The sequence below is a fragment of the Perissodus microlepis genome, chromosome 1 (assembly GCF_051167445.1).
Source record: "Perissodus microlepis isolate ML-2025 ecotype Zambia chromosome 1, ASM5116744v1, whole genome shotgun sequence".
Taxonomy (NCBI): Eukaryota; Metazoa; Chordata; class Actinopteri; order Cichliformes; family Cichlidae; genus Perissodus; species Perissodus microlepis.
Genome location: NC_140461.1, coordinates 26,987,043 through 27,039,650, shown reverse-complemented (window position 1 = coordinate 27,039,650; position 52,608 = coordinate 26,987,043). Strand labels below are relative to the sequence as shown.

The 52,608-nt window shown below is 39.4% G+C and overlaps 5 protein-coding genes and 1 pseudogene across 7 annotated transcripts; 4 read left to right on the top strand and 2 right to left on the bottom strand.

The window, feature by feature from the left end:
* Nucleotides 1-2,087: 2,087 nt before the first annotated feature.
* LOC146393964 (BTB/POZ domain-containing protein 1-like) lies at nt 2,088-9,227 on the bottom strand. 2 transcript variants are annotated; one of them, XM_084927849.1, is made up of 8 exons: nt 8,635-9,227; nt 7,032-7,188; nt 6,125-6,230; nt 5,836-6,033; nt 5,489-5,681; nt 5,305-5,392; nt 3,024-3,170; nt 2,088-2,929 (listed from the first exon to the last, which is right to left on the bottom strand). In XM_084927849.1, the coding sequence occupies exons 1-8, from the start codon at nt 9,048-9,050 to the stop codon at nt 2,771-2,773; spliced, it is 1,464 nt and encodes a 487-aa protein (XP_084783975.1). In that variant the 5' UTR covers nt 9,051-9,227; the 3' UTR covers nt 2,088-2,770. The 2 variants fall into 2 exon arrangements, with proteins under 2 accessions (XP_084783975.1, XP_084784063.1); XM_084927937.1 differs by having other exon boundaries at nt 5,489-5,618; nt 8,635-9,226.
* A 3,179-nt stretch (nt 9,228-12,406) lies between these two features.
* Nucleotides 12,407-19,098, top strand: LOC146393963 (transmembrane 6 superfamily member 1-like). Of its 2 annotated transcripts, XM_084927476.1 has the most exons (10): nt 12,407-13,092; nt 13,202-13,305; nt 13,523-13,624; nt 13,707-13,806; nt 13,989-14,071; nt 14,237-14,355; nt 15,231-15,335; nt 15,444-15,536; nt 15,633-15,752; nt 17,864-19,098. In XM_084927476.1, the coding sequence occupies exons 1-10, from the start codon at nt 13,001-13,003 to the stop codon at nt 18,053-18,055; spliced, it is 1,110 nt and encodes a 369-aa protein (XP_084783602.1). In that variant the 5' UTR covers nt 12,407-13,000; the 3' UTR covers nt 18,056-19,098. The 2 variants fall into 2 exon arrangements, with proteins under 2 accessions (XP_084783602.1, XP_084783518.1); XM_084927392.1 differs by having other exon boundaries at nt 15,231-15,536.
* An 826-nt stretch (nt 19,099-19,924) lies between these two features.
* On the top strand, nt 19,925-26,720 carry zrsr2 (zinc finger (CCCH type), RNA-binding motif and serine/arginine rich 2). Its single transcript, XM_084927285.1, has 11 exons — nt 19,925-20,233; nt 20,699-20,778; nt 20,873-20,960; nt 21,069-21,177; nt 22,061-22,147; nt 22,545-22,583; nt 24,042-24,172; nt 24,922-25,135; nt 25,249-25,304; nt 25,396-25,505; nt 25,592-26,720. The coding sequence occupies exons 1-11, from the start codon at nt 20,190-20,192 to the stop codon at nt 26,368-26,370; spliced, it is 1,737 nt and encodes a 578-aa protein (XP_084783411.1). The 5' UTR covers nt 19,925-20,189; the 3' UTR covers nt 26,371-26,720.
* LOC146393961 (AP-1 complex subunit sigma-2-like) lies at nt 26,719-32,623 on the bottom strand. The gene is made up of 5 exons (XM_084927723.1): nt 32,433-32,623; nt 31,789-31,967; nt 29,784-29,892; nt 29,503-29,640; nt 26,719-28,790 (listed from the first exon to the last, which is right to left on the bottom strand). Exons 2-5 carry the CDS (start codon nt 31,965-31,967, stop codon nt 28,743-28,745), a joined length of 474 nt encoding a protein of 157 aa, XP_084783849.1. The 5' UTR covers nt 32,433-32,623; the 3' UTR covers nt 26,719-28,742.
* A 4,645-nt stretch (nt 32,624-37,268) lies between these two features.
* On the top strand, nt 37,269-43,054 carry LOC146393960 (uncharacterized; annotated as a pseudogene).
* A 349-nt stretch (nt 43,055-43,403) lies between these two features.
* Nucleotides 43,404-52,073, top strand: LOC146393959 (uncharacterized). Its single transcript, XM_084925443.1, has 12 exons — nt 43,404-43,516; nt 45,650-45,713; nt 45,870-46,002; nt 46,107-46,253; nt 46,344-46,486; nt 46,561-46,686; nt 48,627-48,777; nt 48,860-49,135; nt 49,236-49,387; nt 49,479-49,590; nt 49,797-49,840; nt 49,996-52,073. Exons 1-12 carry the CDS (start codon nt 43,404-43,406, stop codon nt 50,173-50,175), a joined length of 1,641 nt encoding a protein of 546 aa, XP_084781569.1. The 3' UTR covers nt 50,176-52,073.
* Nucleotides 52,074-52,608: the final 535 nt, after the last annotated feature.

Genomic DNA, 52,608 nt, shown 5'->3' with positions numbered 1-52,608 from the left:
CTGCTTGCTGCTACTACTGCACATTCACCCAATGTATATACTATATATATATATATATATATATATATATATATATATATATATATATATATATATATATATATATATAATGTTCTTCCTTAAGTCGTGATGGACACACACACACACACACACACACACACAGAAAGCTGGATCTTGTACCAGAACACGGTACATTCAGTGTACCTTCACTGAGGATGTGTCATCCTGTTTGACGAGAATATTTAAATAAATGTAGGTGCTAAGATGCAGTACACTGACAAACAAGGATAGGCTGCACACGCAATAAAGCTAAAATCCAGGATGAGTGACTGAGTGGGGACCTGGACTGACCCAGGTAACATTTTAGGATCAGCATCTAAATGTAGCCTTAAAAATGACTTTGTGTGGTTTCAGTTAATCAACACAATCGTCAAGACGCAATAGGAGTAAACAAATCACTGAACTGAATTTCCTGTAGGGAAATCCAAAAAGATCCTAGGGACTATTGCCACAAATGTGAAAACAAAGGTGTGTAAAACCTTTTGTATTTCGTGTGTAGAGAAAGCTGCGTGAAGTCTGGGAAATTGGCTCAACTGATGTAGTCTAAAAATTGCCTGGTGTAACACTTACCACACTCAGCTTTTGACCAAAAGAAAAATACAATATTTCAGGTTTTCCTGATTCAGTTTTGACACTGATGTGATTTTTGCTGTTGTTGCTTTGTGTCTTCAGATAAAAAGGGGAGCGCGTGCATCCTTTAGGTGTGTTACATTACCACAAATACATCTGGGTACATGATGTAAATGACAAATACACACTGTAACCACAGACACATCATACACATATGATGCATGTCTTTGGCAAACACGAAAATGTGTTTTTATAAAAATGCTAAAAACCAGAAAAGAGAGTAAAGACCTTGATTCACTTCACTTCCTTCACAACAGAAGAACCCCATGCAGGTAATACTACCTGCTCATATGTCAGCATCATTTTTTGGTACTGTGAGAGTTTTGCTGCACAACATTTTTGCAGCCACACTAATTAGAGGAACCATTTCTAGGCTGAGTACTAAAAGTGGGGGTCTTGAATATAATCATGCTTCAGCACCACATAAACCATTTAGTCCTGTACAGTCATGTGTCACTTGTTGTCAAAAAACAGCAGAGGGAAAAATCCCCTCTCCTGTCATCAGTGTTCATGTTCAGGCTCACTCTGTGAAAGACGGCCCATTCATCTGCCATCTAACCAGCCTCACACCACCCACACACCTAGAAAGACAAGCACACACATCAGAGAAACCACAAATCCCTGTCATGAATTTGTAATCTAATAAGTGCAAGAAATCATCCTTGTGACTGAGTTATTCCCAATAAGCTCCATGTTTGCCTGTTTGTGGCAGACGTAACAGGAAGCCTTTATTAAGTTCTTTGAAGACTTTAAAATATTTTTTTTAACAAAGTACAGGTAAAAATTAGAGGACTGGTAGTGCTGTGGACTATTTGTCCTCCTGGTTCTTGAGTGTTTTGTGTCGTGGGTGGTGAAAAAAAGAAAAAAAAAAAGCTGCCTCAAACTGATTTTCTTGGTTCTTTCTCTTATGAGGGCCGTCTAAGTGGGCAGGCAGCAGAAGCTCTCAGGTCCCGGTGACTCACCTGACAGCCTTCGTGGATCACTCTCCTCGTCAAAGCCCACTCACAGCCGTCTAAAGTGGCCTTGTTTGCACCGCCTGTTTCATATGAATGTGCAGATTATGCAATTTAAGAGCACTTCATCTTTTGAGCTGTAGACGCAGCTTTCAGAGGACAGCCTTCTTTTCACTGGCAGAGTAAGAACAGAGCACATCCAGCAAAGAATAATTGGGCATTATTGAGATGTGCGTCAGGATTAAGGACGACACTGTAACCACGACGCCGATTACTTCCCGTGATCGCCTCACAACCCCCTCCTCTAATCTGTTTTGTAGTATCTGAATGCATGTAGAGGATTTGGCATCACCTAGTGACACAAAGAGGAATGATATAAACTGTACATAAATATTTACCACAGCGTTTGGAACAGGAAAAAAAAATCTCACTTTTTAAGCCATATTAAAAAAACCCAAAACATTTATTTCCCCATAAAACTGGAACGTTTATTTTGTTGTTGCTGGTTTTTTTTCCTTCTTCTTTTTTCATTTTAACTCTAAGCAAACATGAAGTCATAAATAACAGCATGTACCACTGGCAAAGTTACACAACATACACACACGGAGCGTGATTACAATGCCAAAACAAAGTACTTGAACAGACACATGTTGAATACATGATAAACAGTGCACAATAAAAAAATCATAAAAAATGTAAATATTGTACTTTGGATAAATGCATCAGCAAAACAGATTGTAACCGTCTGCAGTCTGACGTGCAGCTCAGATTCACATGTTAACAGACAGACAGCTCTCAGGCCTGTCTCCAGGATGTGTCTGTATTTAGATCATTCATAGCCGATGATACACTTTGTCCCCCGAAAAGCTTTTTTTCTTCTTTTTTTTGACAACAGAGCTGTGATTTTTCCACAACTCAGGCTGTTTCCACATTGCTGATCATGCCTGTACACCAACATCGTATAGACAAATACACACACACACACACACACACACACACACACACACACACACACACACACACACACTCGTTATTCCATGGGCTCGTGAGGCACTAAGAACAGTCCAGTCTTCCCAGCAGTCCGAGGTCTCCTTGTTTCAGTGTACCTGAATGACACTGCAGCGAGTTCAGCTGTAGTAGATGATTTCTGGTATCTGCCCGTCCTCCACGGATGTGCCGTTGTTATTTCCAGGTGAACTAAAAAAGAAAAATGTTGTCTTGGCCCCCGATGCCAATTCCTGGGTCACTTTCTTTAACCCTTTAGTGCCGTAATGCGAGTCGGGGCCCTGAGTTATAAAATGAAAAAGACAGACGTTAAATTAAGCTAATTTTCAATCATTCATTCAATTCAGTTTTCAAATACAGCGACCTCGGACTGACCTTTAAGGTGGCGCACGCAGTGTAGCTGACGTTGGGTAGGATTTCCACGGGCTCTTTGAACATCACTCGGAACGTGTTTGCTGTGCCATCGCAGCTGAAACCTGTCTCGTTCTGTCCCAGTGTGATGCGTTTGTCGCTCTCTATGATCTACAGAGGAACAGGAGAAGGTCTTCACTGAATGTACAACAACAAAATCAACTTTTTACACAGCTGGCAGCATCAGCGTCACATCTGTTTACTGGTGGATTTCTGTAGCTGTAACAAATGTGGAAGCCCCCTGAAATAAACTGTTACACAGCACATATTCAGCTATGTCTCTTCTTACTGGGGACTAAAGTTAACAGGCACAGAGACCAGCCTGTGACCGCTAAACTGCTGAATTCAGTCGTCGATTGTTTACGCCTGTGTGACTGGGGTTTTAGTTTAGTTTAGATGAGCAGCAGCGATAGGAGGGATCACACGCATAAAGGGCCCCAGGCTATACTTTGAAATGCAGGGATGATGCAAATCTTGGACCTTTACATCACAGATTGTAATCAGAACATCTACCAAGCACTGTAAGAACCTGGGCTGTTCACTGGTGTGCAGAAGCTTCTGTTAGACTTTTTAACAAATACAGGGAACTGAACAAGTCAGTTGGCATTTGATGGCACATTTTTAGTAAAATAACTGAAAGGCAAACACGTGTCAGGGCTTGGTGTTTGACAGAGATAAAAGGTCAGCTACTGAACACTCGCTTTTAGCAATCGCAGTATCTTCAGCCATGTTTTATCTTAAAGCTTGTGTTCAAGCAGGAAACAGAAAACCGTCATATAAAGAGGAATTATAAATTACACAATAAAAGAGTGAGTTTACCATAAAGCAGATCTAGACAGCACACCCTTTTTTGGTATCTTTATTGCATATTTTGGAAAGGATATTACTACTGGTTTCTGTTTTCAGATTTCTAATTTCCCCACTTACCGGTATTTTTTTAACATTATTTCAGCTTTTTTCATAAAAGCAATGTTTTTATCTTTATTGCCAATGTGTGAGCGGACTGTAACGTTACTTAAAAAATAAGATCTTTTCCAGCAGCCTGTGCAGTAACCTTAATGTGAGGGACTCAGATGAGTCCTTAACGCCTTGCCTTTGTCTCTTTCTTCCATTCCTCTACAGCACCAACACTGAGCAATACTGGCTATTTTAGATTGGAAATGGAGTCCACTAATTTCTAATGTATGCTTTCCTTCCTGCTAATGGCACTGCTAGCAAAATCTGATGTGACTAGAAACACTAGCTGGCTAGATTGACTCTATAGCTAAGAGGATTAATAACAGTAACTAATGTATTATGTGTGTATTATATAAAACGATGCTGACTTTAGCCTGTAATTATAGAATAAAAGCTTTGATGCATAAATAACAGTAATAAATAACAGGAATACCCAAGGGTAATGTCAGGGTTCAGTTAGCTCACTATAAGTATTATACTGGTATAAGGAACTGAGGCATACAGATTATACACTGGTGTCTCACTTGCTTTTACACTGAAGAACATTATTCTGAAATTGTCCCACAATTTGTAGATTTGCAGTTTTTTGCAAAACAGTGAAACTCTGCCTCTCGTGTTACTGAACTCAGTAGCGCTTACTTTTCCATTCTTTTGTTTCCCTTGTCCCAATTTTTTTGACAGGTGTTGCTGCCATCAAATTCAGAAGGAGCTGATGTTTTTCATTCAGTGGTAAAAGGTTCTTATTTTAAACATGTGACGTGTTTCTCTGTTTTTCTGTGAATAAATTACGTGTTTATGAGATTTGCACTGTATTCTGTTTTTGTTTACATTTCACTCTCCATCCCAATTTCTTTGGACATGACACACAGTATACAAAGCTGCAGGACAGTCTTATGTATATCTAATCATTATTTTGGCCAATGCTAGCTCTTAGTTTGAGCATATGCTGTATGCTCATGCAAGCTACAGAGACCTGGCTGCAGTTTAGTTAAAGCCTTGAGGAATAATTTGGGGGGATTTTACACACTGAGCACTTAATTTATAGTTTAAAGCTAAGATATATTAAAGTGAGGATTGATGCTTGTGTTATCACAACTCTGTATTTTAGAAAAGGTTGTTTTTCTTGTGGTTTTTTTTTATATTTCAAAGTTGTTGTTTTGTTTTTTACTTGCTGGCAATAATATAAAAATGAAATGACACTGAGTTCTACTAAAAAGTTATAAACCCACTCATCAGCAGTGTAAGTATTTTTTCTTGAACCTCATTATGTCTCCGTGCCAGAAGTTACCTGTATGTTGACCTGATAGTCAGTGGGTCCATGTATGGAACCATACAAGCCAAAGCCCACTATGGATATTCTTCTGTTAACATTGAATCTGCAGAGAGAGAAAGAGATGGAAAGAAAATGAGAAAAATCAAGTGTTAATAATTAAAAAAAAAAAAAAAACAACAACCATCAAGCCTCCGCTCACCTGATCCTGTCGCTGGTACCACTGTACCCCCATCGACTCTCAACCTGCTGGAATCTATTAATGCTGCACTCCTCCCCCCTGAGGCAGCAGCGAGGCCTGTCGATGTAGTCGACCCGTGGTTTGGGGTTTACTGTAAAGTGTAAAAACAGATTTACCACCTCCCGATCGAACAATATTCCAGACTGGGCAGGCCCTGTTGCACAAGAAAGAATATCAAACTGGTTTCTGTGGTTTGAGTTGTACATGAGGAACATGATGGATATGCTTAGTGATGGCTGAACTGGTAAGAAGAGTGTTGCAAACATCACAGCATTGCAAATAAACTCATATTTCTGTGATTCACTTACCGGCAGCAAACTCCTCAACAGTCATGAGCGGGAAGCGGATGAGCGGGAGGGCTTTGCCCAGAACCTTCTGTTTGTTCTCCGCGGTCAGAGGAAGCTGTTGCCTGTAACACTCGGCCTCCGCCCAGCGGACCACCGCTCCAAACAGACGGTTCTCCCTGATGCTTAGTGTGTCTCTTTCAAGCACCGCGCAAAGAGTGTCTACACATGCAAATACACAAAAGTCTTAATATTTAACAACTCGCATGCAAACCGTGGACAAGAAAACACCTGATCATAAACGCTCACATACCCAGGTCAATATCTGTAAATCCCTCTGCATTTATTGCATCTGCTGTGCTTTTGTCGATGGTGTCTAAGCAGAGACTGGCGAGCTGAGGCTCATCAAATAACCTGGCCTGTAACGAAACCACAAAAGTATCCGTGTAAGTGTCTTGAACGCACCAAAGGAGGGTAACGAATTTACCCCAAACACGTTAGAACAAGCAAAAACAAAACTGAAAGTTTAATGCAAACACTAAAACAATCTAAGTTGGGTGGAACCTCATAATGCTAATGAATAAATCTCCCAAACCACCACTGCTAATAAAGAAAACACTGCTCAGAATATGGTTGCTTTAGCTGATTTACAGTATTGTTTATAGTTTTGTTCTAGTTGCTGCTGAGACCTTTTCTACCCCCCAATCAGATTCAGTAGCAGCCTGAGGGCACAGCAGCCAGCCACTCAACAGAATGCTGAACCCAAACAAACGGCAGCATAAACCAAAAATAGAACAGCTAATGTCGTAAAAGTCCTGCCAGCGATGGCTGGGAGGTGGTCTGGTGCTGACACACACACACACTTAAAATAAATACAGTTTATCTCTAACTGTAAGAGCTGCTGTTGAACAGATGGTAAGAGCAATGCCAGATTTTCATTAGATTTTTTTAACATATTGCCTGGAAAATGCAATAAAAAAAAAAAATACACACAGCTGATATTAAAACCCTAATCTGACTCTTTGTAGACTACATAAATTGACTATTTATATCTAGTGCCATCGAGGAAGGATAATTCAAAACCAAGCAAGTTAACTTGCAGAATTAAAAAGAATATTTCAACATTAAAAATTTGACAAACCAAAAGTACAATCCAGGCCATCTGGATCTCTCAGTTTTAACGTAAAGGATGCACTATAGTCGAGGAGAGTGAAAGTAACCTGAGTGAGAAGCATAAATGCGTTGTCAGCTCTGAGATGTTTGGTGAGGAACTCCACGCAGTGCCCCTCCAGCGCAGGGACCGCATACTTCTTAGCCGTGTACAGAGTCGTCATCACCGTCTCGGGACCAATGTGGACCTCGTCAGAATAGAGGAACCTGTAGAGAGGAAACAGGCACCAGAACAAAGGGAACAATTACATTTTCATAGTTATTCTACGTAAATTCTGAATATTTGTAGGCCATGCTAAGTTGGAGGTGCCTCAACATAAACATAAACAAATAAACCTCTATATAATTTTCGGCTGTGGTGGTACCTTTCCAGATGTGCAAATTGCAAATTCCATAGTAAATAAGGCACACCCTAACCATCAGTGATGCCGGCTTTTTAGGTTAATAACTGAAGGGTTTGATTTTGAGATAATAACCCCAAATTTTGATTTAGCTGTGCCTGAGATTTTTTATTTCCAATGGCAGGAACAAGTTCATACAAACATCACTACTCATTTGGCATAAACTGAAATGGTCCTCTAGATAATCACAACAGTCCTTTACTCATTATTAGCTTGAATCACCAGACACCCTGAGATACGATACTATCACAATATTTCCCTCATGATTTGCTATAATTGTAATTTTTACCATTTTGCAATAAGCTGAGTATTTCAATAACATATACAGTTATTTATTACCTTTTTTAAGCACAAAATATGTCATCAAAGTATCTGTTTTATTCAATAACATAAAGTTATGTGCTTCAGTTATTTTTCTGTTGCAAAATGAGATTGTCAAGCATAACAACAATGTCACTAAAATCATCCATCAATGTTGCCATAAGATGGAGTGGGTGGGCTATCATTCTGTGATTGAATGGGGTCAAGTTGGCAATTATATACTTTGTCCAGCTGAGTGTGTCCATCATTTGTCGTAATAGTTTTTTTCAGTTGAGACCATGTATTGTAAGTTTGCTTGGCTAGCATTATTTTTTCCTGCACCACCATCCTTAATCAGAATTCTAATTTAGGATGGTGGTGCAGGAGATGAGCCCTCTTCTTAGTAGAGTAGTATTACAGGGTGTTTTCATGTACTTATTATTTATCTGTTTATTTTCATTCATCTAATAAAATATCGGTATTTGGTGTCCCTGCGTGGATACAACATCGTGAAACTGTACTGTATCAATATACCCTCCCCCACCCACCCCTTCTAATTATTAGTTTCTTAGCAGTTCGTATTTGAGTTTTTACCTTTCAAATTCTTTAATTTGAAAGAAAAGGTCTGAAGGTCACTTTGCTGTGAGACCTCTAAAATGAGGTAGTCAAATTAATAAGTGATAAACTGTTTTTTAATAGAGTACGTTAGAGCGAGGTTTCGTATTTTTCATTAGGCCTATAATTGGTTACCTTCTTTGTATCAACAACAGCTCAGAACGTAAACTTTATATCACCACATAAGCGCCTTGACTTTGATTAACTTTTAAATGCTGTTTTTAATGTTTATGTACACTTGGATCATGAGGTATGCATATTGGTTTTTACCACCCGGAAATAGTGTGGTACTAGGTGGTCTCGAATGCAGGCAGGGCTTGGGGTTCACCTGTCCTACCTGAGCAGCGCGAGGAAGGCGGCCGGCTCCACATCAGGCAGCTCGATTTCAGCAGAGGTCGTGGCCATCCCACCGTTAAACATGGCATCAAAAACGGCACTGCCAGCGGCCAGGACGAACTTATGGGCCGGTATCCTCTGGGCCTGTCTTCCTTTCCCGACTATGAACCTGACGTCGCTGAGAAGCTCGTTGTTGAAGAGGAAGGCGAAGCGCTCCTTTAGGGACCTCTTTGTCGCCTGCCAGTTGTACATGGGCTCCCGGTGAAGGCCGAGGACGGGCGGGGAACCGGACGGGGTAGGAGCGGAGGGTGGGACGTTGGAGAGCGCTGCTGGTGCTCCGCAATGAGCCGAGTTGGATGCTGCCTCCTGACCGTCATGGTTTGACGGCAATCCGCCACCACTGCTCCCCGTCGCCATAACGACACACTGTTTTTAAGTGTACTTCCACAGAAACGGCCTCGTTATTGACACGCAGACACGCACTCGCCGTAATGTTTTTGTTGTTATTCATTTACGTGGTATCCATCTCAGCAGACGCCATCACTCATCACTAGCTACCTGCTAGCTACAGAGTCTCCGGAAGTGGCGTGGGTATACTTCCTCCAAAATACTTTTTTTTTGTCCTGAAACTTTATTGTTCACTTCTAGATGGAAAAAAAAACGAACAAAGAAAAACTTGAACAGTGTCTAACATACAGATTTTTTTTTTCTTTTTATCTATGTGACCGTTTTGGGCACAATACAATCGGCAAATATGTTAAATAGAATAGAATTAAAATAATAAAATTCTTATTAAAAGCAGCATTTATACATTCAAACGTGGACGGACGTGTGAGTAAGAGGCACTACACTCTATTTTTTAATTTTGTAAATATTTTTTGATCATTACACAGTTGGTGCATTAATTCAAACTTAAAAATGTAAACAAATAAATAAATACATGTGTAATTTATAAAAACAAATAATAAGCCATCAAAAACTGATTTATAAAGGTCAGGCATCAATTGTAAACTTTTTTATCAGATATTAGCTGCTGTGTGCTATAATTTTTAAAAACCTATTTTAATTATTAACCATAAAGTTAAAAATTGTCCCTCATACGGAATACTCATTAAATATTTATTGGCAAATATTTGCTTGAATACCCTATTCACTATAGTAATTCAAACAATTACAAAGCATATAGATCAACCCTCTGTGAACTAAGAGAATCATTTATGATTACTTTATTAAAAATGTTATGGCAGAAGGGTTGAAATTGGAGTAATATGGTTGAAGGAGTATCTTACCTTTATTTGTAGCTCATGACATAAATGACATAAATAAATACTCAGGACCACCAAAATACCGATTAATAATATTTTATATGCTTTTAACACATGTTTGTAATACTTGTTCTATATGCATGGTAACAGTGTTACAAATCGGTGCTCCGATTAGTGTTTTCTTAGAAAAAAGATGCAGCTGTGAATTGCAATAGACTGTGAATTAATAAATGCAGGTGTACTAATAAAGAAATAAAACGCTGAAATTTAATTGTCTACTTTTGGCTAGTGAAACACTTAATCCAGTCAGAAAAGATTAGAAAATGCTAAATATGTCAAAGAAGACTGGCGTTTTGTCAACCAGCGGTATCAACACATGGATGAAAGTGCCACTTCATCTTTGTCATGTTGTCTCATGGTCTCACTGCTTGTCTATTCTTTTGTCAGGTCGAATAGGTTTCAGTAACAGGACTGTTAGATTCTTCTTTAAAATATGTCAATGTTTAATAAATTGGTTTAAAAATCACAAGAGACGCTGCAAAACAAAATGGTGGATTTATAACTTATTTCAAATCGTATATTTGACATGTATTTAGTTTTCTTTCTTTTTTTTTTAATTTTTATATTTTATTTTTTAATAAGCAACCTATAAGAACACAGATAAACCAAAATAAACAAATAATCAAAAATAAACAAAAGGGTGTACCATCTAGTGTGTATATACACACACACACACACACACACACACACACCCTTAGACATACATACACATACCTACATACATATGTATTCGCCTATGTCCTCATACATACTGACATATACATATATACACATAACAATTCAGAAATATGGCATACATAATTACAGAGATTCAAACAAGATCGGGTCTCCTTGACAAAATGTAATGTTTCCATTTAACCCAAATATCACTAAATATGTCATATTGGAGTCTATTAATGAAGGTAATTCTTTCCATTTTAAACATCCCATAAACAATCTCATACCAGTCATTTAGTGATGGAATTTTCACACTAAGCCATTTCTTGGTAATAGTCTTACGGGCAGCCAGACTCAGAATACCATACAACAGCTTGGACGTTTTATCTACATTCACTGAGTATAAATATCCAAACAAAAGTTCATCCCAATTAAAGGGGAGTTGCATACTAAAAATGATCTGTAACTCAGAATGAATCGATACCCAAAAAGTGTTGATCAATGGGCAAGACCAAAACAAGTGGAAGTGTTTTATTCCTTGGGCCCCACAGTTTCTCCAGCAGCTAGAGTGATTAGAATAATGTTTACTTTGTGCAGGAGTAATAAAAAACCTACAGAGACTCTTCCAACCAAAACATCTCCATATATTAGAACTAGAAATTCTCCACTGAAAAGCACACTGCTGATACCAAATGTCATTTGAAATTGCTGTATTTGTTTCCCTTTCCCATTTTTTTTAAATGTAGGTAGTATTCCGCTTCTTAACCTCTTGTATACCCTTATACAGTCTAGAAATCACCTTGAGGCTGGTAAGCCTTGACAAATATACTCAAAACAGGTAGAGAGAAAAGATCTATTCTCTTAGGTATAAAGTTATGTAGGTGATGCCTAATTTGAAGAAACCTAAAAAAATCCATTTTGCTTAACTGGTATTGATCTTTTACTGATTGGAAGTCCCTAAGAATTCCCTTATCGTAAAACATACAATATGCCATTAAGCCTTGTCCTGCCCATTTTTTTATATCTTACATCTAACTTATTGGGTAAAAAAAGCGCACCATTTTAAAATCCTGGCCTCTTCATTCCAATCATTCTTATTAAGAAATTGTAACCAAAGTTTTAAAGGCAAGTTAATCCATTGGTTTCCTTGATTAATTTGTTTTTTAATGCGTGTCACATCCCCTAAGCTTGCCTGAATTGGAAAATCTCTTAAGGCCACTGTTTCTGTTTCTATTTCTTTTCATCTCGCTTGGTAGTCTACATTACACCAACACACTAATATCCTCAATTGAGCTGAAATATAATAATCTTTCAAACATGGGAACCCCAACCCCCCTTTGTCTTTAGCCAACTGAATAGTTTGATACTTAATCCGTGGTTTTTTTCCCCTGCCATATGAACCTAGAGATTATTTTGTCCCATTCCTGAAATTGTTTATGTATTTAGTTTTCAAGAAACTGTCCAAAGTGAAAAATGCAATTTAGGTTTTCTCAAGAATAATATCTTTGGATAATTGTTTTCAACAACTGGGTTCAAATTTAGTCTCAGAACAAAAGTAATTTACACACCAAATGTATGTTTTAGTATTTTGTGCTGTTTTTTGTTTTATCCACTTTTCTTTATTCTCCTATTATAAACCTCCTCATCCTCGCTTGAAGTTTTCCAGTTGACCGCTGGGTGTCAGTGTCTCTTCGTTAAAAACAAACAAACAAACAAACAAAACCGTTTTTTTTCGCAGATGGTAAAATATATATCTTTGTTAAGCACAATGAAGCTGCCCGAGAACAAACATCTTAATTTTTCATTTAGGACGAATATAAAGTTGTGGCGTCCCTGTCCTATTTTGTTATTTTGTAATTTTTTGTATTTTTCATGGACTATCATATAAATTCATTTGCACAGCCCCTATGTATTATTTTACTATTCCCTCCAGCTTAGTATTTGGATGTATAGAATAATATATGAATGAATGACAAAAATCGCCACTTCCATAAAATCAGAGATAAAAAAAAAAGAGCAAAAAGATGTTTCATAGAGAAGAAGAAGAGAAAGGCACGAGAATTGTTAATTTACTACATTAAGTTCTGCAGAAAGTCGTTTTTTTGACGTTTCTTTCCAGGTGAGGGCCCGCCCCCACCATCTGAAAGCTGAAGCTCGTTTGGGTGTAGTGCATGTGTAGGTAAACAGAGAAAGAGAGAGAGGAGAGCAGGCAGACAGACCAGACAAGATTGAGCATGCATGCGGGAGCCGAGCTCAAAGTTTCTTTTTTTTCCGGCAACACTCTGACTTTCCTCCCATCCTGTGAAATGTGACTCGCAAGCTAAGCATGAACATTTTCAGGGGCTGAAGTTCTCGCTCAGACAAATCGCTCATAGTCGGTGCGCAATGAGCGCGTCTGCGGGAACGGGAGTGTTCCTGCTCTCCCTGATGTCTATCCCCATCTGCTATTTATTCAATTCTCTCATTTACAGCAACAGGTACGTGGAAACTGGTTCACATATTAACTGTTGGACTTCCGACTTCCACCATCAGCAGCGAGGAGTAACTGCTCTGAGAATCATTTATCTGATTTTTTCCCCCATGCAGTGCTGAAGCTTTCTTCTTCGCTTGGTGCACAACAGTTCTTATTCTGGCCATTTCAGCTCGTTTTATGCTTAAAAAGAAGGCTCCAGTAGATCCACTTTTTTATGGTAGGATTTCTCAAATGCACGTTTCTTACTTTGACCAACAGCGAGCGAGGGAAATGTTCATTACAGATCAAAGCTCGAGCTAGGACTTTGTGCATATTGTACCTATAAAAACCTGTTGCAGTATTTAAAAAGCAGTGATATTTAAAGCAGCACGTAATGTTTGCAAGTTGTCCTGTTTTTAATTAGAAATTAATATATCAAATATACATCTGTGAAGTGTATGCAGTGCATGCATTCCTCAGTGTGGTGAATCTGATCATTGGACTGGAGCAAGACAACATCATTGATGGATTTGTGACATTTTACCTCAAAGAGGCAAGTGTTGCTCTATTGTGTCCAGATTATGAATGCCCCCACTTCCTCACAGTTTTACTGATAAATCTACATCGTGTTTCAGGCAGATCCACATGTCAACACAGCACATGGGCACATGATATCGTACTGGGACGGCTGCGTGCACTATCTCATGTATCTGCTCATGATTGCTGCAATAACTTGGGGGTAAGAGCTGTCTTGTTTCCAAGGTTATTCACCACAGCTGCATCACTAAGTAAGGAAAATATCTGCCACTTAATCCCATCCATATTATACTGTTTGATAAGATAAGCTTGATAATGTATTTATATACCTAATTCTTTGAAACTACAATATGATCATCTGGCTTTGTTACATGGTTTGGGCAGGGACAATTACAGAGCTATTGGACTCTACTGGGTGGGATCTTTTGTCATGCGTGCAATGGTCTACATTCTTGGGAATGCTGTGGGTAAGTACACTAAAAATAATGGGATGCTTTTAGATGGCCTGTGTAGGGTAACCCACATCCCCCCCCCCCTCAACCACACACACACACAAACTTTTATATCCCATTTGCTTACAGGGATTTAAACTAGATCATTTCTGATCTAGTTTTTACCTCATTTTCCCCCAGGAAAGTATGGGACTCACATTGGCCCTCTCTTCATCCTCCATTTGTTGTACATCTCAGTGTCGGTGTGGGCTTGCTTCCGCATCTTTTGTCAGCCTTCTGCACGGGACGTTGAGCTATCAGTAAGAACCTGACCGCCGCCCCTCTCACAGAGAAAACACCTACTTTTATTGCCCTTAGTCCAATCCATCAGTGAGTCCATCTCAGGTGTCTGTAAGATTATTCTGATGAGTAATTACCACCGCAGAAACAGTGCAAAAAAAAAAAAAATGTATGGGCACATTTCTCAGAATCATACTTTTATTGTCATTGACACAAAATGACGACACATTCATCAAAAGTGTTTGCATGTAATTACTCTGTTTTGTTTTATATCCTTGAGGTGAATTTTTTCTTCAGCAAAGACTGATACATGTTGAACTGATAAGTCGCTTTACATAAAGAACTGAGGGATAAAGACATAAAATGACAGGAATGTTTATTATCATGCTTTTAGTTGAGCTACAGAGTGTTGTTATGTTGTTATGTCAACAACAATTACAATACAATGCATTATAAGTTAGGCAAATATGTCTTTGATAGTAGATATATTTAAACATAACTGAAGTTTAAACAGATGCCCATTTATTGGTGACATTTCTTTCTGAAGGGCAGCACGGGGGTTAGCACTGTGCCACCGCACAGCAAGAAGGTCCTGAGTTCAATTCCGCCATCAGGCTGGGGTCTTTCTGTGTGGAGTTTGCATGTTCCTCCCACAGTCCAAAGGCATGCAGTTTGTGGGGATAGGTTAATTTGTTAATCCAAATTGCCCATAGGTGTGAATGTGAGCGCGAATGGTGTCTGTCTCTGTGTGCAACCTGTCCAGGGTGTACCCCGCCTCTGTAAAATAACTGTGATCTACCTTATATCCACAAGGTAAGTGTTAAAGTGTCTTATCTGCTGGAAACACATCCATACTTTGCATCTGTAAATGTTAGTGTTGCTGTTGTGTTCTCAGGACATCGAGGAGGCTCAGAGGGCAGGCTTGCTCCGCAGACCTGTGGACTTGGTATTCATCATCTACCTCATTCCAGCGCTGGCTTTCTGTGTGTTCAGAGGCCTGGTAAGAAACCTCATGGTGATCGGCTTGCCCAGCATTTACACAACTCTAGATTACTTTCTTAGCGTTGGGTGTCTCTCACATATCAAACTGTTATGTTATGTGTTCGAGGTTGTTCTTGACTGTTCCAGCAAATGGTGTCAAGACTACACACAACAGTATGAGCCATACCTCAAAGACCCTTCAGCCTACCCTAAAGTACAGGTAACACGGTGACAGTAAACACTCCAAAAACGTCACTCTAATGCTGTAATGTTAAGCCACATATCTAAAAAAGTAAACTGTGTCACTGTTTGACAGATGCTGGTGAGCATGCTGTATTCTGGGCCCTACTACATCATTACTCTGTATGGGCTGTTGGTCCCAGGATGTGACTGGATGCCAGACCTGACTCTTGTACACTCGGGAGCATTGGCACAGGTACTGTTGATCTCCGTATACAGCGAGGGGCCCCTGGTATGATTTACATTAGACACCTAACGTCTCTAACTTGTTCCGAATATCTGGAAACCAAATGTGTAAGTGATGAAAAGGTTGCCAGGTTTTAAAAATGAAGGTCATGTGAAAGAGTCGTTTACAGTCTTTTGTTTTCCCACATGACATCATAGATCCAGGTAGATTATGTAATGTTACACAGAGACTGAGCGCCGGCTTCTGGCCAGTTCGGTAAACTTTCTCCTCTGTACTGATTGCAAGTTGGTCTTTGTTTAGCGTACTCTTCAGAGCTGACAGACTCCAGTGGCTCTATTTACATCTAAAGATGGAAAGTGAAGAGTTGTGGGAGCGGCTATCGCGCTGATCACATCTCCACTGCACAATGCAGCCATTGTGTTTGAGCTGCAGGCTGGCGCGTCACTCATCGGCAGGATAAGGGCAGAAGCTGACTTCAGACAAAGAGGAATGGTGGTATTGGTGGTATTCACTTAAATGTCAGCTGTTCAGCCAGGATATAAATAGGAAGGTTGATCCTCTGGCAGCCTTGGTTGCTATGAAACATGTCATGTGTCAGCAGCTTTCTACGAAAAGGTAAATGACAGAAGTGTATTAGATTGAAAATCATATGAGGATCAGTGGTGGTGCCAGAATGCAGGCATCGTCAGTCCAGTAAAGGAATAATTCACTCCAAAACAGCTGTTACTTTGTTTTTGTATGCTTCAAATGGGTTTCCTGTGTAAGCCCTTCTTGCTCTGTTATTGTAGATAGATCATTGCTTCCAGCAAGAAAATGTGGGCTTTAGCATCACAGGATTTCGTATAAGATTTATGACTTTGAACTGATGTTTAATTTACTAATACATGATAATAAGACAATAATGTGCCCAAATTTCTCACTATCCCAGACCACTGAGATTCTGTGGGACAAAACAACAACTAAAAATCTTAGTTAATATAGTTTTTTATTTTCTATTATTTTCTGTTTTGATTTTTTTTTTAAATTCAGTTTAGTTTCAGTTAGGATATTTCTGCTATATTCTTATTTTATTTTTGTTAGTTTTCCAACTTCACAAAACAATTTCAGTTATTTTTATATTTAGTTTTTATTTCTGTTAACTAACATTTTTCTACTTTTAGTTTTTAGTTTGGTTTTAGTTAACTATATTAACCCTGGTGCTGACATCTAATTCTATCTTGTTTTCTAAAATTCATAATTCTTCCAGCGCTTCGGTTGTTAAATTACAAAAAAAAAAAAAAAAGGGGGGGGAGGGTAGAAAATTGAAGTGATTCTATCATTTTTTTTACAGCATGAGCTCAAAATATTGTTAAAAATGTAAGAGATATTTAAGACCAAGATACACGGTATGGACAAACGTATTGGGCAGCACCTTTTAGTGACTGAATTCAGGTGTTTCGTTCAGTATTGAGCTGTGCAGCCACCCTTTATAAACATTTGTGTAAGAATGGGTCCTTCTAAACAGCTCACTGAATTTGAGTGCAGCAAGTCAGTGTCTGAAATTTCTTCCCTCCTAGATAGATAATGCTTTGGGGCTTGTGTTTCTGGCCTGTACACTTTAGTTCCAGTGGAGGGGACTCTTAAAGCTTCAGGTTACAAAGACATTTTTGACTATTAACAGTTTAGGGAAGGGCCTTTTTCTTTCCCAGCATCTCTGTGCACCATGCCATAAAGCAAGGCCCATGAAGGTTTGGTCAAATAAGTAGAGTGGAAGAACTTGACTTGACACAGCCCTGACCTTAACCCCATTTACCACCTTTGGGATCAACCAGAATGGAGGTTGTGAGCCGACCCCTCTTGTCCAACATCAGTGTCAGGCCTTGCAAATGCCCTTCTGGGTGAAAGGGCAAATATTTCTACAGGCACCGTTCAAAATCTTGTAGAAAGCCAGAAGAGTGGAAGCTATAGCTGTAAACAGGGACCAACTCCATAGTAATGCCTATGAATTCACAGTGGGATGTCAAACAAGCTCCTGCAGATGTAATATGTAGGTGATCTTTGTCCATATAGTGGTTATATAAGAATCTTGGTGAACATACCAGCTGTGAAGCACATGCTTATTATCCCTCTGCGTTTCACAGGCCCAGTTCTCCCACATCGGTGCATCTCTTCACACACGGACACCGTTTTCATACAGAGTACCTGTGGACAGCCAGCCTGTCTTCTTGCTGGTCAATGTGCTGTACATGCTGGTGCCTCAGGCTCTGTGCTACCGCTGCTGCACACAGCCCGCCTTCTTCCTCAGGACAGCGCCAGAGAAGAAAAATGAATGACAGACTGTCGGGGGGACAGAGAGAGTGCCACAGATGCCAAAGATGCCTAAAATAAAGGCCCGAAGAACTCGCAAATTCCTGCTGTGTTTGCAGTTATTAGCGGTTGCTATTTTAGAGAGGAAACTGCCACCTGTAAACTTCATGGGGCTATGTGGAGGTGCTAGAAATGGACAAAAATGGAAATTGTGCCATCTACTGTTTTTGATCTGCCGCTTTTTATTGAAAATCTCTGTGTGTAAAGCAGCAGCATCCACATAAGGCACACACAATGTTACACTGCAGGCAATGGTGCGTTAGAGTTGTGTAACAGATTGATATGACTCACAATAATCATTGTTTGGTATAAAAACAAAACTGTCGTTTGTCGCTGAGATTTCTGCACAGTGCCTTCTTGGCAAATAAATGAATGTGTCTGTGCCTTTCACAGTATTTATTAGCTAGTAGCAATTTTTTAAAATTTCTTTTAACTTTTTGTTTTTTTATTCAGTGTGGTTTCAGTCAGTTTGCAGAGTGGGTTCCCTTGATTCAGTTTAGTTTGAATTGTCTGAAAATGATTCGTTTAAGTTTGGTTTTTAGTAGTTTCCTTGTTAGTCTGAGTTTCCTTAATTACATTTTAATTATTATTGTATGCCAGGGGCAAAATTTAGGAAAATCCTTACAGCTAATGCAATGAAATCTGTAACAAACTAACAAATACTAAAATTAAGGATATTTTCTATTAATTTTTTTCTTTTCCAAGTTCACAAAATCATTTAATTTCATTTTTTTGGTCTAGTTTTTATTTTGATTTTGTTAACTAAAATGGGGTTTGTTTGTTGTTGTTTTTTTAACATCTAGTTCTAATTCACAAGCACTGTCTCCCTGCATTAAACAGTTACATCCGTTATATCTGACACCACCACCATCCCACTTTTAGGCGCTCTCTAGCCCTCATACAATCCTGCTTTCATCTTAATGGGATTAATTGTGATGAAGAAAAGCATAGCACTGAAATGAAATAATAGTTATGGAAAAAATAATAAAAATCTAAACCTGCCCTTGTACTGCCATTGCACCGCCTCTTTATTTCATCCTTTGCGTCTTTTATAATCCTCTTGTGTGCTACATGCTGTGTTATTATATTTGGCCTGTATTTTGTTATTTGTTAATCAAGATGCTCTATAAAATGATCTCTGATGATAGTTAATAAAGTTGTAGACAGACTTTTTTTGTACACAGACTTAAAAAAATAGATTATACTGAATAGAGAGCAGACCTTTTATTCCTTTTTAAAAATCAAAGTATTTAGTTTAAACCAGAGGGGAGTTTTGTTTTCAGTATTAAGTAAGAAGGTGGAGAAGTTGTGAGTGGAGAAAGTGGGGTTAGCCCCCAGTTCCACAGGATAGCCATAGGACCATGGTTTAGTCTTAGACCAAAACCTCATTTAAGGATTTAGGAAAACAAAAGAGCAAAAGCTAATTTAGCATTTTCTAAGGTGGTAGAGGAGAGATGAAGACTCAGTTGGTAATAGATGTGTAGCACAGTTAAGCTTAGATAACTGACCGAGGGGTTTTCTGTGCACAAGGCAGAATTTATAGCTATGGTATGGGTGCTGCAGTGGGTGGAGGAGGTCAGATTGTGGAAATTGCACATGTGAAGAAATGGAAACTGTTAAGCATGTTTTGATGGACTGCTCCAGCTATTTTATTGAGACAAATATTATAAACATTAAGCCTTTTCTCCTAAAATCAGTAATCGACTTGTATCATTAGGAAGTTTTAAAGTTTTTTTTTTATCTAAAGTTCTGCACCCAAATGGACTACTCGTAAGGATTTAATCCTTGATGTACATTTAGGAAGTACCTGAGGAGGGCAGCAATACGCCTGTGTTGCGTCCTGCCTGCCGGAAATCCACAAAGAAGAAGATAAAGAAGGCAAAACAACTCCGCATGTAGCTAACATTTACAATAAACATTTTTTTAGTTGTGCCTCTAACTTGACAAATTATTCCACCTGGGAAATATTTCGTATAAGCAGAGAAGATTTTCTCTAATGTTTCTAATTACATGCTGGCGGGAACAAACAACGCCGGCAGAATTACACTGGGCAGCTAGGGTTAGCCAAAGAAGCTAACCAGCTAGCTCCCATTAGCTGCAATGGCAGCGTCCACTCTTCCAGTGATTTCAGCTCCTGTATTAAGGTCTGTGTTTCTTTGTAGGTCTTTTGAACGTATTTATGTAATGATTTTGAGACACGTAGACAACAGTGGCTTCTGCATGAATTTAAAGTGTTGTTAAATAAACGCCGTAATCGTACAAATTTAGCCTTAGGTTAGATACATTTTTATGAGTCTGGTGGTACTAAAGAAACCGATTTGAATGCCTGAGCCTTTTCTTTGCAGATAGTGAGATTTTTTTTAGTATTGGGAAAGGCAGAAGGTGGTGTAATATGGCTAACTGAAGCAAATGGCACATGAAGTCTGTCTTCTTCAGAAGCACCAGTGATGGGAAGAGTTCAGTGATCATTATGTTTGACAGGGCACAGGGTCTGCTGTGAACACTGGCTTTTATTGTTCAAGGTGCACTCTCTTGTAAGAGCTGTGCAAGCCCTCATCTACCTTTTGCTCCTCTGTTGTGATTATTGTTTTCAATCTCTTTCACTTCAGTCAGAAGCAACGCAAGGCTGCTCTGAGGAAAGAGAGGAGGAAACGGAAACGCCAGGCTCTCGCCCATGCTAGAGAACGAGGTATGTGATAGATGTATGAGTCCAGGTTGTGTTGGTCTCATTTGTCTAGTTGCAGTTGTTAAGCAAATTCTTCACCACCTTTTCTCTGTTACAGATTTAAAAAATGGAGCAAGCCCTACTCCTGGAGAAGAAGACGAAGTAAATGAAGACGGTGAGGATGACGATGTTGCAGAGGAAGAAAGGTAGGGCCATACTGACGCTGCTCTGAAGCTGCTCATTCATTGATACCAGCACAGACCATTTTGCTGCACATGCTGGATGTGTTTGATTTTGTATTTATTTACCTTTAGACAGCGTCTTCATGAAGAGTGGCTGGAAAGAGAGCGGATTGCCCAAGAGGAGTTCAGACTGCGTTTGGAGAAGGAAGAAACAGCAAGGAAAAGAAAGGAGGAGGAGGAGGTATAGGGATGGGAATTGACAGGAATTTAGCGTTACTTATTCCGTTATCAATATCAATTATGGATTTAATTCCTTATCGATTCTCTAATCAATTCTCATTGAGGTAGAGAATAAAATGTAGTACAGATGTAGCTAAAGGTATATGAGAGAGCCTCTGAGCCATTCTCGCTCTGGCAGACCTCGTCAACTAAATGTTAATACGAGATGGAGATTATTCATACAGTATGGCGCTAACATATTACAATCAACATGATCTGGAGAAGTTTTACGTTGCTTGTGCTGTGCTGTAAGCTTCCCCTCGAGAGTCGCCACCTTCGCTAAGCAGCGTACCAAAGACATTACAGTAGTGCAAATTAACTGTGTGGTCAAATGTTTGAGCATGTTGGAGGCATTTCTCCCCTTTGTTATGATCAAAGCTCTGCACGTGTGCCTGATCTTGCTTGTTTCATTCAGTCATTATTCTGGTGAACATGACCAGTTTAGTCTAGCTCAGTCCAGCGCACAGCATCCTGCTGCTGTAAATATTGACTGGAGACCCCAGCAGATCCATTGTTCTGTTTGAGTAATGGCTTTTACAAACTGCAGTTCAGATCAGAATTTTACTGAGCATTTTTAATTATTTACATTTAAAAACATATTATATTTCATTTAGCTTTTGTATGGGATAAAAGCCCAGTACAGCTGACTGGATAAAGACAGTCCAGGCATGATGGCCATACCAGCTTGATTTAAAAGAGCTGCATTTGTGGTGAAATGAAAAAAAGGGGGGAAAAAGCAATTCATGGCACCAAAATAAATGGAAATGACAGCACAGTGGAATCAGTGGAAATTATTTGCAATAAGAATTCCAAATAACTGTCTTTATGTCTTTTTGTGTCTGTAGCGGATGATAAAGGAGGAATGGGAAGCACAGCAGAGGCGAGAACAAGAAGAAAAAGAGCAGAAGCAGCAGGAGAAGCGAGACAGAGAGGTGATATGGGCTCCAGGAGGATAGAAACAAAAAAGACATATATATCCTCTTCTACATAATCTTGAGATTAAGCTAATGAACCGGCTTAATGTCTCACCCACTGATTGTTTCTTTTGTAACGTGTTTGTGCAACTTTTCCTTGACTGAACCATTTTACTCCTTAACTGAGATACACTCAAAGAGAAAACCCTCAGCTCTCACAACAAGGATGTATCTTTTATATTGTGTGAAAGCTGTGAAATCGCTCCACTAGTGTTGAAAGGATACCTCCCATTAACAACTTTTTTTGTGCCTCTCAGTCTCTGTGAACGTGGTCTTAACCCACAGAAAACAGATATGCTGCAGTTATATTGACTTCTACACATTTTCACCAGCCGTGTCTTTACACCATTTGTAGGAGGCTGTTCAGAAAATGTTGGATGAAGCTGAAAATCAGGTATTCACACACACAAACACGAGTAAAAATTGTCTGTCTTAGCCACAAACCCCCCAAAGTATCATATAGTACATATATACTACTGGTATTTGTCTTTTAATGGGACTTAACTTGAATCAGTTAAATAAAGTTCAGTTAAATGTCATACACTAACAGTGGAAATTCTCCCAAGCCATCATGACTTCAGAAATAAACTTTGAAAATAAATGAGACGCAGAATGATAGTAACTTATTTCCAGTATATTGTATTTTGTATATGTGCAGATTAGCAGTAAGTAGGGCTGTTCGATATAACGATATATATCGGGTGACGATATAAAAACGTCTATCGTTTCATTTTATGCTATCGTTTGTTTCGTGGTGTCGCAAAATAAACTGTTTACAGCAATATTTTTTTCATCGTTTTGATGGTCACTGTAGTGGCTATAATTTCTTAAAGCTCTCTCTTTCTCTTATATTTAATATAACCACACTACGGACGGACAAGCGACGTGTCTGCTTGTTTATTTTCCACATAAACCTTTCACAATAAAGCTCAAGATCCTGTTGAGACTTTTCAAAATAAACTGAATCACGTGAAAGAGTATGCAGAGTATTTGCAGATGAGAAGCAAAAAAGAGCCGTCAGGTGCTAAAAAATAAACCTTAGACTCAGACGTTAGAACAGGCTTTTCCCCGCAGCACACCGTGTAATAAATACTTACAAAGAAAACGGCGGCCGTTACAACTTACGTCTAAAAATGTATAGTTTCATACATCGCTAAAACACTCGACTCCAGGTACACGACGCCCAGGTGGAAACACTTCACGCAAGTCGAGCTGCCCGAGATTCACAGAATTTACAGAAAATGTTAAATTTTTGTGATTTATATCGTTATCGGATGATAGATGTCTTATATCGGGATATGAGATTTTGGTCATATTGCACAGCCCTAGCAGTAAGACTTGCAGTTACTTCTCAGGAAATGGAAAATATATTTCTTTATTTAAAAAAAAATTGCTTTTCTATCAAATCACCAGGGAGTGTGATAATTTTTTCTTTTTCTGTTTAACCAAATAAAGAGATTTGGAACAGACTTGGTTTAATGACAAAATATTATTTTAATATTGTTAAATGTTAGTATTTGTATTGGCAGTGTACAAATAAAAGCTTTAGGCCTTGTTGTCCAATGTTTTTAAACTCAGCCAGATACTTTCATTTGAGCCTACTGTTCATTTTGATGACTTTTGATGGGCTTTTCTGTCACAAGGTTGGCCTTAAATTTTACTCAAAGTGGTATTTAGAAGCTCTGAAGTTTTTAATGTCACTTGTTTATACCTAGAGACGCATTTAAATTCTTTCAATTCAGTTTACTCTAATTAGTGTCACTGCACTTTGGTGTCATTGCAAACATCTCTAAATCTAATAAAAGACTGAAAACTAAGACAGTTTAAATATTGCTCATGGCCTGTCTTACAGCTGGATAATGGTGGCCCGTGGATGAACCCTGAGGCTCCTGTGACAGTGAACTCTGAGAATTTTGGAACGGAGCGTGACGTAGCCAACTGTCCGTTCTTCCTCAAGACTGGAGCGTGTCGATTTGGAGACAGGTACTGATGGGTTTTGGTTTCTTCTGAGTTGTTGATAATAATAATTATAACAATAATAATAATAATACGTTTCTTTTTAGGTGTCTTTCAAAACACTCAAGGTTACCTCACCCAGAAGAGTTAAGAACAATAGGAATAGACAAAAAATCCTATAAAATTAAGAGCAAAGTTGCAATCAGAGTGAATAAACTAGTTTAAAGAGGTGCGTTTTGACATGCCACTGATATGCCCTTGAAAAGAAAGCGTCCTGGCAAGGATGACCCCCAGACTCTTAACCTGAGGTGAGGGAGAAGCTAAGGAGTTGTCAACAGGGAATGAATAGCTGTTACGTTTGGACAGTGAGAAGAACCTCTGTTTTATCACTGTAGTTTGAGAAGGTTGCAGTAGAACCAGGATTTAATTTCCTGGAGGCAAACACAGAGGGCAGTGAGTGGGAGGTGCTGGTAGTTTGGCATGTGGGTAGAGCTGGGTGTCATCGGGATAACAATGGAAACCGATTTATGAAAGATTTGACCAAGAGGAAGGAGATGAGAAAAAAAAAAAGGCGGCTCAGGACAGATACCTGGGAGACTCCAGTAATAACTGGAAATTGATGGAATTTGAATTTTTCAGTTGAATGAACGGAGTGCGTCCAGTGATTTCAATAGGAGCTAGTCTGTCAAGAAGAATGTTATGTTAGGTTAAATTACATGATGACACTAAAGTGGCCTTTCCCCACGTATTTGAATGTCTTCTCTCTATGAATCCAGATGTTCTCGAAAACATACGTATCCTGCAACCAGTCCAACGCTGATGATCCGCGGAATGTTTAGAACATTCGGTATGGAAGAGTCGCGCCGTGATGACTATGACATCGATGCTTGTTTGGAGCACAGCGAGGAGGAGATGCAGGAGTCCTTCCTCGAGTTCTACCACGATGTTCTGCCAGAGTTCAAGAGCGTCGGCAAAGTGTTGCAGTTTAAGGTGAGATGACATCAAGAAGCTTTCCTCCCGTCATCCTGTCTGTGTTGTAAAACAGACTCACTTATTCCCCCTAAAAACATTTATAGATTTCACCTATTCCTCTCCTCTGATAGGTCAGCTGTAACTATGAACCACACCTGAGAGGAAACGTTTATGTTCAGTTTGACACGTAAGAAGTCACTCAGCCACTTCCCGTCTCTTTGCAATTGAAGTAACACTTCAGAGAAAACACATCATTCTTTGACTTGTTGTCTCTCCAGAGAGGAGCAATGCAAAGAGGCCTTCATCAAATTCAATGGGAGGTGGTATGCAGGCCGGCAGCTTCACTGTGAGATATCACCTGTTACACGGTGGAAGAATGCCATATGTGGTGAGCTACTTTTTAATGCTGACGGCATGCACAGTTTCACTTGAAGACATTCCCACAGTGTTTAGCTTGTTTGTTTATCTTCTCAGGATTGTTTGACAGACACAAGTGCCCTAAAGGGAAGCACTGCAACTTTCTGCATGTATTTCGAAACCCTGGGAATGAATTCTGGGAGGCTGACAGGGACCTGCACATGTCCCCTGACCGCAGTGTAAGGGGCAGTCACAGAGACGGGTGGCATTCGAGCCGATCATGGAGGCAGCGTCATTACAGCAGGAGCCCGGTGAGATTGGAGAGATCTGAAAGGAGACGAGACGAAGACAGGCGAAGGAGCAGGAGCAGAGAGAGGAGGCCGTCATACCAGAACAGAGAGGACACACGGTCGTCCAGATCCAGACACAGTGACAGGTGGAAAGACAGGCGAAGGAGCAGGAGTAGAGGCAGGTCAAGGAGCAGAAGTAGAGACGACGAGCAAGACAGGCGGAGAAACAGAAGTAGGGACAGAGAGAAGGAGCATAGGGGTAGAGATCAAGAGAGAGACGGTAGAGGCACGAATGACGTCGCTCACATGGGAACGAGAGAAAAGTCGAGAAGTAAAGAAAGAAGCCCCAAGTCACCTGATAAAAGTAAGAAAAAGTCTAATGATGACAGCAGCACACATCGTCGCCACAAACACTCCAAAAAGAGCAAGAAGAAGAGCAAGAAGAAGCACAAGAAGAAAAGCCATTTGCCTGAAGAGACAGCTTCATCTGGAGAGTCAGAAAAAGAGGAGTCAGGGGAGGAGATGGTAGAAAATTTTTCAACATCAAGTCCCGGTGGAGAGAGAAATGAGATGGAGCGAACGCAGAAAAACAGTGGAAGTGAATAGTCCGAGGAAATGTGAGGTGACCTCACTGAAAATATGCTCTTTTTGTAGCACACACATTTTAAAATCTACAAATCAGATTTTCTTAAAAATAACTTCTAGAAATTTGTGCACACTGCGATACATCCTCCGCCTCACCGATCTGGATTTTAAATGAATAAAAAGGGATGCATTGCAGTTTGTGAGTCCTGAGATCACTGTATTCTGATGCGTTAATCCAGTTTAAAATGCAATGATTTTAATGTAGTCAACATTGGCACTTGTCAACACCTTTTGTGTACATATGTGAATATTTTCAAAATGCTCATTGTGGCACTACATGTTACGTAAAAATATAAAAACAAAAAACCCTTGCTTTTTGAATACATTTATTTTTAATATCTTTCAAATATAAGAAAAATGTGTTGTCAGTGTTTAATACAAAAACTGATTTCTTTTGCACAAATCAAAGTTTGATAATACGAGTGTTCAACGACAACAGTTTTGATCTTGATAAGGAAAAAAAAAAGACTTCCATACAGTTTGAGATGAATAACTATTTAGAAGTTGTTTCCTTGCACATTACAATGATATACCTGATATCTGCAGTTCATGTTTTTATGTTCCCACTCCATGAAGAAAGTCATGATCAACATGTCTGGGTAGACTGGAGTAATTCCATAATACTGGTTTATTGTAGCCAAATAATTCCCACATCCAGTGACATCAATCTGCAGTTATAAATCCCTTTTTTTCTGCCGTTTTAGCCTCCTATAGACACCACTGAGAAGGTAAAACACAGTGTTCTTTGGTCATATGTTAGTCTTTAAGAGTAAGCCAGAGCTATATAATACACAAAATAGTGGTTTTATTTGGGTCACTATCCTAACCTAATTCAGCACTAAGGGAGGAACTGGACCTAAGATACACTTTCAGAGGCTTTTACAAACCTCAGTGTTATTTTTTTTTTTTTTGTTGTAAGGACAATAAGTCGATGGTCAAAAAGACTACAGAAATACAGTATAGCAAACGTGACACTAGTTACACAGAAACCACCCACATATAGCAAACAATTACTCTGGAAATGTGAATATGAAATGATTCATTTGAAGAGAAGAATCACAGAAAATAAACCTGTATTAAGCGTTAACACAGACAATGATTATTAAATGTGTAATTTTAGTTACTGGGTTCAGTTTAGCCATGAATAAATGATTGTAACAGTGTCTGTGGTTCCCTTAACAGCACTGGCCCCAGCTGGTGGCTTTGATGCATTACCATTACATATGAGCATGCAGCATAGGAACACTGGCTGCTTGTTCACTCATTCAGTCCAACCCTTGTACCTGAACATTTTCAGATGAATGTGTTTTGTTTTTTGTTTTAACTTGTTAAGCCACTTAACACTGACTGTGAGACAATTAGGCATAAAAAGGTATCATGAGATGAACCAGCATCATCTCTACACGTAACAAAACTATGCAAAGGACCAATTTCAAATTATATCTTTAAGCACTAGGAGCCTGTAACCCCGTAAAAAAACAAAACAAAAAAAACAAAACAAACACCATTTTTCGCCATTTCTTCAGTTGAATCTCAAAAATGTCAGCAATAACAGTCTGAAGTACAGAAAACTGCATTTTTGCAGCAACAAGTCAATTCCCAAAGAGCTGTTATCTTGGCGTGGTGTGCAGTGGAGCCTTAAAACTGAGGAAACTGGACAAAACGATCTACAGCAACATCCGAAGAAGAGCTTTAAATGTCCTTTCAGAACTATTCCTGAACACTAGTTTCTTACATAGCTGGTTTAAGAGAGTTCAGGCTGCAGACTCAAGATGATTAGACCAAACAGAATTTTTCAGGCTGTATTTCCACATATGTTTTTACATGTTTCAATAAACCACTGCACCCATATTCAATTTTCCTAGAAAAGCATAAAGAAATGAGGGGTAGGTCAAGATTTTTTGCAGTGCTGTATTTTCATGATTCTTTGCTATGTGATGGTAAAACATGAGAAGCACCAGCTGCAGACACAACACCTTAACAAGCACTTGAGGCCAAACATGTACAGCTCTGCAGTGGGTGATGATGGATTATCTAATGATGCTGGAGTTCATGTCGGTGCTACATTGTTCTCTGTGGAGTTTTAAGTTAAGGGAGTGAAGTACGCTGAATGCTGCTGAATACAGTGAGGGAGCTTGCACATAGGGAACACATCAGAACCACAGTTGGCACTACACTGAAAGGACAATACAGGATAGTACAGTACAGAATAATACAGTACATAGATGGTGACCACACACACACACACACACACACAACACTGACACGGTAAACAGGAGAGGACTTGGTCGACACACGGAGGTGAGAATCAAACAAGGCAGAAACACGTTGATCTATGTCAGCCCAATCTCTTCTAAAACGCTCCGTGGTGCCTCAGCCTCCTGCAGAAAACAGACAAGTGCTCTTTAAAGCTGTTATGTCAGGTTCTTTAAGTACCCCTTACAAAACATAATTAATAGTGCATGAGTCATAATTGCTAGCTGCTGAATCTAAGATGGGAACAGAAGGGCTTTACAGTGAGTTACAGGCATGCACAGCCAGTCCTTCTGTTATAACAATAGTGCTGCATGCTTTGCTTTAAATAAATCAAAGAGCACTGAATCTGTCCACTGGAAACAGCCACCTAGGCAGAACGTTCTTTAGTGCACTGGCACAAGAGATAGAAAGAGGTACTAATCAAGTCCTGCAGCCTAAGAATAAACATGATAGCAGGTGCAGGTGAGTGTAAGGTGGAGAAAGCCAGCCTTCTGTTTGGATCAACACTTGAATTATTGAGTAAAATTAATTCTATTTCCACAAAGTCAGTGCTCCAGCAACCAACAGAAAGTTACTGAATTTTGGCAAATGTTTCATTTTGAAAGGATTTATGTCTGTTTTTGTTTCAGCTTATCAAATGTGAAGAACTGCTAGCTTTCCTTGTCTTACTTGGCAGTAAAGATATCACCTTTAGATTTTTGAAGAAAACAAAAAATCCCCCACAAACAAACAAAAAACAAACATGATAAGTTTATCAACACTTCGTCATTGCAACCCCCTGTTCATAGTTACAGGTCAAATGGATTTATTTATCTGCTGAAGAAGAACTGAGCGTACCTCCTGCAGCAGGTCAGCCTGCTCGATGGCCTTCAGCACATTCTTCTTGGATGTTTCCTGGGCCTCTCCGCCCAGCAGGAACTCATCCAGGATGAAGTAAGCCTTCTCAAAGTTGAAGATGATATCCAGCTCGCACACCTGAGAGTCCACAAAACAACAAATAGCAGCAGATCAGAGGAGACACTGTCCCTACTAAAAATCCTTGCAGTAACATTTTAACAGATTTCCCCTTCTGATACCATCGGTCAGCATGTTATGTGCGTGATGTTGACAAGACTTACGCTGCCAAAATATTTGTCCAGCAGCTCCACGTATCTGTGGATGATCTCGAGTGTGATCAGCTCATTATCCTGATCCTCGACGGCACAGCAGAAATACAGGCTTGCATATCTAGTACACAAAGAAAGAAGATATGCAAAGCATCAATATTTGTGACATCAGCAGTATTAAGTAATGCATTATGACTGTTAAGTGTATATTTGGTAATAAAAGTCAGTCACAAAAAAAAGCATAGACACCAAGCTAAAATGTCTAATGTCTGGTCCAGAATGTGATAGAAAGAGAGAGCATGCAGCGATATCACAACCCAGCAAGTGTCTGCCTGGCATTTAAAAATGGGCAGGAAGTTAATGCTGGGATAATACACTCACAATCTTTTCTTTTGATACACCTGTTCAAATGCTCTGTCGTGCAAATATTTGATCAGACAATCACATGTTATGAATACAACACATTTAGGCCTGTGTATTGAACTGCATGTGTGTGTATAATACTGCACTCTCATCTGGCTGAACGGTTTGTTTGTTTTGCCTTGATAAAGTGGACATTTACATTACTTAGCAGTCATATGTTCATGACAAATCAGGCAATCTCCCCATATACTCTGTACTCCACTTTTTGGCAGTTATTATTTGAAAAGGAGGTGTTTTTGGCTTCCACGACACACCAGAAGGTGAGCTCTAGATGCCAGAAATCTCAGTGCCTGACAAAATAATCACTGAATCACCAGCTCCCATTAACCACCCCAACAAACCACCACAGATTTACCAGTGATGTAACGAACCAAACGTTAACACATCCTACTGATAAGATCATACCCTGACCTAAAGAAATTACACAACAGTTGGAGTGAAGCTTATCTGGGCCATTTACAGGTTAAACATAAATGCCTGAAGTCAACGATCCTCTTCCTAATAGTTTTTGAAGGTTTCAACCCCACCACAGTCATCATGAATTCGGGAACTGAAACTACGCAGTTCTCTTCCTTATAAACTTCTGTTGTCATGTGAACAGTGTTTTATACAAGTTAAAACACCTCTCCATGAGCCAACTCCATCTGCTGCTGACACGCAAACTGAAACAATGAAAAAAAACTAGTATGTGCACCTGGAAACTGGCACTTCACCAGTACCAGCCCTTATTATATTGCTAACAAGGAGGGACAACCATTCAGGAGCCGTCAGACGAGAGCCATTTTGGCCTGACATGAACAGTACACTTGATCAGCTATGATACAGCGAGCAGGAACGCGCTGACAGGCCTCTCAGAGTCCACATATCAGGCACCACTGTTTCACCCTGGAAGAACTGTCCCCATCCCACATGTGCCAATATGGACATCTCTTGGCAAAGCACTCAATCCTGACTTCCCTAATGAATTTCTATTTCAGTTTATGTAAGTCACAAATATTTTTTCACACCAAATTTACTTTTTTTCCCCCTGTTTATTTAAGTCACAACTTGTAGTGCACAGATTACCGCTTCAAAATATGGTAACAGGTAGTCTGGTGCTGCTTGAGGCAGCAGGGGAGAAGCGAGAGGGAGTCTAATTAACACAGGTAATTAATGTTGGGAATTACTCTCTCTCCTTTAGGTGTAGTGTGTTGGAATCCACAACCTAAGGGAAGAAGCACTGGAAGGGAGTGGGAGTTTGCTCCCACCAGTTGGGATTTAGAGGAGCACGCATCTTGCTTTAATTCCTCTCATTACTCTCCTCCCTCCTGAGGCGAACCGACGACTGGCACACTAAAAAACAAAATCCCAATAAATAATTTTTTGACCATTTCTCAACTCAAGTGAACCAATACAAGTTACTTTGTAGAAAACAAATGTTGGTGCTAATAAGCATTACTTAATCTTTAAGGGCAATATTGTGCTGTTGCATTTGAGGATCTGATCTACTCTTACCTACTGCACCAAAAGCTGAGCGCAAATGCCACCTGTGATAGAAAGGGAGAGCGTGCAGCGGTATCACAACCCAGTATTTAAACTTGCATTATACACCTACCTTTTGTACACAATCTTCAGGTCTCGCCACTCCAAGAAGCTGCACATTTTGGGCTTCCTGGCCAGTATAGTCTGGACCAGATCCCTGGAGATCTTCTTTCTCTCCTTGTCTGACAGAGGAACATACCACTTCTGCAGCCGCAGCTTTCCCTGCCGGCTGAACAGCAGCATGAACTGCATCTGCGGGAGGAAGTCCAGTTATACAAGAGTGAGATAAACACCAACTGAAGGAGTTATTTGAAGATGAGAGAGAAAGATGAGGAGAAATTAAAATAGCTAAAGGGGGGGGGGGGGGGGGTGCAATCAGCAAGCCTGTGGCAACTACTGAATAACACGTTGGCATGGTATGAAACTTTGAATCACCCAGTTGACTTAGTCACAACAATAAGGAGAGACGTCCAAACAGGAAATACACACATTCTTGACAATGATAACACGACCGCCTAGCCGCCCGTTAAGAATGTGTCCAACTTGAAATATTTTACGTTGAAGAGGTTTTAATACAAAGTTGCATTAGCTAATATCAGCTAATCTTAATTGACGGCCACATAATAACATCAACAACGCGTCTTGTGTCATTTGCGCCCCATCCTGCGAAGGGTTATCTAGCTAAAGCATGCACAAGAAGTAAACACCAGTCTTTACCTTCGACCAAAACGTGAAGATAATCACTTGGATGACTGCTAACTTCACTATGTCCCAGCGAAATACACAAAAAAAAACCGAGTGAAGAAGCTGCTTCTGTGTATCTGCGGTTTAGCCCCTCACCCAGCTTGTTGCTAAACTAGCTAGCGGGTAGTGGTCGATGGTAAGCAGCGATTGAGACGGCTGAGCCGTGATTGGTTTAAAAAGCCACAGCTCTGAAATTTGATTGGATTAAATATTCCGTTATTCGTTACGTTATTACAAGGAAACAGCAATGGCTGCCTGTGGGTGTAAAGTTACCACTCAGTCAAATTTACTTCTTCTTGTTCAGTAAAGAGCGTATATTAATCCAAGTAACTGGTTTCACGATATATATGTGTGTGTGTGTGTGTGGTGTGGTGCCACTGGATGGTGTCGCTATAGCAACCAGGCTCACACCTGCCTGCTTAATGAGCTCTGTCTGTCATTGCCAAGATTAATCTTAAAAACTTATGTTTCAACTGCTGCTGTGTGCACAGTGTTTGCTCTACAGCCACCATTTTACCCTCAAAACGTAGCCACCGTTGTTGTCTTTCCAACAGCATGACTTCCAAAGCTCAGAGATGTAAACTTTTTGAACTGTGTGGATCCAAGTGGAGGGATAATCCTCTAACTGACCCATAGAAATACATTATATTTTCAGTCAGGAGTTTGTTTCAACAGCAGGAATGATTCCACTTTTTAAATTGCTCCTGTGGCCAAATTTTTGACAGCAGAAACATGAAGAACACACTGTTGTGTAGAGGTCCTCGGGATCATTACGGTTTAAAAATGATTTTGATGGGAGTTAGGGTCTTGGACTTTTTGCCTGATTAAAAGTCCCTATGAAGTCTAATATGTGTCACAAACAGAAGCAGAGACTGTGACACAAAGGAGAATGAACGCTTCTGCACTGTGTACCTTTGGATGTTAAGATATGGACTATGACTCTTACCCCTGAGGGGGAAATGGACTGACTGAAGGCAGGGTGTTCATAAAAGATAACTGGTTCTTTGGGGAAATTAAGGCAGTAAGAAATAGCATAAACAAATTATCCTGTAAAAATGAGTTCAGAGCCCTAGAAACAACCTATCACAGGTAAAAGTGACCCAGGGAAAGCAAAAGAGCATTTGTCCCCATAGGGGGAGAGTTCTAACTATTATAAACTCCCTAGACTCTTTTCAACACCCCAGCTTTCTCTGTGCACTCAGAAAATTTTGATCAGAAATTACAGTAATTGGCATTGGTGTATTATTTGTTGTCATAGGAATTGTACTGGTGTAAAATTTAAAAAGTGCCATAAAATGTCCTCAGACTGCTGCCTCACCTGCACTTGTGTCTCATTACAGTGTAAGTATTCTCTAAAGTTTGCATTAATATCAACTGTTTATTTGAAAATCCTTATTCCAAGTTGCAAATTGCTTGGAAGTAGTGCAAAGAAAAGACTTGGTCTGAATAGAGTCCGTGTGTGAGTGGCCTTGAGTGGTGGAGGTTACTCAGATTGGTGAGGTGGGTGGTCATGGGTGGGTTGTGTGGGGATAGTGTTTGTTAACAGTCTGAATGGCCCAGGGGAGGAAGCTGTTTGTGAACTCTTTCTCATTTCTCCTGAGGTAAGACAAATATGTCCCACTCACAGATAATGTTCCCAGTTTTACCGATCATAACGGACAATTTACTGTGTGTTTCACACCTCCATCCTATACCTTCAGCTCCATACGTCACTTATTTGGGGTATTTATTATTACAATTTGAAGAATGCTGTGAATGTTTAAAAAATGCAAACATAAATGCAAAACAAATAGTATTCTGACCCTGTGTTTTTGTATGTAAGCCCAAAGTCATGTAACAGTCTTGTTTGTTTGCATTACATGAAGATGTCTGACTATACAATTAGTAACAATAAGAATAAATCATCAGTGATTTGAAAGCTTAATTGCAGGAGGAGAAAAGAATGAAAATAATGGTCCAAGTTAATTGTTTTCACATACTCAGAACGAGTCCTTGTGGTTACTAAGCTGATTCTCAGACGTAAAGTCAAGGGAATATCCTTTTAATTAACAATTACTAGGGTTCAGAAAATAATTTCCTCAAATATAAGTACTCAATTTAGGTCACATTTTATTGAACAGTCAGGGTGATAAAAACCTGTTCAGTGAATAAATCGAACAACACAGACCACATAATATTTGGCACTCTACCATCCAAACATTTGCTCATTATGCTGCAGCTGAAGCTGAATGGGAATTTTCTGCAGAGCATGAACTGCACATAAAGGTGTTATAGTCAATCAGAGGGTGCAAGCTGCAAGTTTTGCAGGAGAAGGATATATAAGGGGTAACTGTGGCTGGTTATTGTCCTGAAAAAAGCCCCAACCTGTTGGAAAACTATACAATATTGCATATAAAGAAAACTATGCTATCACTTTGTGATTTTTTTTTAAATTACATTCATAATGGTTTTACAGGCTGGACAATAATAACCACCTTATTGAGGACAGTTATTATGTATGTTCTTGAGGCCTTTTGATCAGTTCCTATCAGGTTTTACAGTTTGGATCCTATACACACTCAAACAGAGGAGGAATTTATAACATTAGGAAAAGATTTTGTGACATTTTGATATGCTAAATGGTCTAAAAGGCATGTTCATTTTAAAAAAAGCTATGCTAGTTTTCCAAAATGTTGATTCTTTTCATCTGGACCTAGCGTTTTCAGGGGGAGAAACATTTCATCACTTGGATTTCCTTACCTGGATGATTGAACATGCATTAAAACAAACAAACAAACAAACAAACAACAGACAGACAGACAGACAGACAGATTTAATTCCTCCCTTGCAATAATCTGAGAAATATGGGTTTGGGTTAAAATAGGATAACAGTGGAGGAGTACAGCTCAAACATTTTGGAAGAGGCAAGTGGGAAGGTTAAGATGTTTTGGGCATGTGCCTAAATGGGAAAGTGGATATATTGGACACATTAGACAGGGGGTGTTGAATATGGAGCTGCCAGGCAGGGGGACAAAAGGAAGACCTCAGAGGAGGTTCATGGATCTAGTGAAGCAGGACATGCAGAGGGTTGGTGTGACAGAGGATGCTAGAGATAGGGTGAGATGGAGGCAGATCATTGTTTTGCTGATGTGATAACCCTCTAAAGTGAGCAGCCGAAAGAAGAAGATTCAAGTATATAACATATAACATATATGTTGGAGCTATTCTAACCCTATTCTTCTGGAGGAAGAGCACTCCTGCTTTTTCTACTTTTTCTACTTTTTCTTCTGCTGATGTCACCCCGTCTTCTTCCTCCACCGTTGCATCGTAATTTTCACCTCTCCTGTCCTCTCCCTTTCTCTCCTGACACCTCTCCCTCCCCTATTTCCCTGTAACTCCCCCCCTCTCTCTTTCACCCTCACCCCCCAACCAGTCCCGACAGTTGACTGCCCCCTCTAGAGCCTGGTTCTGTCATAGGTTTCTTCCTTTAAAGGGAGTTTTTCCTATCCACTGTCGCACCCAGTGCTTGCTCAGAGGGCATTGTTGGGGTTCTCTCTCCTCTATCTCTTTCCTCCTTTCTATCCCTTTCCTTTACCCTCTTCTTTACCCCCCACCCCTCCCCTCCTTTTCTATTTCACCCCTTTTCTATTTCCTTAATAATTTAATAATAAACACAATTGGCTACATTTTAAATGTGTCTGATCAACGTCTTCATTCAAGAATGAATTGTCTTTCTCACGGAGTCATGTGTATTTTGTGTTTTCCTCGGGCTGGTGATCCTCACGGTCGTTCAGCCCGGGAGTCCAGAGTTTTAGTGTTTTAATCACATTTAGTGTTACATTTTAGATCACCACAATAGGATATCCATAATTTAGGGTTCAGGCATTTGTTTTAGTTCAATATCGTATCATTCTATGACTGAGTAGTTTACAGAACCTTCAGTCAGCAGCAATAACTTCTGTTGGAGCTATTTGTTCTTATTTTTTATTATTTTGAAATTAGTTAAAGTTTGTTGTTAGTTTACTTATATTTTGGGGGTTATTTACACATTTATTTGTAGGTTAATATTTGTTTCAATGTTTTGTTTGTTTGATGTTACCTTGTTAAATTAGTCAGTAAGAGCTGTAGGGCCATTTTGTTTCTGTAAATAAAGAGACTGGTATAGGACCAGCATGCACTGGGGTGGGCCTATGGTTTTTTACCAGAGCAGGAGAAGCAGCAGGAAGTAACAAAAAATGGATCTTGTTATTGCTTGCCAAACTGGATAAAATAAACCATAAAACGCAACTTTCAAGTTTGGACAGTGGACTTCTTTTGCCTGCGTACGAAATATTATCTCAGTGCAGCAGTGGCTTGTGGACTTTTAATTGTGGGATGTTTGGTTTGTCAAACAAAAGGAATTGCCACTACAAAAAGTAAAAAACCTGCCCGTGGACAAAGGAATAATCCTTCATTATAGGATATGTTGGATATATGAATTTCAAGGATCACCGTCGTAAGTACTCCAGACGGATGTTGAGGCCTGGGTCAACATGTCACTCGTTCATCAAAGCTGGTGAATGATAATATTGTTTAAGCCGTAAAGGAAAAAGGTGAAGCTATTTGAGTTTAAAGACATAATTTCACTACAAAGACTGATGAACTGAGTTTTGATGTACTAAATTTGTGCATAATAGGATCACTAATTGAAACATGCCAACGCCCTCTGTGGAAATGTTTGTTCACTGCAATCAGCAGGTAAATGGATGTCATGTTTGCGCTTTATGCTATGGATTCTCAGTGTGCTGTGCATCTTTATAATGTTTGAAATAATCCAAGAGGACAATAAAAATGTTGGATATTAAGAGTAAACAAGAGCGTAAACAAGAGGATGACACTCAGATGCAAGCAGAGAAAAGAAGCATCAAATTTACGCCAAAAGGTTTGGATTTGTATATAAAGACATGCCAAGAAAAGCGGAGTTCAATGTGTAAGTGTAACGGGTGTATTAAAAAATAATTTATATTTCACCAAAGATCCATCCTGCAGTGTTATCTTGCTTTGTCAGTATTGGTTATGTATATGTGTTTATTTATATATGTTTATTTTCTGTATTTATATTTTGGGAGCTTTTATTTTGTTTATGTGACCTTTGACTTCCCACGAAGTCACTTCCTGTAGCTGCGCGCTATTTTCCTCAGTCGCGTAGAGGCCCCGCTGAGGAGAGGTGAGCCTACGCTAGTGTTTTCAGTTACAGAGCGAATAAACACAGTTAAAGTAACTAAAAGTAATTCAAACACTGCTCGTTCCCTTTGTGCATTTTGTCTCACAGTTCTGTTTGATGTTTTAGTTTGAATTATTGTTTTTCTGCCAAGTACAGCACTTTATTGTAACATGCTAGTTAGCCAATCTCAGATGAGAGCATGGGGGCATGTACGTGGCTTCTCATGTGGTCCGCTATCCTTCTCTCTCCCTTGAAGGTGTTCATGCAGAAGTCCAGTAAAGTGAAGTTGCTGTACTGTTTTGTTTTTATTTTAAACAGGTATGTGAGCTCCCTCTTTTATTTTTGTGTCATGTGAACTGGTTATATCTTCTGTTTGTTTGTGATTTATGTTCACTGTTTCAACTTACTGTAAATATGTAAAATTGCCACTGGTAAATGAAGTCTCCCTAAAGTATAATTTTGTTGATGAGGTAATTGTCACTATATGTTCACGATGCAGTGCATTTTCGTTTGTTATATATGAATATAAATACATTTTAGCAGTATTATTTGGTAATTGGATTTGTTGTGATGTTGCACCTCAGTCGCGTAGAGGCCCCGCTGAGGAGAGGTGTTCATGCAGAAGTCCAGTAAAGTGAAGTTGCTGTACTGTTTTGTTTTTATTTTAAACAGTTCTGGGAGAATAAATCCGCCCAGCTGGCAAAGTGAGAGCTGACTCCTCTGGTTATTTGCACAACACAACGCAGAGAACTAACGGCAATAAGAGTTAAGGCCAGACCGGCTACATAAGCAAGCATCTAAGTACATGGGGAAAATTTCTGCTTTAATGACCTCACATGAGAACGTTAAGGAAGTGTCTTCTGAATTTGGGAAGTTTATTAAATGCTATCAAGATGGAAACGCTTTGCAAGAGTCCTTTTTAAGTTTGCCACTGCCAGAAGATGAAGTGAAAAGGCAAAGCGCACATTTTCAGTCTAAGGTGAAAGCATTCTCTGTTTTTATGGACAAAGTAAAGGTTTGGTTGCAGGAAGCAGGCGAGCCGTATACTGAACAAAGCAATACTGCTCTTAATGATCAAGCTGTTGAAAGTTTGGATGAAATAAATCCTGAAGACAGTGTCTCTAATATCCCAAGTGTAAAGCCACCTTCGAAAACATTGTCACAGCAAAGTCGAATTTCATCAACATCTTCCGCGCGCATTAAAGCTGCGGCTGACAAGGCAGCGCTCATGGAGCGACTCGCTGCATTAAAGAAAAAACATTCTATTGAAGCGCAAGAGGAAAAACTGAGAAATTATCCTTGGAAACAGAGTTGGCAGCAACTAAGGCAAAGCTTCGTGTCTTAAAAATAAACTCAGTTTGTAGCTCTGAGCGTTCTGATGGAATGAACTCTTATTTTGAAAGAGGGCACGTACAAGAAGCGCCTAATTTAAATCCTTGTGCTGATACATTTGTTCCGGCAGAAAGAGATTACTCTGGTACAAATTCTGCATCTGAATCACAAGTAATCATACCTAGACAAAGTCAAAACCAACATCAGGTGGGTGAGGTGATGGTAAAAGTTGATGATTCAGCTCAAGTGACGCAGCAAACACAGCCTCAGTCTCCTACTTTGACTGAGAATTGCACGAAGGAGATTGTCAATATTATGCAAAAACAAAATGACATCACTACTTTGCTTGTAAAACAAAACTTATCTTCTGTCCTTCCAGCTAGAAACATCCCTATGTTTGATGGAGACCCTTTACAGTACAGATCATTTATGAATGCTTTTGAAAATGGAGTGGAAGCTAAAACTGATAACTGGAGCGACTGTTTGCATTTTTTAGAGCAGTTCACTAGGGGGCAGCCTAAAGACTTGGTGCATAGTTGTCAGCATTTACCTCCTGAGCAGGGCTATTCCACAGCCAAATATCTTCTTGAAGAACATTTTGGGAATGAAAATAAAATAGCCTCTGCATATATGGAGAGGATTGTGAGTTGTGCACCTATTAAAAGTGAGGATGTGAAAGGTCTACAGTCATTCTCTCTTTTTCTTCAAGGATGTTCGAATCTAACACAGCAAGTTGTTCATATGAAGGAGTTGGATTTGCCCTCAAATATGAGAATGATTGTTATGAAACTTCCATACAAATTGAGGGAAAAATGGAGAGTTGTTGCCTATGAACTGCAGGAACAAAATGGTCACAGAGCAGTGTTCACTGATCTGGTTGCCTTCATAATAAAACAGGTGAAAGTAGCATCAGATCCAGTGCTTGGCAACATCCAAGACTCACAATCTGGAAGCAGCTTTAAAGTTTCAAGTTCCACCAAGCAAAGAAAAAAGGGAAGTAGTTTTGCCACTAATGTCAGTACGGTTCCAGGAGTCAAAACTCAATCAACTGGAAGCAGAACAAATTCCACTGTTCTGCATAGTTGTTTGTTTTGTTCACACAGCAATCATTTACTAGAGAATTGTAAGCAGTTTAAAGCTAAAATGCATCGGGATAAGTTGACTTTTATCAAGGAAAGGGGAATTTGTTTTGGTTGTTTAAAAGTTGGTCACATAAGCAAAGACTGTAGGAGTCGTTTGGATTGCAACGTGTGTCATCAAAAGCACCCAGGGGTTCTTCATATAGAGCGAAAAGATCCAGGTGCACCCTCAGAACAAGCTCAACAGATGACAAGCTCTAATGTCAACTTTTCAACTGCAACCACTCAGACATGTGGGCATATTGGGGCCGGTCATGAAGTTGATGCAGTTTTTCCTATAGTTCCAGTTCAAGTTAAGAGCCAAAAGAGCAACAAAATCATGCAAACCTATGCGTTTTTGGATCCTGGAAGTTCAGGTACATTCTGTACAGAAACCCTGGCAAAAAGACTGAATCTAAAAGGTAAAAAGGCCAATATCCTTTTGAGAACAATGAGTCAAGATAGGATTGTTAGTGCACAAGTTCTGTCTGGTTTGGAAGAAAATGATTTCATGCCGTTGCCAGATGTTTTGACTCAAAAGACCATGCCAGTTTCTACAGTCAATATTCCCCAGCAAGGTGACATTGATCAGTGGCCTCATCTTAAACCTGTTAAACTTCACAACATTGATGCAGAGGTGGAGCTACTGATAGGCACTGATGCTTCCAATGTTTTAGAGCCATGGAAGGTGATAAACAGTGTGGAGGGTGGACCTTATGCTGTAAAAACAAAAGTTGGCTGGGTCATAAATGGTCCCCTGCGCACTGGAAGTAACAGTGGAAATAAAAACAACTGCACTGCTGTAACAGCCAATAGGATTTCTGTTGAGCGTCTTGAAGAAATGTTGATTAAACAGTACAATCATGATTTTAATGAAAGATCCTCAGAGGAGCAGACTGAAATGTCCAGAGAGGATATGTGTTTCATGGATATTGTTAATAGTTCAATAAAACTTATTGGAAATCATTATCACATTGATTTGCCTTTCAGGAGAGAAGGTCCCAGCTTGCCAAATAACCTCTGTGTCGCGGAGCAGCGTCTCCAGAGTCTCAGACGGAGATTTGAAAAGGATGCTCATTATAAGGATGAATACACTGAATGTGTAAACAACATGCTTGAACAAGGATATGCCGAGCTTGTGTCTGCAGATGAGTTGCACAAAGATGATGGAAAGGTGTGGTACATCCCTCATCACGGAGTGTATCATCCCACAAAGGGCAAGTTAAGAGTTGTATTTGACTGTGGAACAACTTATAAAGGAGCATCATTGAACAGCCAGCTTCTACAGGGACCTGATCTCACAAGCTCGCTGGTTGGAGTTCTGATCAGATTTAGACAAGAGCCTGTTGCATTAATGGCAGACATTGATTCCATGTTTCACCAAGTTCAAGTCTCAGAAAAACACGTCAACTTTCTCCGTTTCCTGTGGTGGCAACATGGCGACACTACAAGGTTGGCACAGGAATACAGGATGAAAGTGCATTTGTTTGGAGCAGTATCTTCGCCAAGCTGTGCAAATTATGCTCTACAGAGAACTGCAGATGATAATGCACAACAGTTTCCAGCTGAAGTGGTTGATACAGTCAAAAGAAACTTTTATGTGGATGATTGTTTGAAATCTGTTGCTTCAGAAGAGGAGGCAGTGCACATGGTGAAGAGGCCGACAGATATCTGTGCTAAAGGAGGATTTAAGCTTTCAAAATGGATCAGCAACAGTCGCACAGTGCTCATGTCAATCCCAGAGGAAAGGAGAGCAAATGAAATTAAGGCTCTGGATTTGGACGCAGATCAACTTCCAGTTGAGAGAGCACTGGGTTTACAGTGGTGCATAGAAACAGACAAGTTCCGGTTCAGAACCTCCCTGCAGGACCGTCCAACAACCAGAAGGGGCATTTTGTCTGTGGTCAGTATGATCCTTTGGGAATCTTGTCTCCCTTCAGCCTGCCAGCTAAACTGTTGCTACAAGAGCTTTGCCGACAAAATTTGAAGTGGGATGAAGTTATTCCCCACTCTCTTTCCCAGCGGTGGCGTGATTGGCTGGAGGATCTCCAGCTGATTTCAAAGTTCAAAGTGGAACGTTGCTTTAAACCAAGTTGCTTTGGAAGACCAGATAAGGCACAACTTCATCATTTTTCTGAAGCAAGTCAAGATGGTTATGGAACAGTGTCATATTTAAAGTTGGAAAAGAATAACATCACGCATGTTGCTTTTATCCTGGGGAAGGCTAGAGTTGCTCCTCTCAAGCAAACTACAATTCCCAGGTTGGAATTGACGGCTGCAGTTCTTGCAGTTCGAGTGAATATGCTTCTGCAAAAAGAGCTGCAGGTAAGGTTGGAAAAATCAGTTTTTTTGACTGATAGTACAACAGTACTGAAATACATCTCCAATGAAACCAGAAGATTTAATACTTTTGTTGCAAACAGAATTGCTGTCATTCGAGAAGCAACAGATGTGAATCAGTGGAGATATGTTTCTTCCAAGGAGAATCCTGCAGATGATGCATCCAGAGGCATGAGTGCTGGGGATTTCCTCATATGTAGAAGATGGATAAAAGGGCCAGAATTTCTCTATAAGTCAGAAAAGGAATGGCCTAAACTGGATGTGGAGTACAGTGTAATTTCTGCAGATGACCCAGAGGTCAAAAAGGACCTGACAATGAATGTCATTGTGAAGGAATTACAAAATCCTACCAACTATCTTATCCATTATTTCTCGTCTTGGGCAAAACTTAAAATCTCTGTAGCCTGGCTTTTAAAGCTGAAAGAGGCTTTGGTGTTGCTGCTGCAGAAGAGGACAGAGTTGCTTGCTGCAGGTTTGAATAAGAATGATCTGGAAAGTCAGAAAGAAGTGGAGATAAGAATGGAAAGATTTAGGACCACTTTGAAGAAAGGAAATCTGACTTCAGAAGATTTAGCAAAGGCAGAACAAGCTATTATTCAATATGCACAACAACAGAAATTTAAAACTGAAATGGCTTTAATCAGCAATGGCCTCAAAGGAGTCTCCAAGGGAAGTTGTCTTTACAAACTTGATCCAGTGTTGGATGCAGGAATCCTCAGAGTGGGTGGCCGATTGAATAAAGCAGCCATGCCTATGGAAGTAAAGCATCCTGCAATTTTGACAAAAGATATGCATGTGTCAACACTGATTTTACGCCATATCCATCAAAGGTTGGGACATGCAGGAAGAGCACACATGCTGTCAAAACTAAGACAAAAATACTGGATATTAAATGCAAATTCTGCTGCCAGGAAAATCATCTCTCGTTGTATCATGTGTAGACGCAACAGAGGAAAGTTTGTTGAAGAAAAGATGGCGGATCTGCCTGAAGAGAGAGTCCTGCCAGACACAGCTCCATTCACAAATGTTGGAGTGGACTATTTTGGACCTACAGGTGTTAAAAGAGGACGAAGTCTCCTTAAAAGGTATGGAGTTCTTTTTACTTGTTTCACCAGTCGTGCAGTACATCTGGAGATTGCATGTACACTTGATACAGACTCCTGTATAAATGCTGTGCAGAGGTTCATCTGTAGACGAGGCCCAGTTTCGACCATCAGATCTGATAATGCTACAAATTTTGTTGGGGCGAATCGAGTGTTGAAAGAAAGTTTGACTGAGCTGGACCATGCTAAAATTCAAAAGGCTTTTGTTCAGGATGGCATGAAATGGAACTTTAACATCCCAGCAGCTTCTCACCAAGGCGGTGTGTGGGAGCGCCTCATTCGTTCAATAAAGAGTATTTTAGCCTCAGTTCTCAAAGAGCAAGTTTTGGATGATGAAGGACTCCAAACAGTCTTCTGTGAGGTTGAAGCTGTATTGAACGACAGACCCATTACTAGCGTTTCAGATGACTCAAATGATCTTGAAGCACTGACACCCAATCACTTGTTGTTGCTGAAAAATAAACCAGTTTTACCACCAGGACTGTTTGATCCAAGTGATCTGCATGTCAGGAAAAGGTGGAAACCGGTACAGTACATGGCAGAGTTGTTCTGGAAGAGATGGCTTTCTGAGTACCTACCTCTGATGCAAGAAAGACAAAAATGGATGAGGACTAAAAGATGTCTTATACCTGGAGATGTTGTTTTAATTGCAGACGCTACAGCTCCAAGAGGATCGTGGATGATGGCAAAAGTCTTAAGTGTAAACCAGGGTGCAAAAGGCTTGGTGCGTTCTGTGAGACTACAAACAAAGACCAGTGTTTTGGAAAGGCCAGTGACAAAACTTATTTTGCTACTGGAAGCCTCATCGTGAAGAAGATCATTAACAAAGATTAAGGACCTGCTTAAGGGAATAGCTCCTCCTTTTGGGACTTTAAAGTAATTGTGATTGTATGCATAATTAGGGGCCGGAGTGTTGGAGATATTTGTTCTTATTTTTTATTATTTTGAAATTAGTTAAAGTTTGTTGTTAGTTTACTTATATTTTGGGATTTATTTACAAGTTTATTTGTCAGTTAATATTTTGTTTCAATGTTTGTTTGATGTTACTTTGTTAAATTAGTCAGTAAGAGCTGTAGGGCCATTTTGTTTCTATAAATAAAGAGACTGGTATAGGACCAGCATGCACTGGGGTGGGCCTATGGTTTGTTTGTTTTTTTTTGTTTTTTTTACCAGAGCAGGAGAAGCAGCAAGAAGTAACAAAAAAATGGATCTTGTTATTGCTTGCCAAACTGGATAAATAAACCATAAAAACGCAACTTTCAAGTTTGGACAGTGGACTTCTTTTGCCTGCGTACGAAATAGTATCTCAGTGCAGCAGTGGCTTGTGGACTTTTAATTGTGGGATGTTTGGTTTGTCAAACAAAAGGAATTGCCACTACAATATATATATATAGATTCCTAATGAGTAAGGAAATGACGTCGGAGTTTCCACCCGTGATTGCTGGGAAGCGTCCCACCTCGCATCCCCGGGGGTTGTTTATACTCCACCCAGGAGCTACAGGGGCAGGGACGGATTGGTGGAGACGCGCACACAGCGTTATAGTCGGATACGTTGCTACTATTATTTTGCTGTAAGTACATAAACTTTGCTATGTAGTTTTTTAAGTATTGTTTTTGTGTGCAAAAAGTTACACATCGTTTGTGTCAGTCCAAGTTTACATCATTAAAATACCCTCAGAACAAAACAAGTCAAGTGAGCCCTCACATACGAAGTCGGAGTAAAGCTAGCCGCACCGGCAGCCGCACCTACAATATTGTTGCACTTTTCTTATTTATACATATATATTCCTGACCTTATCCCCAACTAAACAAAATTTCAGTATTGCAGCACTGTATTTTTGATATTGTCTATTTTTTATGTTATTACAGGGAAACTTTAAGAGGTGACGCAAATATTTTACTGGATTCTTACTCTGGGTCACCCCTACTCTTCCTCTTCTGTCGCACAGCTCTCCAAAATCATTAGTGAGTTATTCTTATACGTTAACACTACCTCCACCTGTCTCTTCTTCTTGTGCATACTGGCTATTAAAGGCTCATCAGCTTCTATACAAACTGAGGAGGTGTGCTATGGCAGCAGGTGGCAGTTTCCATCTAATTACCCTTACCTTATAGTGGACTGATATACTTCAATCAAAGTAATGGGGGATCTGTGAAAGTTGTAATTAAAGATGGGAAGGTGAGCAGCTTCAGGTTCTATGTGACTATTATAGATCTGGAATATGATACATTTAAGGCTTCTGTTTAAAAGTAGTAAACTATTTTGAGGACAATAAATAGAACCTGTTTTAACCCGAGGTAATGTGTAAATATATATGTGCTGTCTATCTTTCAGGCAACAGATGCAGGCTTCAGAGTCTCTCCTGGCTCAATTTATCTTACAGACGTGACAGAAAGAGATAAAGGAATTTATTTGGCGTCATCTGGTGGCCATCAGCGTCACAATGTTGTTGAACTGAAAGTCTTGGGTGAGAATTTGGGCTGTACTTTATATTTACATCAAAAATATATATAGGTATGTGTGTAGCTACCTAAATACAAGTCCATTTTTTTTCTTAATGTGCATTTTAAGAATGTGCCAAAAAGGTCAAGAGGGATTACTACTATACTTGGGAGGACTCTATCCCTAGACCGGCTGAAATCCTGGAGTTTATTCCCCTTCACAGTCTGGACCAGCCAAAGATCCTGTGGAATCGCACAGACTCTCAGATCAGAGAAAGTAGGGCATGGGTGGAAAAACACAAGTGAGAGCTATCTCAGCCCCACACACTCTACACAGTATTCCCTAACTTTGTCTGTCCTTTTACAGCATTTATGTCAGAGAGTACATTACTCACTGTTATTGCCTTGGTTGCCATTATTGGGATCATCTGCATTTGCTGGTCTTGTAAAATAAACTGCAAGTCTTCTCCTCAGACTGAAGGCTCACTTGAGCCTGATGTATATTATCATGTAAGTAGTCTTTCAAGTGGAGATTAATAACAGCTGTTTTAACATTTAATTAAATTTCCTTATTTCAATTACAGGATCAGGATCAACCTACAGGTCAACGTTATTCAGGTGAACCACCTCCTCCATATTGGTCCTGTCAGCCCATGAATTTTCATGTTTCTGAACAACCTACGGGTACCTCGACTGAGCCACCAGTGGGTGTAAAGCTTGATTTATAGTTTTATACTGTTTTGAAAACAAGTAATCTTTGTATTTTGGCCTGCTGATAGCATGTGTTTGCTATGATGTGTCTTCTCTTTATGTTAGTCTTATTTTATAGAATCTTAAAGAATCATTAGCCTCAGATACATTGAGATATTAATGATTCTTTTTTGCTATATTTGTTTGATCATTATTTTTGTTCCTGAATATGAAGTTTGTTCTTTCAGTCAGTCTTTTTAGCAATAAAGTTTCTTATTATGGCCTGTACTGTTGTACCCAGCCTGTGCTCGAGGAATTCTAATGGAACGAAGAAATTTTAAGAGATAAACAAATATTTTGAAAACAAAACAAAAGAAACTATTACTTTTCCACAGCACACACACGCCATTTGTCTCATCTGAACTGCCTGCCGAATTCATACAATAGCTCAATTTGTAATGTGTTTTTTCACACAATCATGATTGTTAATTTTACAATTATTTTCAGAGTTAGGTTACTTTAAAAAGAAACAAATAGAAGGTATGGTAAAAAACACAGCATAAATCACAAAATCTATTACGAAGCTATATTGTCTTTTTACTTGAAAGCATTAAACTGTAGCCCCAAAATTTTAAGTGCAAATTCCCTTAAAACCGAAGTAGGACAAAATGTTATCACTATAAAAATCCTTCTTGCTATGTGGACTGATGTATATATATTTTTTCTTTTCACAGGCATATCATGAAGTAAGTATGCATGTGAACCCAGTTCAGCCTGAGGTACAAAAACAAAAACAAACAGAATTCCCCCATGCACTCCCAGAAACCAGAAAAAGGCTGACTCATTTTGCTCATTGATCTAATGTACCTTTCTTTTCTTTTTCTTTTTTTTTTCTCTGCTATCTCCAGGTTGCACTTCCAGGAAGGTGGGATTCCACTCCACATCCCTCAGTCGGCTCAGACCCCCTCCTCTCAACCCTGGAACCACACTTTGATCTGGAAGGAGTAACAGTTCCCTCTGCACCTCCTCTTAGTTCAGAGTTTTAGAGCTTAAGTTCAGATGTTGTTTTTTGCACTCAAACTGAGAGATATTTTAACTATTATAAATTATTCTCTGTTATCTGTGGTTTGTTCCTCCTTTTTCAAACATGCAGCAGTCTACCCCCTTAAAAAACTTTAAAAACAAAAACAACATATATTAATAATTCTTCTTGACCTCACCTCAACCCTCAGATCATGTTGTATGCGTTAAACACGTAATCTTCTGTACAGATTGACAAAGTTTTATCTTCTTATGCTCCTCTCTCTTCTGGAGTCCCACAGGGTTCCACTTTGGGTCCCCTTTGATTTGCATCTGCTGTAAGCTACATGCTAACTCTTGGACACATCTTGGCCTAACGTGTCCGAGATCGTCACTTCTCTGCAGACAATACACAACAACTCAATATACGAGACGTCATAACAGGATATAATGTCCAATCTGGAAGGAAGGAACTGGATGTCCAATTTTTTTTCTGAAACGGAATAATGGAATTTATTGTATTTACACCCTCTCCACCCAGCACAAACTTTTTGTGTTGGAATCCAATTTCTCTTTTGATTTGCACGTGTCTAAAGTTATGCAATTGTTTTTTTTATTCAGCTTAGACAGATATCTGTCTAAGCTGAATAAACTGCTCTAAGCTGCTCATTCCAACTCAGAAAAGGTTATTCGTGTTTGTATTTCTTGAAGATTTGGCTGCTGTCATGCTGTTAACTCTTACAGCATTCATCATAACATCCTCAGACTTCAAAATGCTGCTGCAGGCTTTTAATATATAGAAAAAGAAGCAGTAATGTTACACCAGTCCTCACATGCTTTCACTGGCTACCTTTTAGTTGTAGAACTAATTTGAAGATTATATTGGTGGTTTTTAAGGCCTTAGGAAGCTCCTGTCTATATCTGCTGCTGAATCCTGTGGAATCGCACAGACTCTCAGATCAGAGAAAGCAGAGCTGAGGTGAAAAACGGTAATTGGCAGCTGTCTTACCTCACTCAGGCAGACAGTGGGTACTACAACTTCAGGGATAAGAACCACTCTGTGTTGGCCAAGGTGCTGCTCATAGTACAAGGTGATGTGAGAAGCTGCCTGTGAGATTTCTGCATTTTACCAGATTAAATGTTCTAATGAAGTCTGATCTGTGTCACTAACAGAACTAACCAGACACTATGAAACAAGGTGGAATGAGCACATTCTCATTGAATCCCCTCGGGGTCCTAAGAAGTGGACCATGACTTTTACACCTAAGGGCCAAATGGATCCCGAAACACTGATGGATGGCAGTCTGATCATAAAAGATAATCACTTTTCTGGCAGAATTCGTGCAGTGATGGATGGCATAATTATAAATTCTAGAGACTCTGGCACCTTTGAGTTCAGAGACCCAGAAGGCAACCTGATCTTGAGTGCTCAGCTTGAAGTGACCCGTGGTAAGCAACAGAGCATTTCTCCTCATAGAGTAGAAGTTCTAACTAACATTAACCCCCACCCTCTACACCATATTCCCTAACTTTCTCCATGCTCTTACAGAAATGTTGCCACAGTTTATATTTATGGCTGTTATTGCCTTGATTGTCGTCGCGGGGATCATCTGCTGTTGCTGTTGTTGTAAAAAGTGCTGTAAAAGGGACAAGTCTGCTCCTCAGACTGCAGCCTCACCTGCACCTGCCGTATATTATCATGTAAGTATTCTTTTAAGTATAAATTAAGACCAGCTGTGTTAATATTTGATGTTCTTTTTTTAAAATTTGAAAATCCTTATTCCAATTACAGATTGAGAATCAACCTGCATGCCCAAGTTACTCACATCCTTCAGCTTTGTCTTATCAGCCTGTGAATTCTCATATTTCTACACAACCTTCAGCTACCTCCTCTGAGCCACCGGTAGGTGTAAAGCTTGATTTAAATTCAAGGCAAAGATAAAAGAGAGGTGAAAGGAACTCAGCCACTTTTGTTGTTTTAAAAAGAAATAGTAGTTATTTGTGGATTGGCCCACTAAGTCTTTATCTCGTCTGGGACTGCCTGGCAACTAACATTAGCGCCCATCCTCTTTCCTCTTCTGACTCATGTGCTTTTTCCTAACTTCACAAATGTACCACAAAGTGAATATCCATGAGAACCCCGCTCAGCCTGAGGTACATACACACAAACAAACATACAAAAATCCCCATGAATGCATAAAACTAAGAACAGAAATTTCCTCATTCAGAGGCATTTTTGGCCTGTCAGTGACTGATTCATTTTACCCACTGTGCTTATGCACCTTTTTTCGTTTTACCGATGTCTCCAGGTTTCAGTACCTGAAAACCAGGCTTCCACTCCAGCTCCCTCAGTCGGCCCAGACTTCCTCTCATCAGACCCGGAGCCGCAATTTGAACTGAAAGGATTAGACATGCCTTTTGCACCATCTCTTACTTCAAACACAACAATCTGTGATGTTTATAACTCAGACAAACTAAACTTTCCGTAAACAGTATGCTGAAAATTCAGGTAGAGTTTATTATTGTTTCCATTTTCATCTTTGCAAAGCCATACACGGACAGGAAAAGGACCATGCAGACAGATGTTAATCGCACTGTGTTGATGCATGATCAGTTTTTTTATCTTTCACACAAAGATGTGCTGTTGTAAAATGTATGGATTCCAAATATATTTTTTCAGTTAACAAGATTGCTTGTAAGTTTGTAAGTTCATGTCTTGCAAACATTTTGGTTCTGGAAAGCTTTGGAATTTTTAATTTTTTTCCTAAATTTCCCTCAGGTATGAGAACATAAATCTCACTCAGTGTTGTCCTCCAAACATTCTGTTACAGCAGCTTAAGTGTGAATTACAGGAATCAGGGTTTTATTATATTGTGCAATATAAATGCATTTACCATAAATTAGAATTGTTACTTGCATGAAATAGTGTCTGCTTTGCTTCTCTTCACAGGCTATTTATGGATATTTATGGAATGACAGATAATGTAGTCCGGTATCGTGGCAAAGCGTGTAATAGATACGGTGGACCAACGTGCCTATTACATGCTTTGCCGTGATACCAGGCTGGATAATGTTGCTAGCTTTTGCTTCCATGGGTATTTTCTACCTCTGTTATGTGCATCCAGCTCCATACATCACTTGTTTGTAGCTTTTATCATTGTGTTTTGAGGGATGGTGGGCAATTTTTAAATATGCCTTTTTATATTGTCAAATTCTCAAATGCAATACAAGTATAACTGTGGTTCTGTATATCTTTAAACAGAAGCTTGTATAAAAGTTTTATCGGGCATTGAAAAACATGTATCGTTTATATAATGTATGGAAAATTCTGATAGTTGTTTGCATTGCATGAAGATGTCTGAATATGGAATTAGTGTAATGATTTGAAAAAGACCTTAAAGAGCTTACATGAATTTTTCAACTCTGTCCCTCTGTCTCGCTCCCTCTTTCTGTCTCACTCTCTCTCTAACACACACACACATGCACACGCACACGTGTGGGGACACAGTGGAATAACAACACCACTACTTCTTACATTTTAAAAAATCTAAATGGAAGAGCCCCTTAAAATTTGCATGGAAACTAGAGGGTTAGATTTTCAACATTACAATTAGCATTACAGTTGTAATAGCTTCTAATGCAACTGTAACTCATTTAATTATAAGAGCATTTGTATGTTGACAGACATTTAAAAAAGCTGGTTTTGGAGAGTTTGCTACTATGCAGCTCTTATAGCAAGTTGATGTGCAGATGTTAATTCCTGCATGGATGTTCCTTTGCCTACATGCATGTAGTTTAAGTAATTGCTTGGTGTTATCATATTTCGTAGATAAATATAACTTGGTGTCATCTGCATAGCAATGAAAATGCATGTGTTTTCTAATAATATTGCATGAGGGGAAACGTATAATGTAAAAAGTATTGGTTCTAGGACAGAACTCTGTGGAACTCCATGAAAAATTCTTTAACTTACATTAATAATACCTGTCTACCTGTTCATTCCTGGTCCATTCCTGGTATAAAGCCTGAGAATAATTGCTATGGCATGGGATTAAACTTTTCATCTGATTATATATATATATTATTTATTATGGACCAGTACAGTTCAGTCCAAGTAAAGGAGGCTCCTCAAAATTTGTGGTAAATGTTTGAAGGTAAGCTGCTCCACGTGCTGTGTGACCATGTCTGGTCCATCTTCTGTTGGAAAACATTAAACCCTGGTATGTGATGATAAATAGAATCTGTTCTCACCTGAGTGAATGTATATGTGTTTACATTTCGGGGAAAGGAACCCAATTCAGAATCTCCCCTGGCTCAATTTGTTTTACAAATGTGATAGAAAAGGATCAGGGATTGTTTTTACATCTCATTTGGTGGCAAGCAGCTATTGTTGTGTAACTGAAAATCTTAACGAGAATTAAACTATCCTGCATCAACCAATCTGTTTGATAATAGATTTGTTTAGATAGACTGTTTCTTATAAAGAACCTTTCCACTTGAAGTACTTTTTTCTACTGTTTTTGTACTTAAGTGCTTTCTATCTAGCATTCACACTTATCATATCGGTGAGTAACTTGGGGTTCAGTATCCCAAGAATCCTTTGGCATGCAGATTGTAACAGCCAGGGATTGAACCACCAACCTTCTGATTAGTGGATGACCTGCTCTACCTCCAGAGCCCTGTTAGTTATGCATTTCTAAATACAAGTTCACTCTGTCTTTTGTTGTTGTTTAATGCTGATAAGCATTTACAGTATTGTTATTCAAATCTTTATTATTATACTATTTTATTATTATTAGTGTGAATACTGAAAAGCATTCACAGCATTGTTATTCAAATCTTTATTATTATAATATTTTATTTTTGTCAATACGACTTGTAGTATTTTCTTGGGAAGCATTTATTTCACAATGACTTGTCTG

Coding starts and splice junctions, on each gene's coding strand:
- LOC146393959 (XM_084925443.1), top strand. CDS start 43,404: ATGGCGGATCTGCCTGAAGAGAGAGTCCTGCCAGACACAGCTCCATTC. Junction 48,778..48,859: donor GGTGCTGCTCATAGTACAAG/GTGATGTGAGAA, acceptor TGTCACTAACAG/AACTAACCAGACACTATGAA. Junction 49,591..49,796: donor TACCTCCTCTGAGCCACCGG/TAGGTGTAAAGC, acceptor TAACTTCACAAA/TGTACCACAAAGTGAATATC.
- LOC146393963 (XM_084927392.1), top strand. CDS start 13,001: ATGAGCGCGTCTGCGGGAACGGGAGTGTTCCTGCTCTCCCTGATGTCT. Junction 13,093..13,201: donor TCTCTCATTTACAGCAACAG/GTACGTGGAAAC, acceptor TCCCCCATGCAG/TGCTGAAGCTTTCTTCTTCG. Junction 15,537..15,632: donor CAGCCTACCCTAAAGTACAG/GTAACACGGTGA, acceptor ACTGTTTGACAG/ATGCTGGTGAGCATGCTGTA.
- zrsr2 (XM_084927285.1), top strand. CDS start 20,190: ATGGCAGCGTCCACTCTTCCAGTGATTTCAGCTCCTGTATTAAG. Junction 24,173..24,921: donor GCGTGTCGATTTGGAGACAG/GTACTGATGGGT, acceptor CTATGAATCCAG/ATGTTCTCGAAAACATACGT. Junction 25,506..25,591: donor GTGGAAGAATGCCATATGTG/GTGAGCTACTTT, acceptor TTATCTTCTCAG/GATTGTTTGACAGACACAAG.
- LOC146393964 (XM_084927849.1), bottom strand. CDS start 9,050: ATGGCGACGGGGAGCAGTGGTGGCGGATTGCCGTCAAACCATGACGGT. Junction 7,189..8,634: donor GCCTTCCTCGCGCTGCTCAG/GTAGGACAGGTG, acceptor TCCTCTCTACAG/GTTCCTCTATTCTGACGAGG. Junction 2,930..3,023: donor CTGCGTGCGCCACCTTAAAG/GTCAGTCCGAGG, acceptor TTTATAACTCAG/GGCCCCGACTCGCATTACGG.
- LOC146393961 (XM_084927723.1), bottom strand. CDS start 31,967: ATGCAGTTCATGCTGCTGTTCAGCCGGCAGGGAAAGCTGCGGCTGCAG. Junction 29,641..29,783: donor TGGACAAATATTTTGGCAGC/GTAAGTCTTGTC, acceptor GTGGACTCTCAG/GTGTGCGAGCTGGATATCAT. Junction 28,791..29,502: donor AGGCTGACCTGCTGCAGGAG/GTACGCTCAGTT, acceptor TGTTTTCTGCAG/GAGGCTGAGGCACCACGGAG.